This window comes from Nomascus leucogenys, chromosome 6 (assembly GCF_006542625.1).
Source record: "Nomascus leucogenys isolate Asia chromosome 6, Asia_NLE_v1, whole genome shotgun sequence".
NCBI classification, from domain to species: Eukaryota; Metazoa; Chordata; class Mammalia; order Primates; family Hylobatidae; genus Nomascus; species Nomascus leucogenys.
In genome coordinates, this window is record NC_044386.1 from 92,268,749 (window position 1) to 92,340,837 (window position 72,089).

Consider the following 72,089-nt stretch of genomic DNA (forward strand, 5'->3'; position numbering starts at 1 on the left):
ACACTGATGGGTCCTGACTCCTTATCCAGTTTGCCAGTCTGTGTCTTTTAATTGGAGCATTTAGCCCATTTACATTTAACGTTAATATTGTTATGTGTGAATCTGATCCTGTCATTATGATGTTAGTTGGTTATTTTGCTCGTTAGTTGCTGTAGTTTCTTCCTAGCCTCGATGGTCTTTACAATTTGGCGTGTTTTTGCAGTGGCTGGTACTGGTTGTTCCTTTCCATGTTTAGTGCTTCCTTCAGGAGCTCTTTTAGGGCAGGCCTGGTGGTGACAAAATCACTCAGCATTTGCTTGTCTGTGAAGTATTTTATTTCTCCTTCACTTATGAAGCTTAGTTTGGCTGGATATGAAATTCTGGGTTGAAAATTCTTTTCTTTAAGAATGTTGAATATCAGCCCCCACTCTCTTCTGGCTTGTAGAGTTTCTGCCGAGAGATCAGCTGTTAGTCTGATGGGCTTCCCTTTGTGGGTAACCCGACCTTTCTCTCTGGCTGCCCTTAACATTTTTTCCTTCATTTCAACTTTGGTGAATCTGACAATTATGTGTCTTGGGGTTGCTCCTGAATAAGGTTTTATTTGCCCTGGAATAACCTGTCTTAATTTTTCTATTTGCTTAGCTTTTTTGTGCATTATTGTCACCAACTCAAGCCCAAATTCTCAGTTGCTTCCCCAAATCTGCTCATGATATCTCCAGATGCATCAGCAATTTATTCAACTTCATTTTCTTGAAGTACCTGCCCCTGTAACCCTCTGACCTGCTCTAGTTTGAGCTGGCTGTGATACAGATGTTATCTCAGGTTCCTCCTCACCGTCATCTGGGGAGTCCCCTCATTTCCTTCCTAGATACTCCAGTCTCTGATTCCCACTTTTTTTTTTTTTTTTGAGGCAGGGTCTCCCTCTGTCACCCAGGCTAGAGTGCAGTGGTGCAATCTCGGCTCATTGCAACCTCCACTTCCTGGGCTCAAGTGATCCTCCCGCCTCAGCCTCTTGAGTAGATGGGACTACAGGCACATGCCACCCGGCCCGGCTAATTTTTGAATTTTTTGTAGAGATGGGGTTTCCCCATGTTGCCCAGGCTGATCTTGAACTTGTGAGCTCAAGGAATCCACCCACCTCAGCCTCCCAAAGTGCTGGGATTATAGGCATGAACCACTGCACCCGGCCCCCATCTCTTTCTACATTTAATCTTTTGTTTTGATGAATCACACTCTCTAGTAGTTTCCTAACTACTCATATTCTAAAAAGAATATATAAGAAGTACATTTTTGAGACCCTCCATGTCTAAAAATGTATTATATCCTCATCAATAATTAACTATTTGGCTAGATTTAAAATTCTATGTCAGTTAGAATTCTCCCTCAGAATTTTTGTAAGAGTCCCTGTCTTCTAGCTTCTAATGCTGTAACCAAGAAGCCTAAAGCAATTCTGGTTCTTGACTACTCCCCCTTTCTGGAAGCCTCTCCTCTTTGTCTTTAGTTTCTGAAATTTTGTCATGATGTGATTTAGTCTGTTTTCATCCACTAGATATTCAATGGGCTCCTTCAATCTGGAAACACTTAGCCTCCAGTTATGGAAAACTTCCTTGAATTATTTCTTTGGTGATTTTTTTCCTCTCTGTTTTCTTTCTTTTCTCTTTGTGGAACTCCTTTAATTCACATCTTGGACCTAAATTGGGCCCTAATTTTATTTTCTATTTTCATCCCTTTAGTTTTCTCCTTCTACTTTCTGGAAGATTTTCTTATAATTTTCCAATTTTCCTTTTTCAGTTTAAAAAGTTTTTACTACTGTATTTTTAATTTACAAAAGTTCTTTTTTGTTCTCTGAATAATCTTTTCCTATAGCAACCTTTCTTGTTTTGTAGATGTATCATTTTTGAAGAAGCTATCTCTGAGGTTTAATGGTGAGATTTTATTTTTTAATGTTTTCTTGTCCATAAAATGTCTGTTTTCTTCATCTTGCCTCTTCTATATGTTTTCCCTAGGCCTCTGCCTTCCATATTACATGCTTTCCTTAAATGTCCAGTGATCCTTGGCTGTCTCATGAATTATTTTTCAGTCAACCTCACTGAGATATAACTTGTATTTTCATTCCGTTGGTATAATTTACATACAACAAATGTTCCAATTTTAATGTAAAGTTCGATATATTTTGACATGTATTGGCAGGTATGTGACATACATTGGCAGGCATGTGAAAAATAAAATGTGACCCCCACCACAATCAAAACATGAAATACTTCCATTACCCTTGGCGCCCCTTTACAGTCCCCCTCCCACTGCCCCCACCTCCAGCCCCAGGGACCATTGATTTGCTTTATGCCATTATATATTAATTTAGCTGACTCTAGAATTTCATAGGAATGTAGTATATCTAATGTTTTTGAAATTCAATCATGTGTGAATCTGTGGTTTACTTTCCTTTTTATTCTATTCTATTAATTCTATTATATTAATATACCACAATTTGTTTATTCATTAATTTATTGGTGGGCATTTAGCTTGCTTTCAGTTTGGAGCATAAAGCTGTTATGAACATTCATGTACAACTCTTTATATGGAAAAATATTTCTATTTCTCTTGGCTAAATACCAAGTTGTGAAATTACTGTTTTATGGCAAGGGTATTCATAACTTTATAAGAAACTGTCAAACTATTTTCCAAAGTGGTTGTACCACTTTTACACTCTCATCAGCAACGTGAGCATTCTTTTTTTTTTTTTTCTCTCATTTGGCAACATTTTATTCAGAGGTATGTAAGGTAGAAGTCAAAGCTTGATGTCAAGGCACTGTTGGGAGCTCCTCTCCCATGGGAGTAGTTCTTGGAGCAGCCATGCAGCAGCCACATCGCTTCCCAGGCTTCTCAAATGATGTTTCAGGTGTGAAGCAACAAGATCCACATCAGGCAGGTTTAACAATCACCCTGGCCTAGAAGCTCCATGCACCACAGTAGCCAATATCTTATAATAACTTCATAGACACAGCTTTCAGGGTCCCTGTGGAGGCATATGGAGTTACAGGAGTCACCACACTCAGGGGAACCAAAAGCTATGATGTCCCAATCAGATATGATGTCCCAAATGATTGTCCCAATCATTTATGGTTATCCTGAGTCCAGATGCAATTTATCCAATAGGAGTTATTTCTACCAAAAGTAATGTTGCCTAGAGACACAGTTGACGTTTCACCTTTATCAAGTTATTAGAGGAACAGAGAAAGGAAGATAAGTGAAGGTCTGTAAATGACGAATTAATGGGTGCAGCACACCAACATGGTGCATGTATACGTATGTAACAAACCTGCACGTTGTCCGCATGTACCCTAGAACTTAAAAGTATGATAAAAAAATTTTAAAAAGCAATGTGAGCATTCTAATTGCTCTGCATTTTCATCAACACTTGGTATTGTCAATTTTTTAATTTTAGACATTCTAGAGGGTGTGTATTGTTACCTCATTATGGTTCTGATATGCATTTCTTTGATAATTAATGATGTTATTTTTTCATATACTGTCTACTTAAAGGAGTAGGGCACTGAAAAGCTGGTTAGACATTCAGGCCAGTGGAAAAGGCTTGTCAACTGAGGGTTTCACGATATAGTGGTCCTCCTGGGTCATTTTGCAGATAATCCTGTTATTAATTTCTTAGTTTTTCTTTTTCTCTTAGAGACTAGTTAGAGTCCCATAGAAGTTTCTCCCAGTTTCCTTCTGGAAGTGTATATGGTTTCTAGAATTCTGAAATCCAGGTGTGAGAAGAAAGCTAGATGCACCAGCTTCCATTATCTCATCCTTGTCTTCAATTGTGTCTGGTATTTTTTAGCGTAGAGAACTTGTTTTGTGCTCTCCAGAGAATAACCCTACAGTTTTCTACAGTTAGGGAGAGACTGCTCCCTAGCTGAGCTGAGTGGATGAGGGTATCTGGGGGATATGTGCTTCTTAAACAGACTTTCACTCACTTTTCTCTTTTTAGATCAACTTTTACTCCTACTTCCCAAGGTATCTGGTGCCGTCTGTTTCTGAGCCTTTGGGCATTGGATAATGTAAATTGACTAGTTTCTCAGCTATTCAGCTTCCTTGATTGTGAAAATGGTTGCTGTGTCACTATGTGCAGCTCCACCATTGTAAAGGGAAAGATAAAAGTGTTTAGTGATTCTCCCAGCATAGAATACCAACAACATAAAGGATGTAACCTCTGTTAGTAAGAACTGGACCAGAACAGAATTGTGATTGTTCAAGAGCCATCAAATAGGGCAAGAAAAATGGCAAACAGCGTTCTGGCACGGCAGAGCTTGAAGAAAACAGCAGAAAACCAAGGGAAGGACTTTGGGGTCTAGCTTTGTCCTCAGGCTACTGAAGACCACTGAATACATGCAGTTCAACTGAATTTGGGATCTAATTTAAGAAGACTTGCCAATCCGTTGATATCATTACTTCCACTTAAATCAGTATATTTTTTTGGAGTAGTTTTAGGTTTACAAAAAAAAATGAGAGGAAAGTAAAGAGAGATCTCCTCACTCATATATATCCCATTATCCCCACCCCAATTTCTTGTATTATGAACATCTTGCATTAGTGTGATACATTTATTACAGTTGATGAGCCAATAGTGATACATTATTATTAACTAAAGTCCATAGTTTACTTTAGGGTTCCTTTTTTGATGTTGTACATTCTACGGACTTTGACAAATGCGTAACAACCATGTATCCATCATTACATATCACACAGAGTAGCTTCACTGCCTTAAATATTCCCTGTGTAGCACCTATTCATCCTTCTCTCCCTCCCTCTTCCTAATCTCCTGGCAACCACTGTCTCCATAGTTTCACCTTTTCCAGAATGTCATATAGTTGGAATCAGTCAGTATGTAGCCTTTTTAGATTACTTTCTTTCACTTAGTAATATGCATTTAACATTCCTGTGGGTCTTTTCATGGCTTGATAGCTCATTTCATTTTAGTACTAAATAATACTCTATTGTCTGGATGTCCCACAGTTTATTTATCCATGCACCTACTGAAGGACATCTTGGTTGCTTCCCAGTTTTGAGTAAAGGCACTATAAACATTTGTATGCTTTTGGGGACATAAGCTTTCAACTCACTCAGGTAAAGAACAAAGAGTGCAATTGCTGGTTTATGTATAGTTTTGTAAGAAGCTGCCAAACTATCTTCTTCCCTCATTTGTTTTTGAGTTCTTGGTTTGGTTTATCTTGAAGTCTGCAGGAGCACATCTACAGATAATTTTTAAAAGAAGGATATATAAGAAGGCGATGTTGATGGTATATTTTCTAAAAATATCTTTCCATGGCCTTTATCCATAGAAGTCACGGTGGCCACACTTAACCATGTTGTGACACAAAGCTTTCCTCTCAAATAGTTGTAGATATTACTGTCATGTTCTCTGGCATTTAATGTTGTTGAGTCTGAGGTCAATCTAATTTTGTCCCTGTAGATAACCGATTTTGTGTGCCTATATCCTTAAAGGAATCTTCTCTGTTAGTAGAATTCAAGAGTGTTATCAGGATGTGCCTAGATGCTGATTCTCTGTGTTACCTTTTGAATGTAGTAAAATTTTCCAATATGCAGGCTTAGGACATTTTACCACTTAGGGAAATCTTTTTAGTGGGTCTTCAATTATTGTTTATTTCAAATGTTCTGACTGTTGCCCTGAAAACATCTAATTTACTTAAGGCAGATTCCTAATATATATATATATGAAATATTTATAAATAATGTATATTATAAATATATGTTTCTAATATATTTGTAAATATATATTCCTAATCTATATATATATTATATATATTTGAGAGTCTCGCTATATATATGATATATATGTATGTAGATTAGGAATATACATTTACAAATATATGTCTCACTATATATATATATGTGTGTGTGTGTGTGTGTGTGTGTATAGTGGACTACAGGCACCTGCCACCACACCCGGTTAATTTTTTTTGTTTTTTTTTGTATTTTTAGCAGAGATGGGTTTTCACCATGTTGGCCAGGCTGGTCTCAAACTCCTGACCTCAAATGACCCACCTGCCTTAGCATCCCAAAGTGCTGGGATTACAGGTGTGAGCCAGTGCACTCAGCCAGATTCCTAATTTTTAAAATCCTCCCTGTGTATCTTTATCATTTTCATGACTTTCTTTTTCTCTTTTAAAAAGTTTTTCAGATTTTTTTTGTCCTTGACATCACTATTTGGGTTTCTCAGGGTCAATTCTGTTTTTCACTATCTCTAATTTGAATTTGCACACAGGTCATTGCATTTCTTAAAAATTTTAGTGCTTCCTTTGCATATGACTTTCTGCTCTAGCTTTAGAGAGCAGAAATGGGATGTCTTCTTGCATCCCTTAATTAAGGATGCCAAGTGATTTTCTATTTTTTTCTGATTTCTTTTTTTTATTAAAATACTGACTTTTATTTCACATGTATATTTTTGTCTCCCCACCATTTCCATGTCTGACCACTGCTACTACTATGTCCTGTCATAACATTCCATACATACTTAAAACCAAGCAAAGGGTGGATTTTCATCTTTAAAAACTAAACAGGCATTTTGGACAACACATTCTTGGCAATGGAACCTGGACAACATTTATCAAACATGGTAGGGAAAGTTCTCACTCTGCATTATAAAAAGTACAGCCAGATAGCAACTGTCAGAGAAATGAAGTAAGATGGAAAATTTTTAACAAATTGTTTAAACTATTTTCTTAAGGAGATTTCCTCCACTGCCAGAGATCTTGAACAGCCCCCTGGTCATTCATCCAGAAACAATTCTTTACATAATTGACGAACTTAGCTTCCACTTTGGGAAGAAAACCAGCTTTTTCTATACTTGCTTGCGTTTTTGCTTTAATGTCTTCTACAGAACTAGGTCCTTTTGGTATTTTAGGAGGTTTTTTTTTCCTGTTTTTTTGAAGGGTTCTTGTCCTTTTGATCTTGGTGTTGATGGTTTTGAGTCTTTTCCATTCTGATTTGACTTGTGTGCATTTTCGGCTGGAGTATCTTTACAGATTTCTTCACCGGTGCTTTTTCTTCAATTGCCTCATCATCAAAATCTTCTTCTTCTTCCTTCTTCTCCTTCTCCTTCTTATTCTTCTTCATCAGCAGCAAGTTTTACTTGTTTCTGTGGAACCTTGCTACCACCTCCAGGGGCAGATCACTTTCCAGATATACTTAAGAGTTTCACATCCTCCTCCTCTTCATCTTCTGATTCTGCATCTTCCTCCACAGCTACTAAGTGCTGTCCACTAACATGCACTGGCCCTGAACCAAGCTTCAACCATAGGACCACTGGTGGTGTTATTTCAAAGTCCCCAAGGGAATCCGTTGGCTGTACAGACATTTTCAAAGTTGCCAGTCTTACTTTAATTGGACTGTCTTCATAATTCACTGTTTCTGCTTCAACAGTGTGCAATTCATCCTTTGCATCAGCCCCTAAACTGACTGTTCCTAAAGGTAACTGGTGCTCATTTTCATTATTATCCACCTTAAAGTGATCATCTTTGTTGGCCTTTAGTTTGCAACAAAAAAGATAGCTCTAGGGCCTCAGGGGGCTCATGTCCACGTCCATCAAATCTTCCTTGGGATGGTGGCACACCCTTAGGTGGGAGAGAAGGTGGATAGAGATAAATGACTACTGCTCCAGAGAATAGCCATGCAGGATGGAATCACACTAGGGATTCTTTTCTGATTTCTATGGTGAATAATATTCTGCTAATCTTATGTTTTTGTAAATTCTACAAAGGCCCTACTCTACAACCCATTTGGCTTCAGTTGACAGCAGGTGAACTTGCTCAGCTCAGCCCATGGCTAGCTGAATCTCATAAGGTACAGTCCCTGCGTCTTCTATGATGGAGCACACCAAAAATTTCAATCCCCAACATGCATCATTACCAGGACTCCTCCTATCTCAGACTCTGCCTGTAGTGTTCTGTGGGAACAGTGTGTTGCAAGAGGAAAGCACCTTCACCAGCATCTTTCTTCCCCTCCGTCCTGTTCTGGTGTTTTCTAGAAATTGGAATGGCATGTGAAATGGTAATCACCAGTGCCCGGCTCTCATGCCCACTGACCACACTTCTCCCGTTGATAAGTCTCCTAGACTAGAATACAAGATGATATTTTTAAAATGTCTTTAATGATACCTTTTATTTCTTTAAAATATATTTGTTGAGCACTTCCTTTATGTAGGGACCTGTTGTAGGCAATAAAAATAGAGCAGTGAGCAAGAAAGGCATGGCCCTGCCCTCAGGGAGCTTCCACCCTGGGTTCGGGTGGGGATGAATAGGAAACAACTGACAACATAATTAATGACTGTAGTTACAGTTGTGATTAGGGGTTCAGAGAAAACATCCAGACCAAGGAGCAGTGGTGTTGGTGGGGGTTCCGGCATAGCTTTCCCTGAATAATTGGTGTTTGAGTTGAGCTCTAAAAGATCAGAATGAATAAACAAGAAGAGAAGGAGAGTTAGGATGTTTCAGGCATAGATCATATACCAAGGGCCTGAGGCAGGAGGACATGGTGGGTTTGAGGGCATTATAGAAAGTCGATGTGTCTGGAGCGTGGAGGGGAGAAACAAGAAGAGGTAAAGTCGTGTTCATTGTTGCAACCCCAGTGCTTGGGTGGAGTAGGGGGCTCTATAACTGTTTGTGTCTGATGAATGGAAGATGGTAGTTGTAGCTAATCTGTAAGGAAGTTCCTGATGGTGGGTGTTGGGCTACCCTCAGCTCTTTCTTGTCCTCACATTTCTACCAGTAATTAGAGTGACAACGCAGAAGCCATGCCCAGTCGGCCAGGAGATGAGGACATGGGTCAGAGTCAGAGAAGGGCTAAAAGAAGGACAATCAGCATGTGGCTGAGGCCAAAAAGGAAAGGAAACCACATGGATTTGAAGCAGCTTGGAAAGGTTTGAGATGGGATAGCTTTAAAGGCAGGTCTTGAGGAGTGGAGAAGGAGGAATCTTAACAAGCAGCAAGGAAAGAGGCAAGGAGTAGGAGAATAGAACAAGGTGAACAAAAGCCCCAAGAAGAGACACTGGGGGTATGGTGGTCCCTCTGGGCTGCAGGACCAGATGTGTGCATTGTGGGGAGGTTGGATGCTGAGATGGATGAGGCAGCATCTCAGCTGCACTCGGTCAGGGAGAATGTGTCCCCAGAATAGATGTGCCCCGTTCTTAGAGCCCATCAGGATAAAGCCTGGGTCAGCCTTACTCTGTGCACCTGCTTTTCACATTCAAGCTTGGAGTGAAAAGTACCTGCATATGTCTTTGGGAGGTGAATAAAAATGGCCAAAGCTGGGAAGCCCCAAGTCTTCAAATGCAGACTTTGCCTCCCACTGCTTCTGAGTGAACTTGAGAATTTGCCCCATCTCATCACTCAGATCTCATCAGCTCTGAGAGCTAGTAAAAACTCTTCTCCCCAAGTCCTAGAGAACCAGAGCAAAGGAAAAGAGGACCGACTCCAGCCCTGACTGAAAACCATTAGTTTTGATAAACATCTGTGTTGGTAGTGCCAGGGCTATTCATTCAACCAACATTTTCTGTGTGCCTTCTCCATGCCATGCACACAGGCTGGCATCAGGCGGTGCAGCTATCTCTTTTGCACTGAGAACTGTCATAGAAACACCATTTAGGACAAGAGACATCCAAGAGAGGAGTCTCTGAGGAAGTGGCTTGGCTTCTCTGAGCACCCTGAAGTCTGGGGCATTCATTCACTCTTAAAGGGAGGGAATGGCCGGGAATTGGGGAAGTGAGGCTTCCTCAGAGACTAAGCAGCCACGAGGCTGCAGCTCCCCTGGAACAGGCAGACTTGCACAAACTCCAGTGAATTAGAAGTGTAAATTGAGCAGTTCGACTTGGCTTGCACAGTACAATAAAGATCTGCAAACACTCAGCTCCATATTGAACCTGAGGCAGGGTGATTAATTCATTATTCACTTCCCAGCCTGGAAGCAAAAGCTTGTATACCCAGGGGCCAGCATGGATGAGCAGAGTCATAAATCACGCCACTTACAAGTCTAGCAATGAGAAAATCCACTGGCTGGAGGGGAGATGCTCTGCAGGCAGCAACAGCGGCCTGAGGACCGGCCAGTCAAGGCGGGCCAGTCTGCTCTCTGGAGACAGACCAGTTGGCCAGGCATTTCGCCTTCCAGCCAAGACGGCCAGCCTCTCGGCCACCCGGCTTGGAGTTTCCTGGCCAGACCACAAGGAAACAAACTCCACTCCACCCAGGAGGAATGCTCCTGTGACCTGAAATGGCCTCTCTAAAATGTAGACAAAGTACTAGGAATAGCATTAGTATCTCTCCAAAAGGCTGCTATCGTCCAATTGGGATAAACCACTATCCGCCCCCCTCCTTGGGCTGTTCTGGGTTCCAGGTCCTTCTGCCCCATCCAGAGGGCCAGCCTGGTGTCTGCTCAGCATTCTCCAATCAAGGTCCCTGGATATCATGGGCTGACAACCCTGAGCCAGGGCCTTTGCCCTCCAATCTCTGCTAGCTTCAGGACAGGAGGCTTTGGGGATCTGAATTTCATTGAGAGTTGAAAGGTAACAGCCAGCAAAGGGCTTTTTAGCCCCTATTTGAATACAAGGTAGCTCTTCAAATATTTGATAATTCTTTCTCTTCCAAGTAAAACACCCTAGGTTTCCTCAATTATTCCTCATACTTCAAGATTCCTAAAGCCCCTTCAATGGCCAGGAAGTCCTTCCATTTTGATATTGACTATTTCCCACTTTACATTTCCTCTTAATTCTCCAAAATCTCAGAAAGGGACCCAACACTTCCTGTGTGTTCTTGTTCTTGTCATGACAGAACAATAACATTAAGACTTATTATACGCAGGCACTTTACACTTATTATCTCACTTAAACTTTCATGATGAGCTGGTGAAGTAGTTTTTAACTCCAGTTTACAGAGGAGGAAACTGAGTAATGCTTAAAGAGGTAAAACAGCTTGCCAGGATTGAACCTTTGGTCAGCCTGACTCCAGAGATTGTGCTTCTAAAGAACCTTATGATATGCTGTCTCCTTCACCCAGAGCCTGACACCCTGACATCTGATTCAGGGCCTGCCACAGCTGGTAACCACTTTCCCTGGAGCCAGGCTGAGTGAGCTTTGAGAGACTGGCCAAAGCTCTTTTCTTTCTTTCAAAAAAAATTTTTATTTGGCCGAGTGCAGTGGCTCATGACTGTAATCCCAGCACTTTGGGAGGCCAAGGCGGGAGGATCACCTGAGGTCAGAAGTTCGAGACCAGCCTGGCCAACATAGTGAAACCCCATCTCTACTAAAATACAAAAATTAGCCAGGTGTGGTAGCGTGCGCCTGTAGTCCCAGCTACTTGGGAGGCAGAGGCAGGAGAATTGCTTGAGCCTGGGAGGTGGAGGTTGCAGTGAGCTGAGATTGTATCACTGCACTCCAGCCTGGGTGACAGAGCAAGTCTCTGTCTCTCCCCACCAAAAAAAAAATTATTTTGAGATAGGGACTCACTGTGTCACCCAGGCTGGAGTACAGTGGCGTGATCTCAGCTCACTGCTCACTGCAGCCTCAACCTGCTGAGCTCAAGTAATCCTCCCATCTCAGTCTCCCAAGAAGCTGGGACCACAGGCACATGCCACTATGTCTGGCTAATTTATTGTTATATTTTGTAGAGATGGGGTCTCCCTCTGTTGTCTAGGCTAAGCCATTTAATTGCTATCCAATTCAGCATCAAAAAAGTAATAAACTAAGGTAAAAAAATCAATAACGGCATTGTTCATACTGTTTTCCACCCACTGCCTGATCTGAGCAACCCTTCAGATAAAGAGAGAAGTCCTTATTTCTCTCATTCTTCTGGCCAGAACAGTCATATGGCCCATGACGCAGTCTCTTTACAACTTCTTTTTGCCTTATTTGGTACACAGAGGAGCAGTGTTCTCCCTAATCTATTTAAGGAGCAAAAGAACAAGAAAAGAGGATTCTGGCCGGGCATGGTGGCTCACACCTGTAATCCCAGCACTTTGGGAGGCTGAGGCAGGCAGATCACTTGAGGTCAGGAGTTCGAGACTAGCCTGGCCAACATGGTGAAGCCCCGTCTCTACTAAATATACAAAATTAGCTGGGTGTGGTGGCATGCACCTGTAGTCCCAGCTACTCGGGAGGCTGAGGCAGGAGAATCACTTGAACTGGGAGGCAGAGGTTGCAATGAGCTGAGATCATGCCATTGTGCTCCAGCCTGGGCAAAAAGAGTGAAACTCTCTCAGAAAAAAAAAAAAAAGGAAAGAAAGAAAAGAAAAGAGGATTCCTTAACAAGAGGGTCTCTAACCAAGGGAATACCGAATTATGCTCATTTTGCTCAGTGTCACCAGACAGATTCCTTACAAAAAAGAGCACTACGACTCAGCCTACCTTGCTCGAGAACAATAATTGTATCTATTAACACCTTCCTATCTTCCAAGAAGGAAGAAAATATTACATGGCTAGAACTGTGGGACCGGGTTCCTGTTGGGGATTTTACCAGGCCCACAACAACAGTATGCATGTATTAATAAAACCTCAAGTGAATATTCACAGAGAAATACTCGGATTTTACTTACATGTGCGTTGCATCTGGCATGCTGATTAAGGCAGGAGGGCTTAGGGGAATGGGCTATTCCTTATACAAGTTTCCATCATCCTGGGAGAAGGTGGGTAATCTGAATGGACAGCCAGGTGGGTCCTGTAGAGCCTGCTTCCTGGCCACACCAAGCCAACCTGAGAGATGATGCAAAAGTTTCAACCTCTACAATACTCTGGCAACCTCAGGAAATTTATGGCTACTCAAAGCATGCCCAGTAGGTTGGGATTGATCCAAATGAATGAGACTATGGAAGCAGGATGCTAGCTGGTGCCTGCCAACCATCCATCAGGATCAACACTGGCTGTGGCGGGGGGTGAGAGTCTCCATGGAGGCCATGGAGACTGAGGAAAGTCTAGAAAAAGTTGCATGTGGCTGAAGCCCAGCTGCAAATATCCACAATTACCTGAACTCAGGACGCTGTGTTCTGAAGTTGTGTGTGTTTTAGTTTCTTTGCCCAGCATAAATTTACCAATTAGATATTCTGAAACTTAAATTGTAATGGAGCTGCATGTGCTCTGAGAGATTTATCTCACTTCTGCTGTTCAAATGACATCTGCTCACTAAATAAGTCTCAACCTGAACATGTGGCTAATTTTCTCTAAAAATCTGCATTTTCCAAAAAAGTTTTTAAAAACTGAATTAAACAGCAAACTAGAGGTAAAAATACTAAAGCTTCATGTGTTTTTTAATGAAAACATATGAAACATAAAAATTTAAAAACAGTAATTTAGTATTAATTTACATATAGTAAAATGCACAAACCTTAAGAGTAGAGCTCCGTGACTTTTTGTGTTATATATGACTTTTTGCATATGTGGCCACTTCCCAGATGAACAGATAGAACATTTCCATATTCCAGAAAACTCCTTCATACTCTTTCCCAGTGCCTCTCCACCACCAGATAAGAACTGTACCAGTTCTTTCACCACACTTTAATTTGTGCCTGTCCTTGAACTTCACATAAATGGAATTGCACTTATCAATTTCCTGGCAGCTTTTGCTCAATGTAATGTTTTGGAGATTAATCCATGTTGCTGAAGATATCAGTAGTTAATTTCTTTCTATTGCTGAGTAGTAATCCATTGTATGAATATAGCTGAATTTGTTTATCCATTTACCTGTTGATGGACATTTGTTTTCTTTCCAGTGTTTGATTATTAAGAATAAAACTGAGGCTGGGCACAGTGACTCATGCCTGTAATCCCAACACTTTGGGAGGCAGAGGCAAGAGGATCACTTGAGGCCAGGAGTTTGACACCAGCCTGGGCAACATAGCAAGACTTCATCTCTACAAAATATTTTAAAAATTAGCCAGGTGCAGTGATGTGCACCTATAGTCATGCCTACTTGGGAGGCTGAGGCAGGAGGATCACATGAGCCCAGGAGTTCAAGGTTACAGTAAACCATGATCATATCACTGCACTCCAGCCTGGCTGACAGAGCAAGGCCCTGTCTCTAAAAAAAATTTTTTTAGGCCAGGTGCAGTGGCTCACACCTGTAATCCCAGAACTTTGGGAGGCCGAGACAGGTGGATCACGAGGTCGGGAGTTTGAGACCAGGTTGGCTGCCACAGTGAAACCCCATCTCTACTAAAAATACAAAAAATTAGCTTGGCATGGTGGTGGGCACCTGTAATCCCAGGTACTCAGGAGGCTGAGGCAGAAGAATCACTTGAACCTGGAAGGCCGAGGTTGCTGTGAGCCGAGATCGTGCCACTGCACTCCAGCCTGTGTGACAGAGCAAGACTCCATTTCAAAAACAAAACAAAACAAAACCAGCTTGACCAATATGGTAAAACCCTGCATCTACCAAAAATAAAAAAAAATTAGCTGGGCGTGGTGGTGTGTGCCTGTAGTCTCAGCTACTCAGGAGGCTGAGGTGGGAGGATGGCCTGAACCTGGGAGGTGGAGGTTGCAGTGAGCCAATATCATGCCATTGCACTCCAGCCTGCATGATAGAGCCAGACTTTGTCTCAAAAAAAAATTAAAAAGAAAAAAATTAAAACCAGCTATGAGTTTTTTTGTTCATACTTGTTACAGAAGTCTTTTTATTTTAAAATACACTGGTATATACCTAGGAGTAGAACTTTATTAGAAACTGCCAAGTGGCCTACAGTAAGTTTAGAAATAACTATAGACACGTGAAATAAAAGAACTTTAAAAAATTTTGCTTAATTATTGATAAAATATTTTTTAAAAATTGGTAAAATAGGAAGAATCATCTAACATTCAAAATGCTTTATAAAGTAATTTTATCTTATATAAAATGCTACAAATGTTCTCTGAGGATATACATTTTCAATGGTTGGGACTTCAAGCAAGTTGACTTTAGGCAAATGGGTCTTAGGCAAATTGGCCCAAAAGCTCAATATAGATTCTTGTCAAGACAGGTCTCCCCCATTCTGTACTGGTGTAATTGAATTTTTAAACAATGCAGACTTGACATTCATCCCTGTAGATTTCATACCAGTAGGAAGTACATGTGTATTTATGCACAGGGATATATGGGATTAGGATGTTGGAACAAGTAGACACTTGGTGGAAGGAGGGAAAGGTATTCCCAGCCCTGCTCACAGAGCTCTGGGGAGACTGATAATGGGCCATGAGCTGGCAGGATGCCCAGGGAGTTAAAGCCTTGCTGAGCCAGGGCAGGGGCCTAAGCAGGGGAAGGTCCTGAAGGGGCTCATTTGGCTCAGTGGGGCCTGCCTGGCAATGTTGGGACCAGTTTGTGGGGAGGAGCTGGGGGTGTCATTACAATTAACGAGGAGAATAAGGCAGAGATTGCCTCTGGGGATAGTGGCATAGAGAACTACGTAACTGAGAGGTCCCACAGTGTCAGTGGGCTGTGCAAGTTAGCATTTGTCTGAGAGGAAAGAAAACTGTTCTGGAATCAACCCTAAACAGTTTTTGTCCTGGTTGCAGATATTTCAAACTTTCATTTTAAAAATAGGTCAGCACATGTGATTGCAAATTTTATTATTATTATTATTAAGACGGAGTCTTGCTCTGTTGCCCAGGCTGGAGTGCAGTGGTACAATCTCGGCTCACTACAACCTCTGCCTCCTGGGTTCAAGCGAATTCTCCTGTCTCAGCCTCCCGAGTAGCTGGGATTACAGGCATGCACTACCATGCTCGACCAATTTTTATATTTTTAGTAGAGACGAGATTTCACCATATTGGCCAGGCTGGTCTCGAACTCCTGACCTCAGGTGATCCACCCACCTCGGCCTCCCAAAGTGCTGGGATTACAGGCATGAGCCGCTGCACCCAACTGGGATTGCAAATTTTAAAAAATTTATAGCCATCCAAATGTGTTCACTATCTTTTCTTCATGTCTTCCACACTTTTGATAAAATTGGCTTCTATGTCATCTCCTGAGTTATTAATAAAAAATATTAAACTGGACAAAGCCAGAATAAAGCCCGCTGGAATGCCACCAGAGACTCCCCTCCAGGGTGCCGGCAATTCATTAATCAACACTCTAAGTATGACTATTCAGCCAACTATAAATTCACCTCGTAGTCCCCATTGACGTGTTTCCACCTTTGCACAAGAGAATCATGAGAGATTTAGGAGAAGCCATCACAGAAATCAAGGCACAGAGTCTATGAAATACTCCAATCCACTAATTTAATCACTTACAAAGAAAGAAAGAAAAAGAAAGGAGGTTAGACTCGTTCTTAGTGAGTCCACGCTAGTTCCTGGCAAACATTGCTTTCTTTTTCAAGTACTCAGAAAACCATCTGTTTAATAATCCCCTCTAGATTTTTGTTGGCACTGGGGGTGCTCGTCAATCAAACTGTAAATTTCATTTATCACCCCATTTAAAAATCAGGACACCATTTTCCATTTTCACTGTTTTGGCTACTCTCTGATTTTCCAGGTTTTATCAAAGATGTTACAGGTAACCCTTGCCATCATCTGGGAGGTCATCTGTCTGCATCAGCTGGCTTAAACTCACTGAAGCAAGCTAGCTAGGGTCATGGGTTAAATGTGATCCTGGGATATAAGCAGAAAGCAACTTTGTTTTGTCTCCCATTGTCCCTTAAAATTTATTCAGTAAGGCATATCCTTTCCCTGTCTATGGATGAAAATTTATCAGTCCTGTGACTTATCTGATCATATCACTCATGATAAATAAAAGTACTATGATCACCTTAAGTCACTAAATATAGTCTTAATTTAGATATTAGAAATCTCCTTTTATTCAACAAGCAAAACTATACACTTTGTTTAAAGTGCAATCTTCCTCTTCAGTTTGAGTCTGCTGCAGGCAGGAAGCTTACAGCTGGTAACGGTGTGCATTTGGTTTCTTCTTTTTCTTTTAACCTCTTCTCCTACATCAGCTTATAAACCCGGAATTCTGACTCCTCTAGGGTGGGGCGGTGCTGACAGGCTGAGGAGTAGGAAAGCTCTTCTTTGGTACTTTTGTAAAATGGCTCTTCACTCTCTGAGCCTAGTAAGTGATTCAAGCATTCTTAATCTTTCGATTTTTTCAGGCAAGAATCAGACACCAATTTACTGCAACCCGCCCTCTCCCCATTCCCCATACCTGCTCTCCTTTGAAAGCTCTCTCCCTCTTAACTTGAGATGAAGGGGAAATACCCGCAGCACGCAAACTATTCTCTCCAATAACCCTTCCTCTCAAATCCTATCCCTTCTCCACCCCCTGACCCTTAAACCCCTTGTGGTTTTAAGGGGTTCAAGAGAAATTCAACCCACTCAAAGACACTTATGAAATATTTGAAGAGTGGCCTCTTCATATTTTCTCGTCCTATTAGAGCCAAAAGGGAGAGAGTCCGATTTGTATATTTGGTTAAAGTATTTTTCCACTATCTGCTCTCTTATCTTGGCCTTCCATTTCCTTCATTCTTATTTGATGGCATTTCTTCTTGATAGGGAGACAGTTGAAAATAGTTCAGAATGTTTGTATTCTCTCTAAAACCTCCTTTCATTACATACCATCTTCCTCAAGTGCAGGGGTTTTCCTCATTTTTGAAACATGCTTTTAAAAACCACAACTGTCAGGCCATTTTATTAATTTATAATGAATAATATGAAGGTCATAAACATATATTCATGTATTATCTCCTAATGGTAAACTTAAAATAGGAGTGGGCAAAGGAAATGCAGTACCTGATACAGGGACTATTACTCAGCCTTTAGAAAAAGAAAATTCTATAATATGCGACAATGTGGTAAAATGGCACATATATTCAATTATCTTTATAAAAACCAGAATGGACAACTTTACACCAAACAAACAAGTAATTCTCCTCTCTGATGGGAAATACAAAGAAGAAAATAAAAATTATCAGCCATAAACACCTAAATTATTAATAAATTTATTTTTAATATTTTACTTAGGATTCTCCATGTAATAATTTTACCAAATTGAAATACTATTTACCCAATTCTGAATCCTAATTCTTAAACTTGCTGTACTGTGAATATTTCCTATTACCAGTAAAATTCTTGGAAAACCATTTTTAATGGCTCCATACTAGGCCAATGTATGGGGACACCATGATTTATTAACCTCTTTCCCTTGTTGCTGAACATTAAAGTTGTTTCCATTTTTTTTTACCATTTTGAATAACACCACAACATAAACTATTGTGCATACATGTGTGCTTGAATTTTTGACAATTATGAGAAGGGGAGTAACTGGATCAAAGGTATGGACTTTTTAAAGCTCTTAATACAAGCTGCCACTTTGCTTTCTAGAAAGAATTGTAACAGATTGGCTTATCTTAATGGACGCTGTAGTCAAACTCAATCAGTCCAAGGCTCCATCTCCACACCAGAGCCAGCCAAGAGAACCAGAACAATGTCAGAGACACAGGACAAAAGTGGTTTTTGGCTATAGTAACCATATTCTCCAATCTGGGTATCTGTTTCAAGGGAGTGAAAGGAGAAAGTCCATTTGTCTATTTGCACATGTGTAGTCAGGGTTCTCCTGGAAGGTGGTAGCCTCCTCCAATCCAGCCTGTATCTGGTTCATTGCTCTATAACACAGCCCTACCTTAATCATAAAGCCAAAGGGCAGGGCAGCTTTGTTGTCTCTCAGCCACACCCCAGTCACCTTCCTGCACTTAAATCCAGGGGGCTCCTCCAAGACTCTGTAGACACAAGTCGATAAACACATTTTCAGATGGGTTTGTTCTGCATCTATTACGGGTTGAAGTGTCCTGGTTTTGCTCTCAAGTGATGACATTCATCTAGAGCATGTTCCAAATCTGCCCATTTCCCACCCCATCTGGGTTCTGCCTTACCATATTTTTAAGACAGAAACACAACGTACAGCAATACTAAAGCCATATTGTAATGACAATAGTTAAATAACTTTTTTTCTGATTTCAAAAGTGGTACATGTTTAAAGCGGAAAACATAGACAACTTAGGAAACCAGGAAAGGAAGGCTGCAGAGTGACCGGCACGTATGGCAGCCTGCCTGGCAGATGGGGAGTGCACGCCTCGGTGGACATCTGTATGGGGTCAGCAGGGATCATGTTCAGCTCAGCAGATGTCAGGAGACATACAGCAAAGTCTGAGGGCTGGTAAGAACTCTCCCGCTTGACACTACATAAGCCCCGAGAACTTGGTTCCAACTCCAGGGAAAAGGGTGGGGGGAACCCATAAAACTGAAACAAAAATCAGAACACAGTAGAATGGCATTTGATATAGAAATCAGTTTCATTGGTAGGAAGACAAAGAACACTGGAGTCTAGTTTGTATTCTCTTTCCAGCTCCTTTGGCCTCTGATTCTCAACTTTGGGTGCACCCCACCACCAGCCTTTTCCAGTGGCTCAGTTGGGTTCAGTCCTGGTACCTGAGAGGGTTTGAGGGATGGACTACATTCTTTGGGCACCCCGTGGGAGCTAGCCCTACAAATCACCATGGAAAATGAAGATATGGTGATTGTCCATGCTGGTCTTAGAGGCAGGTGGTTCCCAGGTGAAGGCTGGGAAAAGTCACTCCTACAATGATGTAATAACTCTACCAATGGCCCTCAGTTTCTGAAGATTTGCTTCCCTTAATTCTCCTCACTGGAATTGGGGGATTAAATCTCTGAAAACAGCAGATGGTATAAAAACAAACAAACAAACGAATAGCCCAATAGGGCCATGAGTCTTGGTAGGGATGTACCAGTAAGAAAGGCTTCTGGTTTCCCAAGCCATGATGCCAGTCCTGGCTCTCTGTTTCAGAAGGATCTTCAGAGCCACCTGGCGCAGATGGCTTTCTCTTGGGGTCATTCCTTTTGCACCTCTGCATCCTTGGCAACATTTCAGGGGAGCTCCCGGGTAGGGCAACATCTTAACTGTCAAGACAGTGCAGCATCAGAGAGTCACAGAGGCAGGCTCTGGAATCCCTAGAGACCAAGGCCAAGACCAAGAACAGGACACATGTACCAGGATTGGCATTGCAGTGATGGCTAGAGTCACAAACAATTTGAAACATCCAAACTGTTGAGCCATAGGGGACCACTTAAACAGATGCTGGTATATTCATACCAAGGAACACTATGCACTCATTAGAAAAAAATAGATTTCTGTAAATTAAAAGGGAATATAAATATGTTCATATTTTAAGTAAAAAAGGCTTAAAACAGCATGTAGCTCATGATCTTATTTTAAATAAATATATATTTATTTGTATATATTATATATAGGAAATCGCTAGTGGGATAACAATCTTCATTTTTTTGTATTTCTCTACATGTTTCAAATGATTTTGACATGTTTCTCTACATATATTTCTCCACATCATGTTTCAAATGATCTTTGACACAATGACTTGTTGCTTTGTGTATTAGTCAGGGTTCTCTAGAGGGACAGAAACAGGAGATATATATATATAAATGTATATATAAATAAATATATATATGTAAAGGGGAGTTTATTAAGTATTAACTTACACAATTACAAGGTCCCACAATAGGCTGTCTGCAATCTGAGGAGCAAGGAGAGCCAGTCTGAGTCCCAAAGCTGAAGAACTTAGAGTCCGATGTTTGAGGACAGGAAGCATCCAGCACAGGAGAAAGATGTAGGCTGAGAGGCTGGGCCAGTCTCTCTTTTTCACATTTTTCTGCCTGCTTTATATTCACTGGCAGCTGATTAGATGGTGCTCACCAGATTGAGGGTGAATCTGCTTTCCCCAGCCCACTGACTCAAATGTTAATCTCTTTTGGCAACACCCTCACAGACACACCCGGGATCAATACTTTTTATCCTTCAATCTAATCAAGTTGACATTCAGTATTAACCATCACACTTTGATTTTTTAAAATTATAATCTTTGTCGGCCAGGTGTGGTGGATCAAGCCTGTAATTTTAGCACTTTGGGAGGCCCAGGCAAGTGGATCACCCGAGGTCAGGAGTTCGAGACCAGCCTGGCCAACATGGTGAAACCCCGTCTCTACTAAAAATACAAAAAATTAGCCAGGCCTGGTGGTGCGTGCCTGTAATCCTAGCTACTAGGGAGGCTGAGGTAGGAGAATCGCTTGAACCTGGGAGGCAGAGGCTGCAGTGAGCTGAGATCAGGCCACTATACTCCAGCTTGGGCAACAGAGCAAGACTCCGTCTCAAAAAAAAAATTATAATCTTTGTCAATGGAAATGTGGCTAAAACCTGTTGTGGCAGTCATGGAGGCATGCCACTTGGATCTCCCCTTCAAGAAGGAACTTGACATCAGCTGCAGGAGTTGGGTTAGCTGACAGCCTCTAGCTGCAGTGCCTTGGGGACCCACTGTAAGCTCAGGCTCTTCCTGGGCAGCCCCCAGCCAATAGCTGAGCATGGAGAGGCACTACTTCCCACCTTCTGCTCCACTTGGAGGTCTTCTTGGGCACTCTTTGTCCTGGAGCTCCCCACTGGACTGCCAGAGACTTTCTAAGCTGCCCCGTGGTCTGAAGCTCTTCCCATCCAACGCTTCCTTCTCCCTTCTCCTTCCACAGAGGTCAGACCTGCATGGCAATCTGAGGTCTTCCCTGCCGTTATTGTTCCCTCTCACCCTTTATTCTTTATAGGTAACACTCCGTTAAATCTTTTGCACTCCCATGTGCCACATAACGATGTTTCAGTCAATGATTGACCCTATTTCCGATGTGGTCCCATAAGATTACAATGAAGCTGAAAAACTCCTATCACCTAGTGACAACATAGCCGTGGTAACATTGTATGCAACTACTTAATGTTTAAATAAATCTAATGTAGCCTAAGAGTACAGTTTTTAGCGAGTCTATAGTAGTGTACAGTAATGCCCTAGGTCTTAACATTCACTCATCACTCACTCACTGACTCACCCAGAGCAACTTCTAGTCCCGTGAGCTGCATTCATTGTAAGTACCCTAGACAGGTGTACCATATATATACACACACACATATATATACAGACATATATATGTGTGTGTGTATATATGTGTGTGTGTGTATATATTATATATATATATATATATATATATGTATATATATATTTTTTTTTGAGGCAGAGTCTTGCTCTGTCACCCAGGCTGGAGTGCAGTGGCACAATCTCAGCTCACTGCAACTCTGCCTCCTGGGTTCAAGCGATTCTCCTGCCTCAGTCTCCAGAGTAGGTGGGACTACAGGCATGTGCCACCATGCCTGGCTAATTTTTGTATTTTTAGTAGAGACGGGTTTCACCATATTGGCTAGGCTGGTCTGAAACTCCTGACCTCAAGTGATCCACCCCCCTCGGCCTCCCAAAGTGCTGGGATTACAGGCATGAGCCACGGCACCCAGCCTCATTTTTATATTTTATACTATATTTTTACTGCACCTTTTCTATGTTTAGACACACAAATGCTTAACATTGTGTTATGGTTGCCTATCACATTCAGTACAGTAACATGCTGTACAGGTTTGTAACCTAGGAGCAATTGGCTATACATACAGCCTAGGCGTGTAGTAGGTTAGACCATCTAGATTCGTGTAAATGCACTCTATGGCGGGTCCGAGAAGAAATTGAGCCTACAGAAGCATTTCTCAAAACATATCTCTTTTGTTAACTGGCAGCACAGGATGGCACTACTAACTCTATCTTGATGTCTGCCTTCTGGAGGACTTAACGAGATTCCTCTGTGTTTCTGAACATACTGTGAAAAGCCTGGACTGACTCGTTACACATTCTTTCCATAGGAATACCCCTCCCCAGGAATTATTATTCCAGATGACCCCCAAGTGGTCTAACAAACAAAATGAAATGTCTTCTCCTGCCAAGATTTTCCTCTTCCAATTGTGGCTGCCTGAAATTTCCTTCATTAAGTCTGCCTGTCACCAGCTCCCAATCCCTTCTCATCTCTGCCCTGCTACCCACACTCCTGAGCAGGTTCAGAAAAGGCCATCAGTGGCCTTCTTGGCTGCTTGTCCAACCCACACAGAGAATTTGTGAATTACTCAGTATCTTTTTAAGGCACTGCTTTTCTGTTTAAACCAGCCAGAGTTGGTTTCTGCTGCTTCCTAAGAACGCTGGCTGATATGTATATCAATGGAAAGTATTTTTGCATATGATACATTGGCATGGAGAAAATCATATCATATTCACAATTCAGTTTAACAACTAGGTTGTTAACACAGGTTGCCTGGGAGGGTGGTGAGGTGAAGATGGGGAGGAGAGGAAGAGAAAGGAGGCAAGCAAAAATAGAAAAGGGAGGAAAATCAGACTGTATTAAGGAGAAGGCAGCATGCATTATGATATGATCTCATGTTTGCATTCACATAGTCAGTATATTCATATACCAGCCCTACCTCAGAGCCACTGAAAAATAAATTTCCCAGGGTCACACCCAGGCCTGAGTATTTTTCAGAGCTTCTCAGGAAACACTGATGAGAAAACAGGGTTGACAAGTGTTCATTTACTGAAGTGATCCTGGACCATCTGCATCAGCATCGGCTGGACCTCTGTTTAAAAATTCATGTTCCTGGACGCCACTGCAGACCTCCAGAGTAAGAATCTGGAGTAGGATATTCTCTGCCCTGAGAGAGGGAGCTCAGCGCCCTGTGGCCACAAGACCAAATTCCTGGGGCCTAGAACAACCACAGAACTCTGGCAGTAGGCCAGTTCTGGTGCAGTGGGCCTCATCTTTTCAAAGATCTGCTTTTAAAATTGTTAATGACTGTTTTGCCCAGCAGTTCCACTTCTTGGAACAAATCCTAAGGAAATAACCACATGATGTGAAAAGATGTATGAGGAAGAATGCTCATCACAACCCTTGTTTATATTAACGAACGTTTGGAAACAACCCAAATAGCAATCAATAGTGGAGTCGTTAAAATAATTATGACACATCCACACAATGGAAGGGTATATAGCCATTATAATTATGAGGTAGATCTCTACATACACAAATAAAAATACACTCACAGTATATTAAGTGGGGAAAGAACAGGGATCTCGAATGCAACAGATGGCGTTCAGATGCATGGCATGGGTACGTCATGCACCATCTTGGGGACACTTTCTTTTTTACGCAAGAAAACAGATCTGAAGGCTATTATGGAGAACTTTGAATCCACTCTATTTTATTATATATTGAAGAAAGCAAGTTTATCCTGTAACGGCACACTATCCAATACAACAGCCAGTAACCACATTTGACTAGTGAGCATTTGAAAAGTGGCTAGTGTGACTGAAGGACTACATTTTAAATTGTATTTAATTTTAATTAATATACATTTAAATTTAAAAGTGATACTTGATCCAGTTATTGGAAAACTGAAGTTTGAAACAACTTGGGTATGTGAATCTGCTTTTTCAACCGTAAATTTTATGAAATCGAAATACAGTTTAAGTATTTCTGATGAAAATTTAGCGTTCAAACTGAGATGTGCTTTAAGTGTGAAATACACACTGATTTTGAGGATTTAGTATGGAAAAAGAATGTAAAATATCTCATTAATAATTTTTATATTGATTACATGTTGAAGTGAGAATATTTTGGATGTGATGGGTCAAATAAAAGTTATTATTAAAAATAATTTTGTCTGTTTCTTTTTATTTTTTTAAAGGTGATTACCAGAAAATTACAAATAGGTTACATACAAAATCAAGAAGGGCTGGAGAGTTAACACCTACCCGCTGATAGGCCTCAATAAGTGACTGTCAGGAGTCAGTGTGTAACTACCCCACTTCCTCACTTCTTGAGTGGGATAACTCTGAAGAATGTACCTTACACTGTTTCCCAGAATTCCCCCACAGGATTAAGCTCCAGTCACCACTGTGGTACCCAGCTTGATAAAACACCTTTTATAGGCTGCCTTCCCTTCTCTCTCTCTTCCCTGTTCTCCTACCAGTGGTTCTTGCATTTCCCAGATAAACTCTTTACATTCAAATACTTGTCTTGGGGTCAGTTTCTGGAGGAACACAATGCTAAAATGGTCCCATATTGGCCAGTGTGAGCCTTCAAGCCAGCTCAGGAGTCTTTTTGATATGATCGTAATAGTCTGTGATTGCTTCCTTGCTTCTGGTAGTTTGAAAAGATATTTCAGGCTTACTCTGTACATATCTGTTCCAGACTTGGAGCCTTAAAGAAACCCTGACTCTTTTTAATGGGAAATAGTATTTAGAGACACAATCTGGGACTAGAAGTGGTTATTGCTATGGGGTTTATCATTGTTTCAAGGTGTTTTATGTTGACAGAATATATATAAAATACGTTATGAATTTATGATGGTAATACCAATTCAAAGTCAAAACTATAGCTTTCTTACTTAACTCCAACAAAATGTTACATCTGTATCTCTTTTGATCTTGTTGAAGATCTCAGTTCTCGTTGACACCAACTTAACTACCCATTTGACTTATTATCCCTTAATACACAAGCCACAGTCTGTGTTTGACAGAATGAAAACATCACTACTAACAACAATATCATTACTAGAAACAGTTTAGGTATTTTTTTCTATTCTTTTTGTCCTTAGGATATATCCCATTAAGGATGTATAAGGATACATAGATTGCTGTATTAGAAGGTCAATTACTGGTTTTTAAAATCACTTGGAAAAATTCCTTTCTGTCAGGTTAGCCACAAACTGGATATGCTGTGAGAGTTCCTTGTTTCATTTAGTTTTCAGTTTTAGTAACAGCATTAACCCAATTAATTTGTTTTATAATTATATAAATTATTTATTGGTTCCAAAGTATAATCTATAAAACAAGATATATTTCAAGAAGTCTAACTCCTATCCTGTTTTCTCTGCCCTATTCCTTTTCTTCCCCCATAAGAATTCAAAGATTTTAAAATCATCCTATTGTTTTTAATACATATAAATGCATATGCATATAATTTATACAAATATATTTAATATATATGTAGCTCTCTTTTCTTAGATAAATGGTAGAATATTTTAAATCTTTTTAACTGTATTTCTTTTCTCAGTAAACACAATATTCTCAAGATCACTAAACAATGGTATGTGGAGAAATTTCTCATTCCTTGTTTCTTTTTCAATTACATGGAACCTCATTGTATGATTGTATCATAGTGTATTCAATTAGTCCCTTATTGGTGAACTTTTGGATTGTTTCTGGTCTTTTACTATTACAAATAGTGCTGTAATTAATAGCATTGTGCTTGCATCTTTTCATATTTTTGCCAGTGTATCTTTAAGATTTATTCCTAAAAGTTTAATTTCTGGGTCAAAGGATGACTACATATGTAATTTTGTTAGACATCACCAAATTCCCTTTCATAGTGGTTATAAAAATTTGCATTCCTACCAGCAATTAATGAGAACATGTTTTTCCACATACTTATCTGTGATGGTTAATTTTACGTGTCAATTTGACTGGGTCACAGGAGTGCCCAGATATTTGCTTAAACTTTTTTCTGGGTATGTCTTTGAAGGTGTTTCTGAATGAGATTAACATTTGAGAGCACTGAATCCTAACCACTAGACCACGAGGGAGAGATTAATATTTGAGTCAGTAGTTCGAGTAAAGAATTCACTGAAGTAATTGAGTTCACTGAAGGCCTGAATAGAACAAAAAGGCTCAATAAGATAATTCTCTCCCTCTACCTTTCTTCAAGATGGGATATTGGTCTTCTCCTGCCTTCAGTCTCAGACTCAAACTCAGGCTGGACCTTATACCACTGATTTTTCAGATTCTCAGGCCCTTGGACTTGGACTAGAAGTATACCATGGGCTCTCCTGGGTCTCCAGCTTGCTGCCTGCAGGTCTTGGGGCTTTTTAGCCTCTATGATCATGTAAACCAATTCCTTATAAATCTATTTTCGCTTTCTCTCTCTATATGTGTTCAATTGATTCTGTTTCTCTGGAGTACCCTGACAAAATCCAACATGAATTTTTGCCAATCCCATGTGTGAAATGCTATCTGAGTATTTTAATTTGCATTTCTCTTATGACAGAGGTTGAACATCTTTTCACATGGTTAAGAGCTATTTGCATTTTTTTTTCTGATGGACTGTCCTTATCTCTAGCCTATTTTTCTGTAAGTTTTTTCTCTTGTCTATTTTTAGAAATTCTTTACATATTTGTAATATTAGTCCTTTTGTAATAAAAGATGCTCATTTTTTTCTGGTTGTCTTTTTACTTTGCTTGTGGCACTTTTTTTGGTCATAAAAAATTTGAGGTAATAAAATTTATCTTTTTCCTTATGATTTCTAGATTTTGAATCATAATTAGGACATATTTTCCAACTCCTGGGCTATAAAGACTAATTTGTATTAGTTCATTTAAAAAATATTTAAATCTCCGACCCATTTGGAAAATATTCTGGTGTATGATATAACAAATGAAACTAATGTCATGTAGAAACTACTTTTCATGTAGCTATGTAGATATCCCAGTGTAAATTAGAAATGCCATCTTTTTGCCACTAATTTGAGATGCTGCCTTTTTCATATTCTAAATTTCCATTTGCAATTGAACCAACTTCTGTATTTCTATTCTGTTCCATTGTTTATTTTATTATACATGTGTGTAGAAAAACACAAACTCAAAGTGCTTTTTCTTGTCTCCCACTCAACAACAATCAATACAGAGACCTCTATGACCAGCTGTGTGTAGGGTATTTCCTTGCTCGCCAAGCAAGCAATCGATTCTGCAGCAAACATCAGCTGGATGTCCTCTAATTCAGTTCAATTTTGACATTATGTACCTGGAGATAGTATCAGATCCCACAGGTTGAGGGTTCAGTCTCCAAAACTGGCCGCCACCTTCAGATGCCAAAAACAACAAGCTCCAGATTGTTTTTATCTGTGCTTCTTATTGACTGGCTACAAATTGGGTCCCATACCATAACTCCCTCCTGGAGTTCAATTAATGTGCTAGAGCAGCTCACAGAACTCAGGGAAAAACTTAACATCTACCAGTGTATTATAAAGGATGTCATGAAGGATACAGACGAAGAGATGCACAGGGCAAGGCATGTGAGAAGGGGCGCGGAGCTGCCACGCTCTCCCTGGGTGCACCACCTTCCAGGAACCTCCACGTGTTCACCTATGGAAGCTCTCTAAAAACCATGCTTTTCAGTTTTTATGGAGGCTTCATTACAGAGGCGTGATTGATTAAACCACTGGCCACGGGTGATCAACTTAACCTTCAGCCCCTCTCCCCTCCCAGGAGGTCGTGGGGTGGGGCAGCAAGTCCCAACCCTCTAATCCTGCCTTGGTCTTTCTGGTGATCAGCCCTCGTTCTGAAGCAACTTAGGGGCTGCCAGCCACCAGTCAATCATTATTAGCATACAAAAAGACATCACTTGGGGGATTTCGAGGATTTTAGGAGTTGTGTGCCTGGAAACGGGTCAAAAACCAAATACATAGCTCACATTATCTCATATGTTAACATCATGCTGTTTTAATTAAATATATTTTAACATTTGCTAGGGCCAGTAACCCTCAGTGTGTCTTGTTTGTTTTCTTAGCTCAAGAAGCTTTTCTTCTTCACAGTGAAACTTATTATCAATTTATGTAGCTCCAGAAGAAAGCCTGGTGGTATTTTAGGAGTATTACATTAAATTTATAAATTACCTTGGGAAAAATTGCCATCTTTATTATATTCTTCTTATCCAAGGACATGATCTGTTTTACCTTTTGTTTTTTTTTTTTTTGTTTTTTTAGGTCCACTTGGAGTCTTTCAGGAATAATGTTTTTCTAATGTAGATTTTGGATATTTATTGTTTAGTTTATGCCTAGGTATTTTATTTTCTTTGTGGTATCATAGATGGAATATTCTCTCCCATTGGCTTTTTAAACTGGTTTGGTTTGTGTATATGAATGCTATAGATTTTTATAGGTTGATTTTATAATTTGCTGCTTTACAAAATTTTCTTCTCATCTGCAGCACCTTTTCCATTTGGATTTTGGAGATCTGTGATATTGTCTGCAAATAGAAATAATTTATAGTTTTTGCAGTGAAATCCATAAATGACATTAGTATATGGTTTTTTGGTTTAATCTCAGTGAGGTTTTGAGATTAATGTAATACCTGATTCACAATTTGAAGTTGGAATTTGTCATTTTGTATTATATTGGATTGCCTAACTTCAAACAATGGATTATCTAATTTAAAAATATTTGATAGAATTCCCAAGTGAAATAATTTGGACCTTATGGTTTTTATGGTGTTTTTATGTAATCTTTTTACTTTAAATTTTCCAAACACTGGTTTATTAGAATTGTCTGTATAGGGATCAATCTCGATAAGTTTTTCTAGAAATATGTCATTTCATCTAGGTTTTCAAAGTTATTTTCATAGAATTAGGGCAAAGTAACTTCTCATGATTTTTAAATTTTCCTTTTGTAACTGGGTACCCTATTTTTAAAGTTTTTTTTTCTTTGTGTTCACTTTATCATTAGACACCCCCTCACATTGCTAGTGCATCTAATTCTATGTTTTTCTTACGGAAAAGTGCTTTTTCTTGTCTCTCACTCAACATCTCACTTTTACACAAAAGTTCCAGAGACTAAATCTTGAAACAATACAGGCACCTGTGGAAATCTCCCTGACCAGGAGATTGCTTCAATGATACAGTTAATTTACAACCCAACCAAGCCTGAGATAATGCCACCCCATTCATCAGAGGGGTCAATAACTCAAGACAAGTCATCGGAACAAGTCACGTAGACCTGCACTGCCTTGCCCCCTGTGTGTCCTCCATGCCAAGGCTTCCCCTTCTTTAGCTGTTGCATTTTGCTTGGAAATTTGAAGTGGTTCCATTAAGGCAAGAGCCTGGACTGTTTTCCCCACTGCTAGCTTTGGTTTATAATAAAGTCACTCTCCTTCTACCATATCTCAATCTTGCTAATTGGTTTTGCAACTGGCTGAACCTGCATTCGGTAACATACTGTTTTATAGTTATTTTTGTACATTTGTGCTTTCTTTTTTTACTTAAGTTAGCAAATTGCTATATGTTGTTGATTTTTTTAAGAAGTTGACTTGGATTAAAAAACTCATTTGTACTGCCTTTCTGTTTTCTAACTCATTAACATTTAAAAATGTGTATTAATTTTTTATCTCTTACATTTCTTCCCTGTGTTTTCTTTTTATTTTTTTTTTAGCTTTTTGAGTTAGGTATTTTTATTTTTTTAAATTATAATTTTTGTTGCAATTCTCTTCTAGCTATTTTGTTTAATGCTATACATTTTCTACCAATAACTGCATTAGCTATATCTCATAAATTCTGATGTTTTCATTATAATAGTTATTAAGACATTTTGAAATTTCATTTCATACTTCCTCTTTGACTGAAGAGTTCTTTTATAAAATATAAAAATTTCCAGAAGGAAGGTCTTTTTTGCTTTGCCTGGTATTACTTTCTAGTTTTATTGCATTATGGATAAAGAATTTGCTTTATATTTGCTATGCCCTTTGAAATGTATTGATCAATGTTCATGAATGCTCTATGTTGGCATTTAAAAAGGTGTAGGCTGGATGTGAGATGGCTTGTGCCTATAATGTCAGCACTTTGGGAGGCTAAGGCAGGAGGGTTGCTTGAGGCCTGGAGTTGAGACCAGCATAGGCAACATAGTGAGACCGTGTCTGAACGAAAAATAAAAAATTAGCCAGGTGTCTTTGTGTGCACTTATAGTCCTAGCTACTTATGGGAGGCTGAGGTGGGAGGATCACTTGAGCACAGAAGGTTGAGGCTGTAGTAACCCATAATGGACCATTGCACTCCAGCCTGGGTGACAGAGTGAAACACTGTTTTTAAAAAATAAATAAAAAGAAAAAGAAGGTGTATTCTCTAGCATCAGGGTCAAGTTGGATGTATATCTAAGTTTCGCTGCTTAATCTTGGATTGAGCGAAATGTGTTAAGTTCTTCTGTTCTTAGTATGTGTATGTCTAGTTCTCCTTGCATGTCCTCTAGTTTAAATTTTACATAAGTTGATTCTGTGTCTTGGGTGCATAAATATTAATAACTAATATTTCTTCATTGTGAATTGTATCCTTTAGCACTTGTGTCCTTCTTTGTCTCTTCTAATGATTTTGGTCTGAATTTTATCTTGTCCTTTATTTAGATTATGACCTCTATTTTTAAAAAATTTGCATTTGCTGGATATATATTTGTCTAAATGTTTATTTTAACATTTATAAATCTGTTATTTCTTCTGTACCGTATGGTAATGAATTTTGCTTGGCTAGCTGAAAATCATTTTGTTTTAGGTTAAGACCATTTGAGTACACTGACATTATTGATAGGTTGACCTCAAAAGTTTTGTCAGCTTGTTTTATATTGGAAGTATATCTCATAGAAATAATATTTGCCTTTATGGCTTATTTTATTTCGTCCCTTTTTTTTTATCAGGGAGGGTATATCTTGTGAATGTAGGCAAATTTATATTTTGGTTCTGATTGTTACCTTTATACCAATTCTAAAACTTTTACTCCTAATCTCCTGTTTTTCATGCTCTTGTCTACTGATCCCCCTTTCCCCCTGAGTGATATTGAAGTTACCTAGTAACTCCCTCTTTCTCCATGTCTTCTCCAAATCTAATTTGCAATAATATCCTTATACTCCCCATTAAAACTACAAGGAAGATTTTCTTTTTTAAAATTGATATATGTAATTATATATATTTTGGGGATATATGTGATACTTTGATACATGTATGCAATGTGTAATGATCAAATCAGGACAATTAGGGTATTCATCACCTCAAACATTTGTCTGTTCTTTTTGTGTTGAGGACATTACGATTCTTTTCTTCTGGCTATTTTCAAATATATGATAAATTGTTATTAACTGTAATTTCCCTGCTGTACTCTACAAGGAAGTTTTCAAGCTTATTGAACTTCTTATGTACTTTCTCCATTCTTCTCCCATTTTTGATAATTGTGCTCTATTTATATTGTCAAGACATAAAGCCGTTCGTACTATTCTTTCTTGCTAAGAACCATCATTTAGTCTTAATTCTACAGGAAACCGTGTCTTTCATGCTTATCAGCAGTCTTTGTGCTGATACTTCTCCAGTCATTTTGGTCTTTTGAAGTACATTCGCTAGTGGATTCCTCAGGAAGGATTCATAAGAACAACATTCCCTGAGTTTTTTGCATTTTCATAACAGTGTGTCTGCCTTTATATTTGAAGATCAGTTTTGTTTGCTATAAAATCCTTTCTTCATAGTTTATTTCCTTGAGTATTTTAAAGATACTGCTTCATGGTCCTCTAGCAAAAAGGGTTGTGTCCAAAGTCTAATGGCAATCTAATTTTCTTTCTCTTATAAATGACTTGGTCTTTTTCCAATGTCTTTTAAGATTTTTTTTCTTTTACTTTGAAGTCAGTAGTTTCACTAGAATATTGGCTGTTTTAGGTTGATTTTCCCAGATACAAAATACACCTTTCATTATAGTTTCAAGTCTGTTTTATTTCAGGAAAGTTTTCTTACTTTAAATATGTTTGTATTTGTTTTATTCTATTGGTTTGATTTTCATCTTCAGGATTTTTATTCCACATATATTGGGTCTTCCTCATTTGTCTTTGATTTTAAACCTTTTCTTCTTTATAGCTGGTGTTCATTCATATTTGGGTTCTGTGGTCGTCTGAAATATGGCTAGAAAGAGGCATGAGGAAACATTCTAAGGTGACAAAATTGTTCTATATCTTGACTGCCAGTAGTTACAAACTTGTATATAACTACCAAAAGTGATCAAACTACACAATTATAATGGATTTGTTTTATTGTATGCAAATTATACTTTAATAAAACTGAGAAAAATAGACAAAAATTCTTTGACACTCCTCCACCAAGAAGTGGAGTCTGTGTTTCCTCCCTTTAAATCTGGGTGGGCCTGTGACTGCTTTGACTAATAGACTACAGTGCAAATGATGCTATGAGACTTCCAAGGCTAGGTCATGAAGGACTAAGTTGGTCTGCCTTGGTCTTTGGAACACTTACTCTTAGAAATTTGAGTCACCATGTATAAAGCCCAACTACCTCAAGAATGTCATGCTGGAGGGGCCACCTGTCGGCACTCCAATGGCCAGTCCTAGCTGAACCTCTGCTCCAGCCATCCTAGCCCAAGTGCCAGATAGGTAATTAAAGAAGCCATCTTGGAAGTAGATCTAAATCTAATCCCAGCTGTCTTAGCCCCTGGCCATTCAAGTCGTCCCAATTAAGCCTAGAATCCATGAGTATGATACAATTGCTGTTGGTCCATTCCACTAAATTCTGGGGTGATGAATTATGTAGCAGTAGACAATTAGGACATGTCCCTTCCATTTTAGTCTTCATTTATGAAACTGTTTTTTATTTTTCTTTCCTGAGTTGTCATTTCTCTTTTCAAATCTTCCTGTTCTCAAATTACTTCCTTTCTAAATTTTCCTAATCTGATTACACTATTATTTCATACACTTATTTTTCTTAATTTTAGTTCATTTAATGTATTATTAGGTTACAAGTTTTACCAGTTTTATAAGCACATGTTTCTAACATGACTTCGTTATCTGTCACGACATTCTATCCCTTGTTTTCCTTTCTCTTATAGTGACTTTGTATGGAATTTGCTCATGATCATTTTCTGTTGCTCATCTCTTTCATTTTTAGGTATTTTGTTTCTGTTTCATTTTAAAAATTTGTATATGTTTAGGGCGTACAAGTGCAGATTTCTTACCTGCATCTTTTGTACAGTGATGAAGTCTGGGCTTTTAGTGTACCCATCACCCAAATAGTGAACACTGTATCCAATAGGTAACTTTTCAACCCTCACACCCCTTCCACTCTCCCACCTTTGTAGTCTCCAGTGTCTGTTACTTTACTCTGTATGCCCATGTGTATCCATTGTTTAGCCTTCACTTTATAAGTGAGAACATGTGGTATTTGACTTTCTGTTTTTGAGTTATTTCTTTAATTAATTCATTTATTTATTTTAGTTCCAGGGTACATGTGCAAGGTGTGCAGGTTTGTTACATAGGTAAACGTGTGCCATGGCGATTTGCTGCACCTGTCAACCCATCACCTAGATATTAAGCCCTGCATCTGAGTTATTTCACTTACGATAATGGCCTCCAGTTCCACTCATGTTGCTACAAAAGATATAATTTTATTCTTTTTTATGGCTGAGTAGTATTCCATGGAACAAATACACACACACACACACACACACACACACACACACACACACACACACATACACAAACCACATTTTCTTTATCCAGTCTTCTGTTGATGGACACTTAGGTTGATTATCTTTGCTATTGTGAATAGTGCTGCAATAAACGTATGAGTGCAGGTATCTTTTTTCATATAATGATTTATTTTCCTTTGGGTAGATACCCAGTAGTGGGATTGCCAGAGCAAATGGTAGTTTTATTTTAGTTCTTTCGGAAATCTGCATAGTTTTCCATAAAGGTTTTTACTAATTTACATTCCCACCAACAGTGTATAAGTGTTCCCCTTCTCTGCATCCTCACCAACATCCGTTGTATTTTAACTTTTTAATAATAGCCATTCTGACTGGTATAAGATGGTATCTCATTGTGGTTTTGATTTTTACCTCTATGATGATTAGTGATGTTCAGCATTTTTTCATATGTTTCCTGGCTGCTTGGATGCCTTCTTTTGAAAAATATTCATGCCCTTTGCCCACTTTTTAATGGGGTTGTTTTTTCTTGTTGAATTGTTTGAGTTTGTTGTAGATTCTGGATTAGCCCTTTGTTGCATGCATAGTTTGCAAATATTTTTTCCCATTCTGTAGGTTGTCTTGTTTACTGTATTGATTGTTTCTTTTGCAGTGCAAAACTTTTTAGTTTAATTAAGTCCCATTTGTCTATTTCTGTTATTGTTGCATTTGCTTTTGAGGGCTTGGTCCTAAATTCTTTGCCTAGGCCAATGTCCACAAGGGTTTTTTTCTGGGTTTTCTTCTAGGATTCCTATAGTTTCTGGTCTTACATTTAGGCCTTTACTATATCTTGAGTTAATTATTGTATATGGCGAGAGGTATGGGTCTAGTTTCATTCTTCTGCATATGGGATATCTAGTTTTCCCAGCACCATTTATTGAACAGGGTGTCATTTCCCCAGTATACATTGACTTGTTGAGGATCAGTTGGTTGTAGGTATGTGGCTTCATTTCTAGGTTATATTCTGTTCCATTGATCCATGTCTCTATTTTTATACCAGTACCATGCTGTTTTAGTCACGATAGACTTGTGGTAAAATTTGAAGTCAGGTAATGTGATGCTTCCAGCTTTGTTCTTTTTTCTTAGAATTGCTTCAGCAACCATTTAGGCTCCTTTTTGGTTCCATGTGAATTCTAGGACTATCTTTTCTAATTTTGTAAAAATTGACGCTGGTAATTGGATAGCGATTATGTCGAATCTGTAGATTGCTTTAAGTAGTATGATTATTTTAACAATATTGATTCTTCTAATTCACTACTGTGGGATGTATTTCCACTTGTTTATGTCATCTATGATTTCTTTCATAAGTGTTTTATAGTTCTCTCTGTAGAGATCTTTCACTCTTTTTGTTAAATATATTCCTAGGTATTTACTTTTTTTGTAGCTATTGTAAATGGGATTGCCTTCTTTTTTCAGTCATCGGCTAGATAGTTACTGGTGTATACAAATGCTATTGATTTCTATATGTTAATTTTGCATTCTGAAACTCCTGAATTAATTAATCAAATGTAAGAATTTTTTGGTGGACTCTTTAGGGTGTTCCAGATATAAGATCATATCATAAGCAAATAGGAATAATTTGACTTCCTGTTTTCAAATTTGGATGCCTTTTATTTCTTTCTCTTGCTTGATTTCTCTGGTGAGGACTTCTAGTATTATGTTGAATAAGAGCAGTGAAAGTGGGCATCCTTGTCTATTTCCAGGTCTTAGAGGCAATGCTTTTAACTTTTCCCTGTTAAGTATGATATTGGCTGCGGGTTTGTCATGTATGGTCTTATGTTTAAGCATACTTATTCCTAAGCATATTATTCCTTCTAAGGAATAGAACATATTCCTTCTATGCCTAGTTTGTTGAGGACTTTTAGCACGATGGGATGCTGAAGTTTATCAAAGCCTTTTCTGTGTCTATTGAGATGATCACATGGTTTTGTCCTTAACTCTGTTTATGTGATGTATCACATTTATTGATTTGCATATGTTGAAACATCCTTGCATCCCTGGGATGAATCTCACCTGATCATGGTGTATTATCTTTTTGATGTGCTATTGGATTCAATTTGCTAGTGTTTTGTTGAGGATTTTTGTGTCTATGTTCATCAGGGATATCAGTCTGTAGTTTTCTTTTTTTGTTGTGTCCTTTTCTGATTTTGGTATCAGGGTGATATTGGCCTTGTAGAATGAATTAGGGAGAATTCCCTCCTCCTCGATTTTATGAAATAGTTTCAGAAGGATTTGTGTTAGTTCTTCTTTGTATGTTTGGTAGGAATCAGCTGTGAATCCATCTAATCATGGGCTTTTTTGGGAGGGGGAGTTTTTTTTTTATTACTAATCCAATCTCACCACTCATTATTGGTCTGTTAAGTTCTATTTCTTCCTGGTTCAATCTCAGGAGGTTGTATGTTTCCAGGAATTTATCCATATCTTCCAGATTTTCTTCTTTCTGAGTGTATAGTTGTTTATAACAGTCTCAGATGCTTTTTTTTGATTCTGTGGTATCAGTTGTAATGTCTCCTTTTTCATTTCTGATAGTGTTTACTTGGATCTTCTTTCTTCTGTTCTTGGTTAGTCTAGCTAGTGGTTTATCAATTTTGTTCATCTTTTCAAAGAACCAATTTTTAATTTTGTTTATCCTTTGTATTTTGCTTTCTATTTTATTTAGTTCTGCTCTAATCTTTGTTGTTTCTTTTCTTCTGCTACCTTTCTTTGTTCTTCTTTTTCTAGTTCCTTAAGATACGATATTAGGTTATTAATCTGTGACCTTTTAGTTCTTTGATGTAGGCATTTAATGCTGTAAACCTCCCTCCTAGCACTGCTTCTGCTGTATCCCATAGGTTTTGGTATGTTGTGTTTTCACTTTCGTTTGTTTCTAGATTTTTAAAAAAATTTGTCTCAATTTCCTCATTTTTAATGAGAGAATTTTTTGGTACTTTCAGGGGAAAAAGGTAGGCTGGTATAACCTTCCTAGATTTGCTATCCTGGATGTTCACTTTCACAAGTAATTTTCTTTTTTTTTTTTTTTTTTTTTTGAGATGGAGTCTCACTCTATCACCCAGGCTGGAGTGCAGTGGCGCCATCTCAGGTCACTGCAACATTCGCCTCCCAGGTTCAAGCAGTTCTCCTGTCTCAGCCTCCTGAGTGGCTGGGACTGCAGAAGCACACCACCATGCCTGGCTAATTTTTGTATTTTTAGTGGAGACAGGGTTTCACTATATTGGTCAGGCTGGCCTCGAACTCCTGACCTCAGGTAATCCACCTGCCTTGGCCTCCCAAAGTGCTGGGATTACAGGTGTGAGTCACCGCACCCAGCCCACAAAGTGATTTTTTAAAAAATATGGCCAAATATTTTCTAAGCTGAGTCCACATTGCTCTTATCTCTCATTTTTTTCTCTCTCCTCTTTCTCCTCCCCCAACCCCGTGATGCTTCATTTAAATTCTGTTCCCAGTGAGTACTTTTCAGTGCAGTTTATCCTGGAACAAAATTTGATGCATTAGTTTAAAAAACTCAGAGAGCCCAGAGTGTTCCAACACTTTCCACCTTCCAGAGATCCCTTGGCGCTCACATGCAAATTGGATCCTATGAAACTTCCTCCAACTTTTGGTTGATGTTCTCAGATTGAGCCACCGAGATTTCCAAGGCAATTTGTGGGTTGGCTTTCAGGGATACTAGAGTCCTTTTCTCCCCTTTCCTCCCACACAATTTCCAAAATCACATGGTTCTTGCAGTTGTCAGTAGCTTATACCCATCTACTAACATTTTGGAGTTGTTGCCATACCTTGTCACCTACTTATGTTGTAGATCAGTGGTTCTCAGACTTTAGAATCAGCATCACAAGAATTGCCCACATGAAAGCTTGCACACAAATGTTTATAGAGGCATTATTCGTAATAGCCAAAAAGTGGCAACAACCCGAATGCCCACGAATGGATGAATGGATAAACAAAATGTAGCATATACATACAATGGGATATTATGCAGCCTTAAAAAGGAATGAAATTCTGACCCATGCTATAATATGGATGAACCTTGAAAACATTATGCTAAGTGTAATAAGCTAAACACAAAAGAACAACTATTATATGACCCATTTATATGAAAAGTCCAGAATAGACAAATCTATAGAGACAGAAAGTAGATTAGTGATTACCTAGGGCTGAGGGTGTGGTTGTGGGGAGTAGAATGGGGAGTCATTGCTGTTGGGCATGGGGTTTCTTTATAGGGGTGATGAAAATGACCTAAATTGATTGTGGTGATGGTTGCACAACTCTGTGGATATACTAAATGCCATTCCATTGTATAGTATGTGAATTATACACCTCAATAGAGCTGATTTTATAAAAGCAGCTATATTGTCACAACTACCATCTTCCCAGAATCTCCTTATTCTAAAAAATATTAATTATTCACAAATGTTGATACTTCCATTCATTGTAACAAGTCTTGTGTAAAATGCCTTGCAAACAGTCACACATGGCAGTGTATCAAGGGCACCGTGATTGAAAGCTGGTGGCTGAGTGCACCCTGAGGAAGGCTTTGTGGCTCCCGACTGTTGCTCCCAGTACATGCTGTGGTGACACAGAGTAGGATTTGCCATGAAAAAGCCATGCTTTTGGCCTCAGGACAAAGCCTCTCAGCCCTGGGAATCCCGGCCCCTCCCTGGCCCTCAGTGCAGCCCACACCCAGTTGCCTCTGCCATGAAAGGAAGCGGACACCTTCCTCGCTGGCTATTCTTTTCCCACTGGCAGACTCCCTCCCAGCCCTGGTTCCAAGGGCTGTCAGGGTCACCCTCCCTCTCCTCAAATCCCCTACCCCCTGCCCCATCAGGACTCATTCTGCTTTCCATCTTGTCAGACAACAAAGACACTGGAGGAATTTATTTATACCTCCAGCCAGCTAATAAGACAATTCAATGAAAAGCAGCCCCTGCTTGCTGGAGCCTCCTCGGGCCTTTGATTGCCTCTTCTGTGTCCCAATTCCCAGCATTTATTCTACATATAAATTTTCCACGGTGAATAGACACCATTCTTCTCGGAATACCATTTGTTCCCTCGGCTATTTTATTTCCATCTCTTGTTTTGCTTTTTATTATTACTGTTAAACTGTAATTAATTCTTCTCCTATCAGCTTCTCTTTAGTGAACTAAGCCTAATGCAGCATGAAGTGTCTTCACTCACCCCCAACTATACACCTATTCTTGAAAATAATGAAGCCTCTGACATTGCAAAGGCCCACGAGCTGCTAAATCTTTCCTTCTGTGGAATGGGAGTGGGGAGGGATGGAGGGAGGGAGAGAGGAAAGTTGGGCAGGCAAAATGATTTCATAACCAGGTGACTGTGGCTTTCAATTTAGCTGAGATAGTTCTGATTTTATTTAGCAGACAGACAGTTGAAAGGTTAAGGAAGTCATGGAGGAAGTGTGAGAGAAAAGCTCAAATGCACTTTAAAATGTGGCCCCTGTCCTGCTGCTCAAATTTGGAACCATTGTCTTTCCTCCCATCTAAAAGGATATTTGCTGCATTACATTCCCTCTAAGTTTTCACAGCATCCCCTCAAGGTCAGCCTCTTTGAAAGGTATACCAGCACCATGGACAATTCTGTGATGGTGTCTGTAGTGGGTTGAATGGGGGTCCCTAGATATGTCCACATCCTGATCCCTGGAACCTGCGAATGTTACCCTCTTTAGAAAAAGCATCTTTGCAGATATGATTAAGTTTAGCATCTTGAGATGAGAAGGTTCTGCATTATCCAGAACCAGTCCAATGACAAGTATCCTTTTAACAGACATAGAGAAGAGTGACAGAAGAGTAGCAGGTGATGAGAAGGCAGAGATTGGAGTGACGGGGCTACAAGCCAAGGAACACCAAAGATTGCTCGGAAACCACCAGAAGCTACAAGAGGCCAGGAATGGACTCTCTCCTGGAGCCTCCAGAGGGAGCGTGGCCCTGATGACACCTTGATTCAGATTTCGGGCCTCCAGAACTATGAGAGAATACACTTTTTTAAGCCACCAAGTTTGTGATCATTTGTTATAAGCAGCCACAGGAAGCTAATACTGCATCCCTAGTTTGCCAGCTCATCATGAGCAGAAAACACAAAAGAGAAAAGACTGGATAATACCAAGTCACAAAACTTTCACATGCCAAGCTGTTGCCTTCAGATGGTAGAAGTCTGGGTTGTCAGATCAGATGAGGCTGCCCACATAACTCAAGCCGAAAGCATGAATTGGATGCAGGAAATGAATTCCTACAACCCAGACCTTGCCAGAACTGGCTGGCCACAGCTTTGCTTTCTGAAATATGGCTTTTCTTATGTAAAGAGGATGTGGCATACAGTTGGCTCAGCTGTGACTTTTAATTTACATTTACAATTCTTTTATGCAAAAGATTTCTAAGCTCAGGTATCTATGTTTCTTTCTTCCTCCCAAATTTTCTCTATTTCTTTTTCTTTTAATAGCTAGAAGAACACGTTTATGAGTAGTTATAGAAATGTCCCGGAGTCATGGGTCTGCATGAGATCTGAGACATCATGTGATTTGTCTCAGAAAGTGGCATGTCCCCGCAGGCCAAGTCACTAGATGGGTTTTCCATTCAAATGTTTTTAATATTTTACTCCTTCTCATCATTTGATAATTCCTTATTGGCTCCCATTTTTCTTTCTCCGTTTGTCCCAGAAACTTCTGCTCATTCTCCCTGTAAATGTCTCCTTATTTCGTTTTTCTTCTATTGCCAACCTCTTATATAATATACAATATAGTTCCTTGTCATGTCCCTAGGATTTCATGCGGGCTAGCATGGATCCAAGCTTTTCACCTCTCAGTAGAAATAATGCCTAATGGTGCACACAGTGGAGCCTCATAAACTGTGTTGTCTAAAGGCTGAGTTTCCAGATGTTCTAGCCATATAGAGTACCCCTCTGTTATACTTTGATTTTATCCTGTGGGAAAATGTTTGAAAACTTACACTTAAATTGATTCTATCTCTATTATTTTTAAATAACATTTTCTTGTAGCTTACAGGGTACATTTCTACCCTAAACGACATGTTTGTTTGACTTGCGTGCTATAGTTCTGTATGTGTTTACATCTGTTTGTGTGAGCATGTGCAAGTTCGTGTGTGTTTGCATGCAAAATCCCTCTGGTAACAGAAAGTTTATTTTCCCTCTTCCCATAACTGAAAGTCCACTGAATGAATTTAACTTAAATTACCTCTCTTGACCTAAATAAATACAATATCAACAAGATAAATTATGACCTAAAATGTTATTTCTTATTTTTAAAAAGTGAAAAGGTGAACAGTTTGCTGTTCGAATCACAGCTCTGACTCTTGGCAACACCCTAAATATCATGTTCCACCTCAGTTCTGTAGCCCAAACACAGCAGCAGTGAGGCCCTGCTTCTGCACTGATGAAAAGTTTTCATTTCTGGAAGGGCATACTGTAAACCGAGGCCCACAGCCACGAAACAAGAGTTGGTGTGGAATTTACAAAGCTCTAAGGGGCAATCTCCATCCATTTGTGGTGATTAATATCTCCTTCCTTGGCTTGAATGCCAGCCTTCAATTAGAAACAGAAACGGAACCTTCCTTTTTACAGAGCAGAACCCGAAGACAGCCCCTGGAAGGGGATTTCCCCTGGAAAGGAAGGCCCAGTAAAATCCAAGGAGGAGAAGAGCTGAAATTCCCCTCCATTAGCAGAGGGTGTCTGCATTCCTGGGGTACTTCCTGTGTCTTCCAGGCTGCCCTGCTGGGCACCTTATACCATGGCAGGGAGTGACGTCAAAAAGGTTATGTTCTCATGGGACCTTGAGAAAGGAAAAAGGCTGAGTGGATTTCTTTAGTTATTTTGGTGACTTTCTATTTTTCAAGAATGTCTAAGAATCTGAGGGAAAATCTCAAGGTTTCCCTCCACCCCCAATCTCTTCCTTCCATTGAATTTGGGAACTCACCTATTAGGCCAACCCCATTTGGGATTCTTCTGCTTCCAGTCGGGGCTGAGACTGATATCACCAATGCCACTGCCAGTCAGGTGGAGAATGGGATTATTGTGAATACCAGATTTCAAAATTTGATAAAATTTTTATGGGTATGTGAAGAATAATACAAATTCTGACTCATCATAATGGCCTATCCTTCTCTTCCCAGCTCTTTCCTCCCTTTGGTTGTGTGTACTGGGAGCTCTGGCAGATGAGATTGCTCTTTAAAAAGACCCTTGTGGGTGGTCCTGGTCAGGATACTCCCAGAACTCTCTGGTGAAGGTTGATTTCCACATTCAGGTATGGAGTGGGCATTAATTACTTGCCCCCTCTACTCCACATTCATTCCCCACCACCTTCTCACCCACAGAGTACACATCAGGCACTGGGGTTGCAAGAGGGAATAAGACAACCCTCCGCCCTCATGGGGATTGTCTCCCGGTTAGGAAGACACACTGACCACATCAATCAATCACTTTAGATGGTTCTAAGTAACATGAAAAAAAAAAGTTAATGTAATATTGGATAGATAGAAGATGGGTAACTATTTTTTAGAGTGATTAGGAAAGGTCTGAGAAAGTGATTTTTGGGCCGGGATCCCCATGATGACATGTATATAACCTCAAGGTAACGTACAGCCAGTCTTGAGAGGTCATCAGTCAGGCATAAAGCAAGGGAGTGGTCAGGAGTCTGGGTCTGCTGCCAGGAAGCCAAGTAGAAGAGGAAGACCAAGCAGCATGGTTTTCACCCTTCATCCCTGCTACCCCCAGGTCCCTCAGCTGTAGTCTGATGCCACTGACACGTTGCAGGTTACCCAACACCATGCTCTGGAATGAGGTCTGAGCTGGGCATCAGGGCCCTCAACCCTGACATCCGGGGGTTCTATCAGCTGTGTATGCTTCTCTGGGCCCTATCCCCTGTAGCCCTCACAGAAAGAGCAGCACTGCTGACCACGCAGGGCCGTGGCTCTGAGCCACAGTTCCCTACCCTCTTACTACAGTCCAGCAAGGGGGGAAGGCAAAACCTGGCCAATTGACAGTCATAATGCAGTGTGAAGAGCTCAGGGACAGATGAAACAAGGGCCCAGCAGAAACCCAAGCCCAGAAGGGAGGGGTGGCAAGGCTGCGCAGGAGGCTGCCAGGGGAGCTGGCTCACTCTTGCTCACTGCCAGCCTACCTCAGACTTGACCCTTTGTAGCACTTTGCAGCAATCGTCTTGGCTCTACTTGACAATTACTCTGGTTCAGCAATAGATTAGGCCACCGTGTGTGAGTACACCTGCAAATTTGGCCTGTTCTGGTTGTCTCCACCCTCTTGGAGCTGCACTCTCTGCAGTAATCTTGCTGGGTGTTTCCTAAGCACAATGGAGACAGCTGGGTAGGCCTCCCCGTGTCTAGAACAAACCCAGGCCTCTCAGCCAAGTCCAGTCACCCCCTGGGCTCCTGCTCCTCTTCCCTACCCATTGTCCTGCCAACTTTCACACCAGCAGTAAACCTAGCCCACAGCACTGGAACTCAGCGGACCCTGAGAAAACATTCCCAAAGTAGCCATTCCACGGCTGGGCGGAAGGACCTAGGATGGCTTAGTCCTGTAGGCTACAGGAACTCAAACTGTCCACTTGAATATTTGTGCTGACCACGGGGCCTGATCACGAAGAGAAACTTCATGGCCAGGGGTGGACAGACCCCTCTCAGGAGCTGCCATCTCAGAGGGAAGTTTGGAGCTGCAGACCAGGGACTGTTAGCATTTGTCCATACTGGGAACTGGGGTCTCCAGAGCAAGCAACAATGAAATCCTTAAATCCAAAGGGCTCATGGGCTTGTTTTGAGGATCAGTGAAGAAGGAGGAAGCAGAGCATTCTGTACTTCACTCCAGAGCTAGGCCAGAGTGGGTGGGGGAGGAGTGGAGGAGGCAAGGCAGGAGTCCTGGAACCTGTGGAAGAGGAAGGATGCTGGGGCCAAGCATAGAAAGCCAGGGTGGGGGAAGTGGGTCCTGACACCTGCTCTTACTTGCCTCATTTTAGTCCTAGCCGCTGGCTAAGAGGTGACATCTATCTGCACAATGGTTCAAGGCATTTTTTTTTTTTTTTGAGACGGAGTCTCGCTCTGTCGCCCAGGCTGGAGTGCAGTGGCGCGATCTCGGCTCACTGCAAGCTCCGCCTCCAGGGTTCACGCCATTCTCCTGCCTCAGCCTCCCGAGTAGCTGGGACTACAGGCGTCCGCCACCACGCCCGGGCTAATTTTTTTGTATTTTAAGTAGAGACGGGGTTTCACCTTGTTAGCCAGGATGGTCTTGATTTCCTGACCTCGTGATCTGCCCGCCTCGGCCTCCCAAAGTGCTGGGATTACAGGCGTGAGCCACCGCGCCCGGCGGTTCAAGGCATTTAAGGAGCACCATTTAACCATTGCCTATCAGTGGCCTTGTCAGCGGCGCCCTAACTGAGCGTTGCTGTTTCCAAACAATGTGGCATGAATGCATCTAAACGGCATGTTATCAATGAAAAAGCAGACCACCACCTGGGATTTACTGGTATAAAATAAATGTCTCATGCAAATCAAAACGATATGTATTTCCAAATGTATGTAAATGCATAAAATAGGTCTTGGAAGGCCACAGCGTGGACTGATGACAGGGGTCCTGTCTCGGGGAGGACTAGGGTTGTAAGAAGTACGGAGAAGCATTGGAGGAAAATGTGGTTTGTCTGTGTGGTTTCAATTTCTTTTTCAGCAAGTATGTTTTCAGGTACATCTTAGATACATTTTAAAAACTTCCATACATCTCCCTGTTCTTCATGTTGCTGGAGGTGCAGCCCAGGATGGCTGAGTGGGGTGGATGGCTCTGTTGGTTAGGACATTTCATAACAGGCTCTTTGGTTATGAGATAATCTAAACGAAAGAGGGTTGAAACCAAAGAGGGCTAGCTTGCTCTGAAAAGGCCACCAGTTTTGTGCTGGCAACCAGGCAGAGAGAGTCTCTAAGACCCTGGAATGGGGAAACAGTCTAGACAAGAGAGAGAACAGGCCCAAAGAATGGCAGATGCTGGGGCCCCAAGGGAAACGACGGCCACTGAGACTTTCCTATGGTGTGTGGCTCAAGCCAATAATATCCAGGATGGCAGAAATTCTACAGTGGGTTGTTTCCTGCTCAGAATTGCCCTATAGTCCCCTTAGTAATCCCCAAACTCTTAGAAAAAGTCTGCTGCATGGAAAACCTTATTTGAGTGGAGCTTTAGGAAACAAAGGAGAATGTGAAATGATTACTCTAAGGGCAGGTGACAAAAGAAAATCGAGAACTCAAAGGGAGCAGAAATTCGAGGTGATGTAACCAAGGGATTATGAAACCCCTGGGGTAGCTTTTCCGTGGTACATGGGATGGAGGCTTCAGCATGTTTAATTGGCCACTTGAAGAGAGGGACTCCAAAAGACTGAAGATCCTGAGGCTATGTGAGTTAATATAAGTAAAAACATGCCAATTGATTTAAAAAAAATCAGAAACCTATAAAGAAGTAAAAAGTGCTAGCATAGCGTTTCCATCCATTTGGTGTAATCCATTCACTCATTAAATAGTAAACTCACACACTGCCCCCTCCAACTTTCCCCTCTGCAATTGCATCTTATGGTCTAGCTTTTAAAGTAATGCAGTACATGGAGTCAGAAGCCCGGAGATCCATAAACCATCCAGACATCTAATAGTGCTTTAAAAGAGGCCCTGCACACTGGAGGGTAAGTGGCCAGTAATGGCTGAGCTGGGTACAGACAGGGTGGGGAGAGGGCTTGGGGCTTAAGGGAAAAGTGAAGTAGTGAGCATAAGGAGAATTTTTACAGTGGCTATAAAAAGAAGTCCCATGCTCACACATTTAGATTCTGAGTTGGCCAAATAAACCCAGGCCTCTCGCAGTTCACACTGTCAGCCTTGGCACTGGTTCTGGCGGCTACTGTCTTAGAGAGCCGGTAAAAATGCTTTGAGAGAGAGAAAGACATCACCATCTCATTGAGGAGCCAGTGCAATGATAGCTCCCAGAAGGGCCTCCCTGTTACCAGGAGTTACAGGCAGCAGGCAGCCCTCCTGTCAATAGGCTCCTGGCAGCTGATGATTACTATTCTGCACCAGCCTCTGGTTCCTTGGAACGTAACAATGATGCAGGCTTCTGAGCCAGGGCCATGCTTTGCAGACTTGGAAGGGAATGTCTGTGTTTGCAAAATGCTATGACTTAGGGTTGCTAACCCTGTAGCCTATTCCCATAGGAACTCCAAATGGAAATGCTCACCCACCAGCACTCCCTAAACTACCAGCTCCCAACCAGTTGCTGGTGACAAATGGAAATGTCCTGCCCCAGCACTGCTCTGGAGAAGTCAAGGCACACTTGCCAGCTTCACTGCAACTCTCAGTTTAGATGCACCGGGGAAGGAAGGCCACTCCCTGGCTGATAAATGTTTCACCAGCTCTCTAGGGAATAAAAGCCCTGGTTTGCAGCATTTCCTGATTCCCAGGAGTAAATACTCCCACAGGCTACCAAGCCATGTTGCTGGGCATGGAGTTGGGAAGTAGGGTTCACCATGTGGTAATCAATGGAAATAACCTCAAGAACACGGCTAATAGTAAAATGTAGTCAGAGAATTAGGATGTGATGTATCAGTGTATTTATTACCTCTGTCTTCAATAAGATTTTAAGTGTATATAATTTAATTTTTAATCATTGTTCTGTTTAATAACTGGCTTCCATTCCTGAAAATTTAGCAACTGACACTCATGAGCTAGTACATGAGCTGGCTCCAGCAACCACTGGCTGGGCCCTGGGGCCTTCTTGCTTTGGGTTCTGGATCTAATTTCTTTCTGTAAATTTTCTTCATGCTTCTTCCTCTCTTCTCTCTTCTCTCTTCCCTCTCTGTGGGTTTTTTGCCCTACCTCCCCACCTTGCCCAATTTATTGAGCACTTAAGCCCCATACTGAGTACCTTATATGTAATTGGAGGGGCCCTTGTTGGGGAGACTTCCAGTGCATGCCCATACCCAGTTGTGCTCTTCTTTTGGCATGAAAAGGACAATGCTTCTTTCTCTGTCTTCCAGCAGTTAGGCAGAGCCATGTGACCAGCTCTGGTCGTTGGGTTGTGAATGGAAGTAGCATGTGTCCATACTAGACTGAAGCATTTAATTGATAGAGTGAGACTTCCCAATGCTCTCCTTTCCTATTGCGACAATCTTGGAGAAGGCCTTATGTACAGATGGCATGGACAAAAGATCGAGGAGCTCAAGTCACTGGGTTACCACATGTGGAGGAGGATGGTTGCCTTCAAGAGTCAACTGGATCCGTGGTGGGTTTTGCATGAGTAAGAACTAATATTTACATGTTAAGCCACAGAATTTTGTTGTTGTTTAATACAGCATAATCTACTCTATCCTAACTAATAACTTGCCTTGCCGTGAATGGCCAAACATATGATGTTATTATCAGGAAATTCTGTATTCCTCCCGTAAGCCTCTTCTCCCCCATCAAAAGCTTTATTTGCCTAGGAATCACCATGTGCTACAAGTCTTTTTGGTTAGTTTGCTTAGTGAGTTGGACATTCCAGTCAGCTTGAACAGTATAGTAGTTAGGCTATAGACAAATAAACCAAAATATATGGTGATCATAAAATGAAAATTTCAGACACATTTCTCTTAAACATAAAAGTTTAGATGTTAACAATAGTTGGCAAGGTACATCCTCAATGTGTGGCTTCCACTTCTGGGTCCAAGGCGTAGGACTCATTTGTTACTCTTTCCTAACCAGAAATGAAAATAAAAGGGGCTGGGAAAAGGGACCCAATTCTTTTTAGCTAAGACCCCAAAGTGGAAGACATCCTACAACTTCTGCTCACATCTCACTGGACAAAAACATAGTCACATGAACATATCTACCTATGAGAAAGGCTGGGAGATGTAGTCTCTAGCTGAGCTAATGTGCCCTGCTAACAGCTGGTGGTGCATTTCTGTTACAGAAAGTAAGAAAGAGGGAAGGGATACAGGGAGAAAAGACTTGGTCTGTGCCATGATCTATTGTGTTGTCCTGGCAGGGGAGTGGCTCTAGCTGCCTGGTGTGGAGAAGCTGCCTGGTGCAGAGGCGCTCTTCCCAAGCAGAGTAAGTCATCCTCTCTGATTTCTTCCATGGAATGGCTGCCTGAGTGGCAGGCCCTTTGAAGTGGTCTTAGGCCAGAATATTACAGACTGGGAAATTTATAAATGATAGAAGTTTATTTGTCTCACAGTTTGGGAGGCTGGAGAGGCCAAGATCAAGGGGCTGCATCTGGTAAGGGCTTTCTTGCTGCATCATCCCATGGCAGAAAGTTGAAGGACAAGAGAGCGCATTTAAGTGAGAGAGCAGAAGAGCAAGAGATCTATAATAAAGGGATTAAGGCCACAAGTTCAAAGGCATTAACCCATTCATGAAGCTGGAGCCCTCATGACCTAAATACTTTCCATTAGGACCTACCTGTCAATGCTGTTGCATTGGGGATTCAGTTTCCAGCACATACTTTTGGGGGACACATTCAAGCTGTAACAGGGGTGTAGGTGATTCCACTTCTCTAGTATTATGGCTCCAACCCGAGGCCCCCAAAGTCCTAGTGCTGCTTGTTTCTTTCCCCAGCTTTGGTTTGGGTGAGAATCTGTTCCCATAAGGATTCTTGCCATGGAAGGGCACAGGCAGGGGGCAGGAAGCACTTGTCAGACTGTCTGCAGGGTGATGGCCAAGGAGTGGAGTCCTTGGCCATCTGGAGTCAGAGTTCCTTGGGCAGGGTGCTTAATCTTTTCTACTCCAGCTGTAGAACAGAGTAAGCACCTTCTGTTACTGACAATAATAATGATTCCAAGCTCATAGGATTGCTGAGATTATTAAAGGAGATATTGATGTAAATGTGCTTAGCACAGTGCTTTAATAACCATTAGCTATTGCTGCTACTACTACTACTACTACTACTACTACTACTACTACTACTGCTGCTGCTGCTGCTACTACTGCAGTTATCTGGTTGCTACTAGGGGTTAGAGTGACCAGTTCTTTCACATATAGTTGCTTGTGCAAGGTGGTGCTCTTCACTACAAAGAGTGGTTATAGCAGGCTCCAGGATGCCTTGTGTCCTAAACCTAGAACTATTCTCTCCCATTTCTCCCTTACTACTCTGTACTGAGCAGCCTGCTGTTCTGTTTCTGCTCTCAAGATACCTTTGTTTCAAGATTGTTCTCACCCTTCTCTGGCACTGGGCCTTCACAGATACCAGCCCCAGGTCTCAGAGAGGGAGTTGGGCTCTCAGTCCATTCTCCCCAGGAGGGTCTCTGGGTGCTTTCTGCAAATTGATTCTCTCACTGTCTAAAGTTCTGGACACCTAAGGGATTATCTGTCTTTGCTGTAGTAAATAAAATTCCTATTACACCTTCCTTTTCCCCAGAAGTGGGTAGCCTGTTGGCCTGACAATTTATATAACAAGGATAGCATGAGGTGGTTCCTGCCCCAACCCGGACAGAGATGCTATTGTCGCTATTCTAAAACTAACCAACCAACCAACAAAATATAACAATGGCAAGACAAAATTTTTATACAAAAGCCTGTTGGACCACCCATTACAAGATTTATCTCATGTGATCCTCACAGCAAACCTCTGAGATTGGTATCATAGAGCCAGCTCTATTTAAATCTAAAATATTGCCTTGCTCTGGTCATTAAATTGCTCACACCAACCTATGTAGGCAGAACTAACACAAGGGAAGGAAGAAAACTTTACATACCTAAGAGCTTATCTGTAAGGTTTTGAGAAACATTCTTATCATAGATAAGACTCTTATAGATGCAAATGACAAACTTAAAATCAAATGGATTAAATAAAACCTGCAATTTTTTGGCTCAATAACAGTGAAAATAATCCAGGAGTACCTGGTTTCATGTATGCCAGGACCCAGGTGCTCAGGTGATGTACTCATTGTTCTGCCTTTTCTTCTTTCTGCTCTCCCTATAGTGGCTTCATTTTCTAGCTCACCCTCTCTCCATGGTGGTCCCCGAAACTCCAGTGCCACAGGCTACCAGTTCCAATTCAGAAGAGAGAGGGCTTCTCTTTCCCCATAGCTTCAGAGAAAATCCAAGGGTTGTGACTCCAACAAAGATTCTCTCCTTGAACAAACTCTATGCAGCCTCCCCTGAACTCTCTTCTCAACTGAGCTCTGACATTTGGGCTTCCGTGTTTACCTCTGCAGTGTCCAATTTTGGTAAGAATCCTGCTACGTCAGTTCCCCTAATCTAATCATATCTACAGAGGTTCTTCATACTCTACCATCCCCCTGGTGATGTATGATCACCCTGGTTGCCTTCAGCATGAATTCTGTTTGGTCAGTTTAGCCAGGATTCTCTTTACCTCTGATGTTTCTGCTAAGTAATTTTCTATCCACTGATCCCCACCTTGCTCCTTGGCTATACATTCCCACTATTCCTTGTATTCAGAGTTGAGCCCAATCTCTCTCCATTGCGAAATCCTATTGCAGTGGTCCTTACACCTATAAAGTCTACCTTACCATCTTTAACAAGTGTCAAAAACAATTTCTTTTCAGAACTCATTGGCTCATTGAGCCTTGCTGAATTCATATGGGCCATGTACTTACCCCAGAATCTAGGGGGAATTGGGAGAGAGTGAATAGAAATGGGAAGGATGCCCCTAACAAAAGGAACCAGAAAGTAAATCAAAATCAGCAGATGAATCTGGATGCACCTATACAAAATGAAATGATGACAGGACATATTTTGATTCCCTGCAATATAAAATGAATTTATTTCAATTTCTCTAATTCAGGGATTCTTGCTTTTGGCTGCATATCAGTCTTTAAAATCCCAAGGCTTAGGCCACATCCCAGACTAAGGAAACCAGAATCTCTGGGAGTAGGGTCTAAGCATCAAAATTTAAAAAAATGAATTTTAGGTGAGGAGGAGCTTCAAGATGGCTGACTAGAGGCACTGAACACCCCTTCTTCTCCACAAAGAACCAACAAAATAATGACTAGATAATAACACTTTGAACAGAACATCTGAGAACTTGGGAATTCAGTGTAGAAGTGACAGGAAACAGCTGAGGTGCCTAAGGAAAAGGAAGTGAGGCAGACGGCCTGGCTGGGATCAGCCAGGAGCCTGGAGAAACTCTCCAGTGTGGAAGAAGAGTACATGAGAGATGTCCAGTGGTCCACATTCCTACTGTGGACTCCTGTAGTCCTAGCCATAGGAGAGTCCTTCAACCTGTGCACCCTGAGACTGGTATAGGAAGCTCCTTGGAGTCCACATGACAACATTGCTGCAGATAGGAAGTACACACTGGGTCCCACACGCCTGTATTCATCCGTTTTCACACTACTGTAAAAATGCTACCCGAGACTGGGTAATTTATAAAGAAAATTTATAAAGAAAAGAGGTTTAATTGACTCATAGTTCCACATGGGTGGGGAAGCCTCAGGAAACTTACAGTCGTGGCAGAAGGAGAAGCAGGCACTTTCTTCACAAGATGGCAGGAGAGTGTGTGTGTGTGTGTGTGTGAGTACAGGAAAAACTACCATTTATAAAACTATCAGATCTCGTGAGAATTCACTATCATAAGAACAGCATGGGGGTAACCACCCCCATAATCCAATCACTCCTTTCCTTCACACGTAGGGATTACAGGTCTCTCCCTCGACACATGGGGATTACAATTCAAGTTGAGCTTTAGGTAGGGACACAGAGCCAAACCATATCACCCCCCAAGACCCAAGCAGCTGCAGAATGGTACCATTTTGAGAGCTCAGCCCCTACCAGACTGTGTCCCCATCCCCAGGGCCCAACAGCCTCTGCCTCCCCATATCCCTGGAGCCCCACTGACATCCCCCTGCATCCACCCAGAGGGCTGCAGTGGAGTGATGCAGGTGGACCCAGTGGTACATCAGGGTTCCCAGCACTCTAGCCTACTCTGTGTCCTGTATGCTGGGGAAAGGGCAGAGCAGTGCACCGAGGAGGCTGTCCCCCAGACAAATGGAGCTGAAGTGTGCATGCCCCACAGCTTGAAACCTGTCTGCCTGGGGCCACTGTCACTGACAGCAACCGTACCCCACCAGCAGCCGAACAACAGCATATTTGCATGTGCCCTGAGGATAGCCTCTCCCAGCCAGCCACCACACGCAGGGACCCGAACGTACACACTCCCCAGAGCCTGAGAGCCACCTGTCTGGGGTAGCTACCACAGACAGCAACTCTGTCTCCCCTCCCTAGCAGCAGGGGCCCCAAGGACTTGCATGTGCCCTGAGGTCAGGCTTTCCCTGCCCACTGCCACTGCTGCCACTACCATCTGAGCATACTGCCCAGGGCATGGGGATCACCCTGGCCTGTCCACCAAAGCCTTTGCCCACGTACACCATTTAGGGGACCTGGGAATAGGCCTGCCCTGCCTGGCACTGCTCCCCCAGTCCCTGAGCTTGCTGCCCAGGAGCCAGAGTATTGCTTCACCCTGTCGGTTGCTCTCAGAGCACATGCGTACCACCAGGGGGCCTAACAACAGGCCCAGAAAACCTGCCACCAGCACTTAAGCATGCCATTTGGTCCACCATGGCTGGCGTCTGGACACTTCTCCTGGGGACCTTGAGGATGGGCCCACCCAGCCTGCTCTACCACCACTGCTGACACCCACCCATACATGCCACCTAGGGGCCTTGGGACTGGCCCTCCCAGCCACCATTAACACCAGTGAATGACATCTGGGAGCCCAAGGGCTGTTCCACCACCACAGCTATCATTGCCCACACCAAGCCTGTGGCCCAGGGGCTCAAGGACTCTCCCACCTACCCAGTCCACCACCGACACTACCAGCACCCAAGCAAACCTCCTGGAGACCCAAGAGTGAGCCTGCCTGGACCTGCTGACACCAATGCTCATGTATGCCACCTGGCGGCCCAAAGACAAACCTTCTCAGGCCACTGCTGCCACCATTAGAGCCTGAGGACTGGCCCATCTGGTGTTCTGTCCCCAGCAAAACTTTGCCGCAGCCACCACTAGCAGCCATAGCCTAAGCCACTAAGAAAATCACAGATATCACTGATAATGTTTGCAACCAAAGACATCATACACAGACTACACTACTGCACACACCCAGAATCAAAGCCAAAGTGTATTACTCAACTAACACCATAGGGGAGGACTTTTTCCTGTTAAAAAGTCTTCCCCTAAGAAAACCAATCCAAGGCCGGGTGTGGCGGTTCATCCCTGTAATCTAGCACTTTGGGAGGGGGAGGTGGGTGGATCACCTGAGGTCAGGAGTTTGAGACCAGTCTGGCCAACATGGTGAAATCCAGTCTCTACTAAAAATACAAAAACCAGCCAGACGCAGTGGCACACGCTTGTAGTCCCAGCTACTTGGGAGGCTAAGGCAGGAGAATCGCTTGAACCCAGGAGGCAGAGGTTGCAGTGAGCTGAGATTGTGCCACTGCTCTCCAGCCTGGGTGACAGAGTGAGACTCCACCTCAAAAAGAAAGAAAAGAAAAAGAGAAAAGAAAACCAATCCAAAAAATTGGAAGAAGTCACTGTTATACCTCATGTGCAGATATCAATGAAAGGACACAAAGAAACAAGAAAAAGGGAATATGACACTTCCAAAGGAGCATAGCAATTCTCCAGCAATAGGTTCCAATGAAAACAAATTTATGAAATGCCTGGAAAATAATTCAAGGTAATGATATTAAAGAAGCTCAGTGAAATATAAGAAAGCACAGATATATAATATAAAAAATAAGAAAAATAATTCAGGGTATGAATGAGAAATTCACTGAAAAGAGAGATACAAAAAAGAACCAAGAGAAATCCTGGAACTGGAAGATTCAATGAATGAAATAAAAAATACAATCAAGAGCTTCAACAATAGACTAGAATCAAGCAGAAGAAAGAATGTCATAACTTGAAGACATGCCTTTTGAAATATCTCAGCCAGACAAGAAAAAAATAAAGAATTTAAAAAAATTAAGAACACATACATGACACATGGGACATCATAAAATGACCAAATATTCTCATTTTTGGTGTTCCAAAAGGTGAAGAGAAGTTTAATAGCATAGAAAATATATTTAACAAAATAATAGCTGAAAACATCCCAAATGTAGTAAGAGATTTAGACATCCAGACATAGGAAGCTCAGCTATCCCCAAATAGATTTAACCCAAAAAGGTCTAGGCATATTATAGTCTGTCAAAAGTAAAAGACAGGCCAGGTGCAGTGGCTCATGTCTGTAATTGTAGCACTTTGGGAAGTCAAGGTGGGCAGATTGCTTGAGCCCAGGAGTTGGAGACCAGCCTGGGCAACAGGACGAAACCCCATCTCAACAAGATATATGAAAAATTAACCAGGCGTAGTGGCACATGCCTGTAGTCCCAGCTACTCAGGAAGCTGAGGTAGGAGGATCACTTGAGCCCAGGGAGGTCAAGGTTGCAGTGAGTGTTGATCATGCCATTGCACTCCAGCCTGGATGACAGAGTGAGACCTTATCTAAAAAAAAAAGGCAAAGACAAAGAGAATTCTAAAAGCAGCAAGAGAAAAGCATCTGGTGACATATAAGAGAAACTTCATCAAACCAACAGTGGATTTCTCAGCAGAAACCTTACAGGCCGTGAGAGAATGGGATGATATATTCAAAGTACTGAAAGAAGAGAAAAAACTATCAGCCAAAAATACTATACCCAACAGTTATCCTTCATAAATAAAGGAGAAATTGAGACTTACCCAGCAAGCAAAAACTGAGGAAATTCATCACCACAAAAATCAGTCCCACAAGAAATGCTTAAGGGAGTACTACACCTGAAAGTGAAGCCACAACATCTACCATCATAAAATCATACAAAAGTATAAAACTCACTAGTAGAGCAAACACTAGTGAGAAAGAGAAAGGACTCAAATGTTACCACTGTAGAAAACCACCAAACCAATGATAAGTAATAAAAGAAGAAAAATAAAGAAAAGGATATATAAAACAACAATGCAACAACATAATGACAAGAATAGGCCCTCACATATCAATAATAACCTTGAATGTAAACGGACTAATTTTCCACTTAAAAGGTTTAGACTAGCTGAATGGATTAAAAAACATAATCCTACTATATGCTGCCTACAAGAAACTCACTTTGCCTGTAAGGATACATATAGACTGAAAGCAAATGGATGGGGGAAAAAATTCCATGCAAACAGAAGCCAAAAGCAAGAAGGAATAGCTATACTTATATCAGATAAAACAGGCTTTAAGTCAAAAATGGTTGTTAAAAAAAAGACAAAGAATGTCATTATATAATGATAAAGGGATCAATTCAGCCATAGGATATAACAATTCTAAATGTGTATGTGTCCAATGCAGAGCACTCAGCTATATAAAACCAATATTATTAGATCTACAGGGAAAGCTAGACTGCAATACAATCATAGTTGGGGACATCAACACCCCACTCTTAGCAGTAGATAGCTCATCTAGAAAGAAAAGCAACAAAGCAACATTGGATTTAAACTGCACATTAAACAAAATAGACCTAACAGACCTTTGCAGAACATTTCATTCAGCAGCTACAGAATACACATTCTTATCAGTACCACACAGAACATTCTCCAGGATAGACCATATATTAGGCCACAAAACAAGTGCCAGCACATTTTTAAAAATTGAAATCGTATCAAGTATCCTCTCGGTCCATACTGGAATAAAACTAGAAATCAATAACAAGAGGAACTTGGGAAACTGTACAAATAAATGGAAATTAAACAACATGCTCCTGAATGACCACAGGGTCAATGAAGAAATTAAGAAGGAAATATAAAAATGTCTAGAAACAAATGAACATTGAAACACAACACACCAAAACCAATGAGATACAACAAAAGCAGTGCTATGATGGAAGTTTATAGCAATAAACACCTATATCCAAAAAGGAGAAAGATTTCAAATAACCAAAAGATGCATCTCAAGGAACCAGAAAAGCAAGACTAAATCAAGCCCAAAATTAGCAGAAGGAAGGAAATGATAAAGATCAGAGCAGAACTAAAGAAAGACTAAAAAAAATACAAAGGGTCAAAAAAACAAAAAAGTTGTTTTTTAAAAAAGATAAAATTGATAAACTGCTAGCTAAACTAACCAAGAAAAAAATGAAGACCCAAATAAAATCAAAAATGAAAGAGGAGACATCACAACTATACCACAGAAATATAAAAGATCATCAGAGACTACTATGAACAACTATATGTTAACAAACTGAAAAACCTAGAGGAAATGGATAAATTCCCGGATATGTACAATGTACCAAGATTTAATAAGGAAGAAATAGAAAATCTGAGCAGACCAATAATGAGAAACAACATTGAATCAGTAATAAAAAGTCTCTCAACAAAGAAAAGCCCAGGACATAATGGTTTCACTGCCAAATTCCACCAAACTCAAAGAATAAACACCAGTCTCCTTGAAGTATTCCCAAAAAATGAGGAGGAAATTCTAACTCATTTATTAAGGCCTGCATTACCCTGATACCAGAACCAGATAATGACACATTGAAAAAAGAAAACTAGAGGCCAATATTCCTGATGAACATAGATGCAAAAATTCTGAAAAAAAAATACGGGCAAAACAAACCCAACAGCACAGGAAAAGGTAATACACCATGATCAAGTGGGATTTATCCCAGGGATAAAATAATGGTCCAGCATACACAAATCAATAAATGTGATACATCACATCAGCAGAATAAAAGACAAAAACCATATGGCCTTCTCAGTGGATGCAGAAAAAATATCTGATGAAATTCAACATCTGTTCATGATAAAAACTCTCAACAAACTAGGCATAGAAGGAACATACCTCAATACAATAAAGGCCATATATGACAAACACACAGCTAACATTATGCTGAATGAGAAAAAGCCAAAAGCCCTTCCTCTAAGAATTTGGATCTGATACAAGGAGATCCTCAATCAAATACTATTTGGCCATAAAAAAGAATGAAACCGGCCAGGCGCAGCGGCTCATGCCTGTAATCCCAACACTCTGGGAGGCCAAGGTGGGTGGATCACCCGAGGTCAGGAGTTCAAGACCAGCCTGGCCAATGTGGTGAGACCCTGTCTCTACCAAAAATACAAAAATTAGCCGGGTGTGGTGGCAGGCCCCTGTAATCCCAGCTACTCCAGAAGTTGAGGCAGGAGAATCGCTTGAAACTGGGAGGCAGAGGTTGCAGTAAGCTGAGATGGCGGCCTTGCACTCCAGCCTGGGCAACAGAGCGAGACTCTATCTCAAAAAAAAAAAAGAATGAAGCCATGTCACTTGTGGCAACATGGATGGAACTGGAGATCTTTATGTTAAATGATATTTGTCACACAGTAAGACAAATATCACATATAATCACTCATGTGAGAGCTAAAAATATAGGTTGATCTTATGGTGATAGAGAGTAGAATGATAGTTACTAGAGGCTGGGAAGGATGTGGGTGTGGGAGATGAAGAGAGGTTTGTTAATAGATACAAATATACAGTTAGAAGGAATAAGTTCATAGACTGCGAATTTCTTAAGAGAAAAAAAGGAAGGAATAAGTTTTAATGTTTGATAGTAGAATAGGGTGACTGTAGTTAACAACAATGTATTACATATTTCAAAATAGCTGGAAGCGAAGACTTGAAATGTTCCCAACACATAGAAATGATAAATGGTTGAAGTGGTGGATATCCTTAAAATCCTGACTTGATCATTACACATTCTATGCATGTAACAAAGTATCACATGTATCCCATAAATATGTAAAAATATTATGTATTAATAAAAATAAATACAAATTTTTTAAAATTTTGGTAATTGATAACATGCAGCCAGGGTTGAAAGGCAGTGCTCCAATTTCCTGGTCTTTATTATTAAAACCCATGGTTTGTGAATACATTACGCTAAGGTCCAGCACAGCAGTTCTGGGTGCTGCTGTGAGCCATGGTATCCAAGGGGTGTATCTGAGCCCCAGCTCTCCAGTGATCAGCAACGACAGGTCGCCTGTGCCTCCAGGGGCAGTCTCTATAGAGTCACAGATTCCCTCAGTGCTGAGAACCTGTCTTGGTTCCTCAAGGGGAACCAAGGGAAGATATTCCAGAGGGCTCATAGGTCAGGGACCTGGTCACTACCCTCTCAGCACAGCTGTAGCCCTCCATGGGCCCAGGGAAGCCTGATGCCAGTTGCCCCAGGGTAAAGCTCTGGCAGATGCCAAGTGGGAGGAGGTGGTGGTGTTCCCTGGGGGAGAGGGGGAAATGCTACACAGAGCAACATGGGATTCATCTGCAGAAGAGACATCAATTGCTTACCCTACTGTGACCAACAAGTCTCTTGGCAAAGGGAGTTCTGAGCTGATAAACACAGGCTCAGTCTTCCAGAATCCACACTGCAGGCTGAGAACTGGAAAGACAGCAGGGAGACTTATTGCTTTCTGGGTGTTTTGCCCAGAATCTCCCTTCTGGTAAAGCACTAGGGTAGGTAGTAGGACTCACTCTTTGATCTTTGGCAAGTCCCTCCTACTCTCTGGGCCTCGGTTTCCCTTCTATATAATGAAGGAGTTGAATCAGCTCACCCTTAGGGTCCCTTCTGGATGCTGTTGCAGGGTCTACATGATTCCTGATGAATGATTTCCCCTGGAGAAGCTGCGCATCTGTGCTCTGCCCCAGTATTTGTCTGGAAGGTGGAATTTCAAGCTGCCTCCTGGACCTGTCCTTTCCTTTCAGATTCCAAGGCCACTGCCCTGTCTGATGGTCATCCAATCCTGATTCACTTTCCTCATCTGAGTCCCTGGTGATCCATCCTCCAGGAAGCTCAGCCTCACCTCAGGTCCTGCAGAATTTAAATGGCCTCATCACTCACACTCCAGGGAGGTGTGGTGTGGAATCTTCCTCAAGGACCCTGGGTTTTGAGCAGCACAGGTGTCACCCTCTGTTGCCAGCCTAAGGCTGTCCCCAAGGTCCAGGATCTCAGGGCAGCTCTGCTGAGCTACAGATTTCTCTGGACCCACAGGACTGTTATAAGTTTGAGGATGCATATTGGGGTCTGCTTGTCTCCTCCAAAGGCTGATCCTCCCAGGCTCAGGCCTCCTGAATAAGCAGCCCTATCAGTCCTTCACTGAGTTTCCTACCCCTTTCCCTACCCAGAAAACTTTTCTCACTTGGAACCCTGGACATAACACAGGCCTTTCTTGTCCCCCTCATATATGATTCACTTCAACAGCCTCCTAACCTGTTTCCTTAAGGCTCTCTTTCTTCTACCCCCTACACCATACTACAGATTCATCTCCCTAAAACAGTCCTGCCTTGGGCTAGCTGGCACTTTGCTCAAAAACCTTCAATGGGACATGAAGACCTTTGTGCTCAGTTCAAATTCTCTGCCAACCATTTGGGGCCCAGAGGCCTAGAGCCTCCTGGTTTAGGGAGCCCCTTCTGTGCATCCAGGTGACCCCCACCCCGTGGTGTGGCAGTCTTGTCTATCTGCTTCATTGTCTTAGCCTGTGTGTGCTTCCCCAGCTTGGAATGTCCTCCACTCTTTCCCTCCATTTTAAAAATTCCATCATCCAGCCAGGCACGGTGGCTCATGCCTGTAATCCTAGCACTTTGGGAGGCCGAGGCAGGACGATTACCTGAGGTCAGGAGTTCGAGACAAGCCTGGCCAACATGGCAAAACCCTGTCTCTACTAAAAATACAAAAATTAGCTGGGCATGGTGGCACACACCTGTAGTCCCAGCTACTCAGGTGGCTGAGGCAGGAGAATCTCTTGAACCTGGGAGGTGGAGGTTGCAGTGAGCTGAGATTGTGCCATTGCACTCCAGCCTGGGCAACAAGAGCGAAACTATCTCAAACACAACACAACAAAACAAAACAAAACAAAACAAAATTAAATTAAAAATAAATAAATAAATAAATAAACAAAAATTCTATCATCCATTCAAGGTTCCTGCTCTGTCCCTACCTCTGCCAAAAGTCTGTTCAGACTATTCCAGCACATACTGGTCTCTTCATCCTTTTGTTTCTTTTCTGACTCCATCAGTACCATTATTTCAGTTGTACTTGAAGATACTGAGCTCCTTGAGGGTGGAAACTCTAACTTATACTTGTTTTGTGTCCCATGACGATGCCTGGCACCAAGGCTTTGTGCACAGTGGGGTGGGAGACACTCATGGCTGCCCACCCAACAGCAAGGCTTTCTTGCTGACCAGTCAGCCTCTACTACAGGAGGGTGTTGAGGAGGGAACCTGAAAGCTGCATTTGCCAGCCTCCCATGTACAAGGACAGGGATGCATGATCCACTCTTTGCACTGGAGCCTGAAGGGAGTTCTGACAGGAGGTGTCTGGGAGAGATTCCTCCCTGTGTGAGACAGGAAACTCCCCTACATCTCAATCCATGCAAATCAGTATGGAACCAATAACAGTTCCCACCTCCTCCCAGCCTTGAGCTAGGACCAGTGAACCACAGCATCCCCCAAGGCTCATCGTAAGCTGGTGAGACCTCAGAAGCAAGCCCTAGAAGCTCATAAATACACAGGGCTTGGTTTTGTTTCATTTCTGATAGTTTCATCGAGTCAATGACCAACAATTAATGCTTTAGAAGAAGATAACAGTCTCTGATAATGGACCTACCCACTCATATAATTCTGGAAAATATGCCTGCCTGACCCCTCCAGGCAATCAGCTCATACCATGAAATACGAAATCCACGCATACATAACTGTGAATGTTATTAACGATCATAAAACCATCCAACTCCTTCGGAAATCCAAGCCTTATTTCCGATACAAATTACCCCCTGCCACAGACTGGGTCATTCAGGATAGAAAGAAGTATTTCCTTTCCTTTGTTAAAATTTACCAGTCATTAATTCTACTGAATGAGAGGCTTCTCATATTATGGACAAGTTGAAGCTTTTTCCTGAGGGGAGAGCTGCACATGGAAAGTTCCCTGTTTGGGTCTAGAGATGTCCAGCAACAGTCTTTGATAACCTAGAAGAGTTCTCTGTCGGTTCCATTAATACCCATCTGTAAGTACAAGTTGGTACCTTGGCTGGGTAGGAGCTGGGACCTGTATGCTCATGAGTAGTGGGGTGAGGCAACACATCAACTCTCACCCCCAACCCAGTATCTACTTGCAAGCACTGATCAAAATGATCGGGAAATAGTTTGGTAAACTCTGGGATAGCACATAGGTTGTCTGACCATACTCCACTGATTCCCAGTGTTCTGGGAGCTCCCTCTCCTTTAACCCCTCATACTGCCACTGTTTACATTTCAATAGGAGCAGACAAGTTTTTACTGTATGACTCTGGTCATCTTCCCCACTGTTGAATGAATCAGCACCATTCATGGGTCAATCAGTTAAGACATCTTCCCAAATATTTGAAACTAGAACTAAAAGAGATCAGCTTCTCCCTGGACTTCCTGGACAAGTAAACTCAGGAGTGGTCAATGGCCATGTTTTCTGCAAAAGACCATATACAAAAACAGAGAAGTAAAGAGGGAAACAGATGCAAGTTGGAGGGAAGGGGTGCTGTGGGCTTCCTACCCCCAATTCTAGTCTCTATTCATAATCTAGATCTGAGGTCTGGCTGTGTCTCTTCCTTCAGTTTCCAGGAAACATCCCTGATCCCATAACAAATTTCCTTCATTTAAAAAAAAATTTACACTCACTTGAGTGGATTTTTGTGATTTTCTACCAAAATACTCCTAATGCACATAACATTGGACATTATATAACTGTTAAAAGTTTTCATATAGGCCTAGGTATGGTGGCTCATGCCTATAATCCAGCACTTTGGGAGGCTGAGATTAAAGAATCACCTGAGCCCAGGGGTTCAAATCAGCCTAGGAAACATAGTGAGACCGTGTCTCTACAAAAAAATTTTAAAATCAGCCAAGTGTGGTGGCACATACCTGTAGTCCCAGCTACTCAGGAAGCTGAGGTGGGAGGATCACTTGAGTCAGGGAGGTTGAGGCTGAAGTGAGCTGTGATACCACTGCACTCCAGCCTGGGTGATGGAACGAGACCCTATCTAAATAAAATAAAAATTTGCTTATAAATAATTTTTAGTATCAAGGGAGATGGCTTCTGACATCATGATAGGTCATTAAAAAGCAAGCTATAAAATTATATTAAGTGTAATCTTAACAATATAAAACAATGGAGGAGTTAAAAACCATCAAAACATTATTTGTGATTATTTATTTCTTTTTTGAGACAGGGTCTCACTCTTTGCCCAGGCTGGAGTGCAGTGGTGTGATCTCGGCTGACTGACACCTCCATCTCCCAGGCTCAAACAATTCTCCTTCCTCAGCCTCCAGAGTAGCTGGGATTACAGGTGCATGCCACCACACCTGGCTTATTTTTGTATTTTTAGTAAAGATGGGGCTTTGCCATGTTGGCCAGGCTAGTGCTGAACACCTGGCCTCAAGTGATCTGCCTGCCTTGACCTCCCAAAGTGCTAAGATTGTAGGCGTGAGCCACCATGCCCCGCCTATTTGTGATTCTTTCTAAGTAGTGGGATTGCAGGTGAGTTTTATTTTCTTCACTGGGTCTTTTTTCTCTATGTACTTTACACATTTTTTATAAAAAGTATGTATTAATTTTACAATCATAAAATCAGATTTGTTTAAAAGTCAACATATTTAAGAATCTTTCCCTGCTTCCTTCTCCTTTCCCAAAAAGTCTGCAGTGGAAGACCCAGTTTGAGTCCAAGTGTGTTCACCAACAAAATGTAACCATGTCCAGAGAACTTGGAGGGATCTGTTGGCATGAGGGGGTAGGAGACTGCTAGTAGAAAACTCACTCAGCACAAGAGTCCAGATACCAAGCTGGCCCATTGATGGAACCTTGGTTTTCAAGTGAGGTGTAATTCCATATATAGCTGAGTGTCCATCCCTCAGACCTGCTCCAGCCAGTCTCCTGTGGCTCAGGGCACAGCAAGAGAGTGTGAATTAAAACGGAAAGTGCTCTTTCACTGAAAATTCAGGGACACAAAGGGGTATACACAGCTTTCACTTGGGGTTCTTCCAATAGAGCATGACATTTCAAGGAGTACAGATACTGTACCCCTTGCTCATTTTGCTATAGACCACTATACCGCCTTGACACTATGGGGCCTGGGGTATTGGCACTGGTGTGGATGATGGTGACAACAAGGCATGGCAGAGGTGGCAGCATCCAGGAGTAGCAGCAGTCATGCATGTGAGCTACAGCAGATGCAGTGACAGCTTCTAATTAATGCAGAGGAGTGGAAGAGTCCCACAGATCTGTAGTGATGTCCAGCAAAGGCCAATGCTCAGTGGGAAGGCAGGTTCAGTGTTAGAAGGACAGGAGTAGAGAAAATAGAATAGGAGGGAAGGAACAAAATGTTAGTAGCTGACTGGATGGCTGAATGGAAAGCTGCAAGCTAAAGCTACCCCAGAAACCCTTAGTAGATGACTGATGCCTTGCTAAGAATTTTACCACCTGGCCATTCCTGCTAAAGAGAAGGTTGGAAAAGCAAGTTTTCAACTTTTCCTTTTTTTTTATATGGAGTCTCGCTCTGTTGCCCAGGCTGGAGTGCAATGGCACGGTCTCTGCTCACTGCAACCTCCACCGCCCGGGTTCAAACGATTCTCCTGCCTCAGCCTCCTGAGTACCTGGGATTACAGGTGCCTGCCACCACGCCCAGCTAATTTTTGTATTTTTAGTAGAGGCGGTGTTTCACCATACTGGCCAGGCTGGTCTCGAACTCCTGACCTCATGATCTGCGTGCCTCAGCCTCCCAAAGTGCTGGGATTACAGGCATGAGCCACTGTGCCCGGCCAACTTTTCCATTCTTAATCTAGAAGTAAGCAAGGAGGAGGGAGTATTCAGACTGAGTATTGACTTGATAAAGGTGATTAAAAAGTCAGTATCAGATTATGGCTGGGCACCGTGGCTTATGCCTATAATCCCAGCAATTTGGGAGGCCAAGGTAGAAGGATCCTTGACCCCAGAAGTTTAAGGCTGCAGTGAGATATGATTGCACCACAGCATGTCAACCTGGGTGACAGAGTAAGGCCTCATCTCTAAAAAAAGATTTTTAGTTAAAAATAATCGGTATCAGATTAAATACAGGCAGGTATTATGAGGAAAATCTAGAAGGGTTCTGCATTCGGATTAGGTTTATGAAACATAAAAAGAAAATATCTTATCCTTATATCAAAAGATAGTGAATGGACATTCATTTATATATTTTAAGTTAAAATATTTAACATATGCTTATGTCATTCTTTATAATACCCCACAGTAACTGGCAATTTCCAACTTGTCAGCTATAGAGCCTATCACAACTGGTAGGCTGAGCAGACTTCTATCACATCCTTCTTATTTGGAAAATAGCTTTATTCTTTTAAAGATTTAGGCTTATTATAAATATTGTGATCATACAGAAATGTACAAAGAATAAAGCAAAATTCAACTGTTAGGGTGAACATCCTTCCAGACATCCCTCCATGTGCACCTATTAAAATACTATACAAATGGGATCATGCTGTTCTATTATCCCTTTTTTGCTCTCAATTATACATGTCATAGGCAAATTTTCATGTCATCAAATCTACATCATCATTTATGTATTGTCTATATGGAAGTGCTTTAATTTCTTTATATTTTTTAAACCAATGATTTAACCTTATTGATAAGCATCCACTTTTCACTGTTATAAACAAGGCTGAGATGGAAAGACTTGTCTTTAGATCTCCATTTGTTTTGGCAATGATTGTCCGGGGGTAAATTACAAGAAGTGAGATCACTGGGTCAAAGGTACACTCATTTAAAATGTTCATTCCTGCCAGCCCAGTGGACTGCAGAAAGGCTGGGCCAATTTATGTCACCACCAGCAGAGCATAAAAGGGCTGGGCTCCAGCCCCTCGCCAGTCCGAGATTTTGTCATTCGTCTGTTTCCTAGAGTAAAACTTCAGAAGGATTCTCTTCATCCATCTTTTGTCTACTATGTTCTTTTTTGTAGATGCTTTTTTGCATAGGTTTCATGCTGAGTTTTTCTCTGCCTATCTTTAATGGAGAGCAGTTCTCTTAGGGTTTACCATTTTCAAGCAAATGGTATGCATGAAATCTCCTTGACTCCTTTTCCTGTGGGTTTGGTTACTATTTGAATCTTCACTTAGCATTTGAGTTGGAAGGCTAGAATCTAATCGTGATTTTCCCCTGTTTATTTGCCAGAAAGACTTGGTGAAGGCATAGAACCTTGATTTATCTCCTAAATTGTTGCCATTTCTGCCACCTGGACAACTTGGTCAAGTTGGTGAAGTCTGGGTTTTGCCTTGTTTCCCCTCTTCTGGGTAGACTAATGAGAGGTGCATGAGCGATGCCAGGTGGTTCGTAAAGTGAATCTGCTTCTCTTTTAAAGAGAGAGTGAGCCAATTGAGACAAACACAGGCAAAAACCCAGCTGCACCAACATCCTCCTGGCTAATTGGATCCTACCTGGGAAGGGCCATCTTCTAGATAGCTAGTTCCCAAGCAGTGTCCCCAGCTGGCCCCTCAGGAAGTGTTAGGCCTGTCCTTGGCTAATCCCACAGTTTAGCGTTGACATAATTCTATCTGACCCAGTCTCCAGAAAGACTCAAAGACTTCTTAGCTAATAGCTCTGTCCTAACATCTAGAACCACACCCTCAAAGATGAGATGGTATCCCTGATTTCTACAATCCTCTCCTTTGGGACACAGAGCATGCCATCCCTGACTGCACCAGGCATAGCTATTCCCTGCCCATGGGCTACTCTTTCTTCTCAGGAGGCCTCAGGGCAACTGTGGGGTCTCCTGAGAAAGCTATCTGTAGGTAATGGGACCAGGACTGTCAGAGGATATCATCCATGACCACAGTAGGTGGGCAAGAAGCAGAGTTAGTTCCCTGCTCAGAATCAGAGCCCCAAGACACTGGCAGGACATTCCTGTGAGAATCACAGTTTGTTTTAGGAATCTCACCAGCCACTTAAGAAAATACAGATGGCCAAGAGCACCCCAGGATCAAGGTCTTTGACTGATTCAATAATACCTCTTGGCCTTCCACGTCTGTATGAATTCGTTATTGCTGCCAGGACAAATTACCACAAATATGAGAGCTTAAAAAGAACACCCATTTATTATTTCACAGTTTGCAGGTCTGGAGTTTGACATGGGTCTCACCAGACTACAAGGTGTCAGCAGGGCTGTTTTCGGGGAGGGTCACTTACAGGTTCATGAAGGTTGCTGGCAGGGTCCAGTTGTATGTGGTTGTAGCACTGGGGTCCTTATTTCCTTGGTGGCTATTGGCCCGGGGTCATTCTCAGCTTTTAGAAGCCATCCACATTCCTTCACGTCCTCCTTATCTTTGAAGCCAGCAATAGAGGGTCAAGTCCTTCTTGTGCCTTACCTTTCCTGTCTTCTTTTCTGCTGTATCTCTCACTTCAACTAGGAAAGATTCTTCTACTTTTTTTTTTTTTTTTTTTTTTTTTTTTGAGACAGAGTCTCACTCTGTTGCTCAGGCTGGAGTACAGTGGCGCGATCTCAATCTTGGCTCACTGCAACCTCCACCTCCCAGGTTCAAGCAATTCTCCTTGCCTCCACCTCCCGAGTAGCTGGGATTACAGGTGCCCACAACCACTGCCCCCCGCTAATTTTTGTATTTTTAGTAGAGATGGGGTTTCACCATATTGGCCAGGCTGGTCTTGAACTCCTGGCCTCAATAATCTGCCTGCATTGACCTCCCAAAGTGCTGGGATTACAGGTGTGAGCCACCGTGCCTGGCCAATTCTTCCACTTTTAAGGGTTTGTGTGATTACACTGAGCCTACCTGGCTAATCCAGGATAATCTTCCCATCTTTTTTTTTTTTTTTTTTTTTTTTGAGACAGAGTCTCACTCTGTCACCCAGGCTGGAGTGCAACAGCAGGATCTCAGCTCACTGCAATCTCCACCTCCCAGGTTCAAGCAATTCTCATGCCTCAGCCTCCCAAGTACCTGGGATTACAGGCACCCACAACCACGCCCCACTAATTTTTGTAATTTCAGTAGAAGTGGGGTTTCGTCATACTGGCCAGGCTGGTCTTGAACTCCTGGCCTCAGGTAATCCACCAGCCTTGGCCTCCCAAAGTGCTGGGATTATAGGCATGAGCCACTGTGCCTGGCCCATCTTAAGATCTATAACCTTAATTGCATCTGTAAAGTCTCCTTGCCATGCAAATTTAATATATTCACAGGTTCCAGGGATGAGGCAAGGACATCTTTGGGGGCCATTATTCAGCCTACCATGGCCCTTTTGGCCAAGATTCATCCAGGAGTAAGAGCCCGGCAGAGACAATTCCAAGGAAGACCCACATGATTTCCTCTCCTCCATTTCCCTCCCACAACACACCCATCCCTGGGAACCAGTTGGCCAGATCTTCCAGCTGAATACTTCACCAGACTCATGCCACAATGCATCACTATCAAGGCGAGGCTGAGCACCTGGCACAGCCGACTCCCTCTGAAGAGCTGGGGCAAGGCTGGTACTTTCACCCCCAGCCCTGAGTGGCCTGTCTGCTCACTGCTGTTTCCTGAAGCTCAGCCAATATGCCTAGGAGGATCCCAAGGATTTTGGGCTTCAGTCCAGTATGCCTATAAGCAGAAGGCTCTGCTTTCCCTTTGCAGGAGACGGTTAGAGGCTTGGGTTAGGGTTTCAGTGGAATTATAAATAGTATAATGGCATTACCGCTAGGGACTCAGGAAGGCTAAAATATTGTCCTGCCAATCATTCAGCGCCCCTTGGCATCTCATATAAGGAGGAATAAGAGGATGTAAATTAAAAATGTCTTTTTTTTTTTTTTGCTAGCCTTATTGGTAGCTGACATGTCAATGCAAAAGCTGGAGAAAGAACGACTGTATCAGGTGGCTGGTTCCCCACTTTCCCTCCTCTTGAAGCTAAATCTGGTGGCAGCACACACAAGTATACATGCCAAGGAGAGGGCACGCCCCAACTGAACTTACGTATTGACCACATATCCAGGAACAGAGAGGCATGGCCAGGCCCGCACTGAGGTGGCAGCACAACCTGGGTCTGCTCATCACATACAGGAAGGAAGCAAAAGCACAGGAAGCCCCAAAGACCGAGACCTTCCTAGGACCAAAGCGGCATAGAGGAGAAAAGGTGTTGCCTTTAATGTACAGTGACCTGGCAGTTTACCAGTAAAATGTGGCCCAGTGAATATTCTGGACTCTGACCTGTCAGATTAGCACCTGTTCTTCCTTTAGGCAGGGAGGGGAGCTGGGAAGGAGTTAGAAAGAGGCTGTGCTGGTGTGTGCAGAGTAGACAGTGGGGGGTTTCACTAGTGCCTGCCTTTGTCTGCTTCTGGTCTCAACCCAGTGGCTACCCTCAGGTTTCTGGGGATGGACGCTGAGAGTACTGTTGACCCATGCACTTGTGAGCCAGGCACCTTGGTAATCAGATGCCCAGCGGCTGTGAGTTGTAGCTGACCATGCCCACTAGAGGAAGAATATATCACCCAGGGAAGGCCATTCAACCAGAGACATGCAATGGTGTAGCCACTCTGAGACCTTCTGATCTACAATGCTGGGGTGAGCTGCTCCCCGAAATGCCCAGATATCCTAAACTCCTGAGATTTAAAAGAACATGCAGACTCTTTTGCACCACATTTCTGTGTGGAGATCTTTCTGGCTTGGATTTGGGGAATTCAGACAGTTTCCCATGTTCAAAGAATTATCAAGATTCTCTCCAGGAAGATTTCACTGATGCCCAGGTCAGAGTTTGATGTCCTACCTGGTGCTTTCCTGCCTGCCCCATACTGCACTGAAATCACCTTCTGTTGGTCTATCTTGCCGAGACCAGCTCAGTCATGGAGACCCTAACACAGCAGCGCTAGAGGAATTAAAGACACACACACACAGAAATATAGAGTTGTAGAGTGGGAAATCAGGGGTCTCACAGCCTTCAGAGCTGAGAGCCTTGAACAGAGATTTACCCACATATTTATTGACAGCAAGCCAGTGATAAGCATTGTTTCTATAGATTATAGATTACTTAAAGTATTCCTTACAGGAAATAAAGGGATGGGCTGAAATAAAGGGATGGGTTTGGCTAGTTATCTGCAGCAGGAGCATGTCATTAAGGCACAGATCGCTCATGCTATTGTTTGTGGTTTAAGAACGCCTTTAAGCGGTTTTCTGCCCTGGGTGGGCCAGGTGTTCCTTGCCCTCATTCTGGTAAACCCACAATCTTCCAGCGTGGGTGTCATGGCCATCATGAACATGTCACAGTGCTTCAGAGATTTTGTTTATGGCCAGTTTTGGGGCCAGTTTGTGGCCAGATTCAGGGGCCTGTTCCCAACACTGTCTCCTCTAATAAACTGTGAATTCCTTGAGGCTGGGGACTGCTTTTTTCTCCATTTTTTTTCCCTAGCCTACTGTAGGATGTCACACAGTAGGGACTTAGCTAGTGGCTGCTGGTGGATGCTAAATGATTGAAATAGCTATCCTACCCCACCCAGTCCCAGGCTGGGTTCCTGGCACAGGCTGGCATTTGTACATGAACACCATGGCCGCTTGTTCCACTGTGGCCTCAGCTCCCACAGCATGTTTCTCCTACAGCTGAACCCGGCTGGCAATGCAGGCATAAGAACCCCTGGAGGGAGCCAGTAGCCATCATAGCCAAAGGGCTTCGGGAAGCCTTCCTTACCATCTGAGTAGGCCTTGACAACCTCGATCTCCCCAGGCTTGGCACTTTTTAGGACAGCCTTTGTCGTGGTCTGACAGAGCGTCTTTTGCAAGCTCTCCCTGTCTCACACTATCTGATCCAGTCATATTGAGGCTTCATATTGGAACTCTCTAGGACCTACTCAACCTAGGCAGGCAGATCTCTTTTATTTCATCACATTGTTGAAGATGCCAGAACTCTGGGACTAATGATTGATCTTAGAGGTTGGAATACTCAGCCAGCCTGCCAGTCAGATCTCCTCCTGGTACTTTGCTGCCCTTCCTCTTGTCTCGACCTCTGTCTGCTCCACTGATGCCCATCACTTGGTCCTTTCATCCGAGAAAGAATAAGAATGGAATCAGGTGCTTTGTAGAGTCCACTTTATAAAAGAAGGGGAAGAGCTTTTAAAAATTCCCTACCAAGCTTGACCCACTAGGCAATAACTCTTACTCAATCTCATTGCTTCACGAAATTTCACTGACTCCCTGCACCCTCCATCTCCCTGTTCCACCCTAGGCTACTTCCTTGGCACTGATCTTATTCCAAGGACTGGGCCACGCCCATGGGTACACATAGCTAACCATTCCCCAGTCCCTGGCTTTCAGCCACCATCCAAGGCTGGCTCCCTGCTCTCCCCACCACTTCTCCAGTTCTACTCTGATTTGGGCCATATAGATGGAAAAGGGATCAGTTGGGTGACTAGGCAGGTAATGAATCCCAGGACTGTAGGACACTTATTGACACAACACTGGGGTAGTGGAGACTCACAGAAAATACAGAAAGCCTTCTACTTTTTCATCTACCTTCCCTGTTCTCCACCTGAGTATAATTTCATCATCTGCTCAGATTGGAAGTCATATGGCCTCCTTGTTTGTTTTTCTCATCTTACTTTACCCATGGTTTTGGTAAGAAATTGGTGAGGAGGGCTGGCGCTTGGAGGTTTTTGAGCTAAAGATGACATGATCAGAGTTGCTCTGTGGTAAAACTATGTGAGGATGGAGGAAGCTGAAGACCAGTTTGAGGTTACTCATGTAGGTCAAGTGAGGTATCCAAACTTGAATGGAAGTAGGGTATGACAACATGGGGACGTTGATGGTACAACAGGTGCAAAATATTGTGGAACGAGAACTGCTAGAGGTAAGAGGGATTGGACGTGAAATTTGTGGAGGGAAGAATCTGTGAAAACACTAAGATTAACAGCTTGGATAATTAGGACTGTGGTGGTGATATTAACAAAACACTGAACACAAGTAATATATGTTTCTAGGGTTTGGTTTTGTTTTTTTGAGATGGAGTTTCACTCTTGTTGCCCAGACTGGAGGGCAATGGCACAATCTTGGCTCACCTCCCAGGTTCAAGCGATTCTCCTGCCTCAGCCTCCCAAGTAGCTGGGATTACAGGTACCTGCCACTATGCCCGGCTAATTTTTTGTACTTTTACTAGAGACTGGGTTTCACCATGTTGGCCAGGCTGGTCTCAAACTCCTGACCTCAGGTGATCCACCCACCTAGGCCTCCTAAAATGCTGAGATTACAGGCATGAGCCGCCATGCTCAGCCTAGGGGATCATTTTGAGCTCATTTTGTGATCTACTGAGTTTGAGTAGAATCTCCAGACATAGCGTTCTAGGAAGCAAAGAGGAATACTGGGCATCAATTTGAGAGAGGGGAAGATCACAGTTATAGCTACAGACATCATCTACATAGAGAGAACACTTAAACATAAAACAGAATGAAAGATGCAAAGGAAAAATTCTCAGGCTGTCCTCTCTGCCTGGAATGCCCTTTCTTCTCATACCTGCTGCTCCAGGTATGCATTGTTGGATGACAACCCTAAAACTTAGTGGCTTTAAACAACAATTATTTTATTGTAAACTCTCATGGTTTTGAGAGTTGACTGGGCTTAGTAGGGTGCTTCTTGCTCAGAATGTCTCAAGTAACTATCACCAGTCAAGTTCTTACGGCTGAAATAATCTCAATCTCTCTTCCTCTCTTCTGTTTCTCCAGCATGGTGGCTCAGAAAGCCAGGGTAGCCAGACTTCTCACACGGAGGCTCCAAACACATGTCACAAGTGAGCTATGGCAAGGAGGAAGCTATATCTCCTTTTATGACCTAGCCTCAGAAGTCAGGCAGCATTACTTCTGCCACATTCTACTCTTCAGAGAGGCAGTCATAAAAGCTCACTCAGGGTCAAGGGGTGGGGA

The 72,089-nt window shown here is 41.9% G+C and overlaps 1 pseudogene; it reads right to left on the minus strand.

Annotated features, from left to right (window-relative positions):
- Window positions 1–6,711: 6,711 nt before the first annotated feature.
- LOC100594601 lies at window positions 6,712–59,216 on the minus strand (annotated as a pseudogene).
- Window positions 59,217–72,089: the final 12,873 nt, after the last annotated feature.